The sequence below is a fragment of the Crotalus tigris genome, unplaced genomic scaffold (assembly GCF_016545835.1).
Source record: "Crotalus tigris isolate CLP2741 ecotype Arizona unplaced genomic scaffold, ASM1654583v1 scf7180000018682.9941245338:1185362, whole genome shotgun sequence".
Classification (NCBI taxonomy): Eukaryota; Metazoa; Chordata; class Lepidosauria; order Squamata; family Viperidae; genus Crotalus; species Crotalus tigris.
In genome coordinates, this window is record NW_024097143.1 from 237,264 (window position 1) to 309,352 (window position 72,089).

General features: G+C 39.6%; 2 protein-coding genes across 3 annotated transcripts in view; one reads left to right on the forward strand and one right to left on the reverse strand.

Moving 5' to 3' along the window:
• The window catches only part of LOC120313448 (butyrophilin subfamily 1 member A1-like), a 12,407-nt gene extending 9,820 nt beyond the window's left edge, over positions 1-2,587 (reverse strand). The window contains exons 1-2 of one of the 2 annotated variants that reach the window (XM_039355367.1): positions 2,207-2,587; positions 1,946-2,029 (exon numbers count right to left, since the gene is read on the reverse strand). In XM_039355367.1, the coding sequence (XP_039211301.1) occupies positions 1,946-2,021 (76 nt within the window). In that variant the 5' untranslated portion in view covers positions 2,022-2,029; positions 2,207-2,587. Of the gene's footprint in view, positions 1-1,945 lie in introns of both variants that reach the window. The other variant, XM_039355366.1, reaches the window with a different exon arrangement.
• Positions 2,588-12,067: 9,480 nt separating this feature from the next.
• Positions 12,068-35,314, forward strand: LOC120313417 (vomeronasal type-2 receptor 26-like). Its single transcript, XM_039355330.1, has 6 exons — positions 12,068-12,222; positions 28,106-28,394; positions 29,530-29,955; positions 32,033-32,233; positions 33,967-34,090; positions 34,416-35,314. The coding sequence occupies exons 1-6, from the start codon at positions 12,068-12,070 to the stop codon at positions 35,312-35,314; spliced, it is 2,094 nt and encodes a 697-aa protein (XP_039211264.1).
• Positions 35,315-72,089: the final 36,775 nt, after the last annotated feature.

The following is a 72,089-nucleotide window of genomic DNA, read 5'->3' on the forward strand; positions in this document are numbered from 1 at the left end:
AGAAAACCCGAATAACCAAAGACCTACATACAAACACCCGCAAAACTTCAGAAAACACACACACACACACACACACACACACACACATATATATATGAAAAATGAAGACCAGGATAAAAATAAACAGGACCGTTTAATATAAGTGAGTAAAAAAGCCTGTGAGTAAAGAAGGTTACTGAGCTTTCATCAGCCAAACTACTGACGCCATTAGAGTTAGACTGCTAGGTGATTAGGGAACTTGCCTATATACAGATGTCTGTCTCTGCGCCTGGCTCCTCGAGTGTGTCATCGGCCCATTAGCTATGTTACTCATATATATAAGTCCCCTGCCCATTTTGGGGGGGGACAGCCAAATGGAGACACTGAAAAACATGCTATATCAGAATTTCTCAATCATGGCAACTTTAAGATGGTAACTGGCTGGGAAATTCTAGGAATTGAAGTCCACACATATTAAACTTGAGAAATACAGTGCTGTACCAGTAAACTGCAAGTCATAGTTTACAAACCACAATGACTAGCTTCCCAGAATATTCTTAGTTAAAAAAAAACCCAAGCTAATACAGTATTATGTGGTTTGTTATGATTTAACATACAATCTATGAGCCCAATAAATAGAATGGTGATTATTTTGGGTACAGAATAATTAAAGGACTGTACTTGCATTCTGTACTTCTGTACAGGCTGTCCTTGACTTAACAACATTTTGTTTAGTAACCTTTCAAAGTTACAATGGTGCTGAAAAAAATGACTTATGGCCATTTTTCACAGTTACGATCTTTGCAGCATCACCATAATTATGTAATCAAAATTCAGACACTTAGCAACTGGCTCATATTTATGATGGGTGCAGTGTCCCATCATAAATGGGTGACATGGTCACCTTTTCTGACCTTCTGACAAGCAAAGTCAATGGGGAAGCCAGATTCACTTAACAACTGGGTTACAAACTTATCAACTGCAGTGATTCACTTAACAGCTCAGGCAAGAAAGCTCATAAAATGGAACAAAACAAATTTCTCACTTAACAACAGAAATTTTGGGCTCAGTTGTGGTCGACTACCTGTACTTAGCACACTAAGAGATTGTGTGCCAAAGGAATTTGTAAACTATGGTTTGTGGTTTAGTTTTTAATATGAAGAATTGTTTCAAAGTATTTTTTGTCAGAAGGTAACATGTGGGGAAACCTAAACTAAATCTAGAATAGTGAGAGGTAATTGACTTTGAAAATGACCACCTCTCCTTTCACAGAAATAGCTTTGGTTGGAATGATTTTTTGGCAATTCTGCAAGTTTTAGAAGGATTTGAAGTGCCACAATTTTTAATTCTACCCAAAAAAAAGTGAATTATATTGTCTATGAATTGAACCATACATCAGGCTAAGCACATCTTCATGCAGAACACTCAACCATTAACCATGTTTTAAATTTCTGCCTTCTACAGAATTTTTTTTAGAAGACTAAGAGCAGCTTAATCATTCCCTAACCATTAACTTGGGTTCCGATGATATACTTGACTATGGCCAAAATAGGATAAACCCTAACAAACCACAATTAAAGATTGTGATTAAGGCAACACTCCATTACAATCTAATGTAAGCTAAAGCCATTTGATAATCTGATCCACAGCCCTATCATGAAATTCCAGTCACCAATCTGGAGTTTACATACATTGCCTATGTAATTTATGCTGTTTGCATAATTAGTATAAGCTGAGCTTCATGGGTGAGGTAGTTGTGAATTTGCATCTTTGTAATTTTGTTCATACTCTACCCTGCCCACATTCCAGAGTTGTACTGTAATCACAACATACCCAGAAGGATACTAAATAAATTGAAAGGGCTACTGTAATTCTTCATCCCAAGTGGTCTATCTTTATTAAGATCAATATAACCAACATTATTATTAAATAGCCAGCTAAAACCAACAGAAAATTCAGTCATTACCTTGTGTCTTGGGACTAGCATCCATGTAGACATTTCTTGTAGGTTGTACTACCATGTAACCATCTGCATCTTCCATATTCTAATCTAAGCAATCCACAGGGAGCAAGTCATGCAAAAAAGATCATTCCTGAACATTAAACTAAAATACTAGTTTTCAGTTCCTCTTCAGTAGAACTGCTCCCCCGTGAGTGGGTGCTTTTCCTTCCTTCCTGAATCTAAAGTTTCAGTGACATCTGTCAAAGAATTTTAAATCGGTCCTACCTTTCTCTTAACTGGAGAATAGCTCTCATGATAAAACCACAAAACCCAGCACATTTGTGGTGGTGAAAGAGGAAGTGAAGTCTGCACAGACTGGGAAAATGCCTTTGATTCAAAGGAAAGCAATTCAATAGCAATCCCCTGCTAGGACTGAGCCACTAGGATCTGCAAAGAGGCCACAAAAGCAATTCAACAGTGGGGAAAAAAGACAACCCACATGTAGAGTTTCTCCAAACAACTGCAGAAAGAAAGGATAGGGAGGGAGAGAAAAGTCCATCCTATAAGTATGTAGAAAAAGAGCAAGATGGCTTTTCAAATGCAAATGGAACTTGTTTTGCTACAAGAGTTAAATATCTGGTGAAATGTGAAAGACTTAGAGGCTTAGCAAATAGTCAAGACAGGAAAATATCAAGGTAAGAATACAGAAATACAAACATATAGTTTCTCGCAGAACAGATAGATTGGATGAGGCAGAAGTAGGTATAAATTCTAGCAATAGGACAAGTGTAAATTAAGGCAGGCAGAAAGAAAATAAGTAGGAAATAGGCACAACCATAGAGTTAGCAATATGATTAAAGGTAAATAGTTATACTTTAATTTTGTATAATAAAACTACCTCAATGGAACAAAACAAAAGCTAAGTCTTTGTGTCTCTGGACTGCACCAGCTTGAGAAATTCCTATAATCTTACACAGTGGAATAGGTTTCTTTGGACTTGCCAAGCCACTCCTAAAACAGGACAAGCCCTAAACCCAGCCAATGGGATTTTCCAAGTTTTTCAACAATGTCATCTGAAGTCTGTCACAATCTGATGTGAGTAATGCATCCTTCCTTGTGCCAAGTAATTAATTTGGGGCTCCAACCTGAGGTAGGGTTGTGCAAGAACAAATCAAACCCAGATACACTGTGAGGACAAGAGAGTTATTTATTCCCCAAAGCAAAAGAGTTCTCTAACCACAAAAATGGGGTCCAGAAAGGTTATTTTATAGGGGATTGGTCCTTGAGGTGGGCTTGAAGGGCATGGGTGTGTGTACTGCTGGTTCTAGTGTAATTCTATCAAAGAGTCAATCTTAATTGCCCCAGTGTCTTTCAGCTTACCATTCTTGCATAATAGGATCTGGGCAGCCTATTTGTGGGTTTTGGTTTAGCTGTGGTGGCGCAGATATTTCATTTATTTCACTATTTTTATGTACAGATAGTCTTTGCATATCAACTGCTTGTTCAGCAACTGATGGTGCTGAAAAAGAAGATTTATGACTGGTCTTCAAAGTTGTGGCCATTGCAGTTCAGGTGCTTGACAACCAGCATATAATTTACAACAATCACAGTATCAAGTGGTCACATGATCTCCATTTGTGACCTTCACAGTCAACTTCCAATAAACAACTCAATGGAGAAGCTGGCAGGAAGTTGCAAGTTGCAGTCACATGACATCACACTCAACAACTGCGGCTGATTCACTTCATGACTACAACAGGAACTGATGAGCTAGCATCATAAGTTGGAGCAATGAGATGACATTTCCCTTTATGAGGAGGTCACTGGACAACCAAATTGCTAGTCCCAGTTACCAATAGTTGGTAAGTGAGGACTACCTGCACTATCCCAATTGCAAGACCCTGGATAGTGCACAGCAAAGAAAACCCAGAGATTATGATCTTCCAACTCCAATATGAACATGATCAGATGCTAACCTAGGAATTGCTCACAATCATTTGAAGGGTTGAAGTCATTCCCTAGATGGTAAATGTGTTTTAATATTTTGCATGTGATTTTATAGCTTTATTGTTTTTAATATTGGTAGTTGTTTGGAGTCATGTATTCAAGACGGGTGACCATGTAAATCCAATATTAAATTGTTTTCAAACCTTTTTGGAATGAAAGAATCTTTTAATAGTGTATCAAAAAAAACAGGGTTTTTAAAATAATGAGTAGGTGTCAAGTTCCAGCTGAAAAGCCCAATGAAGCAAAACATAGAGACATTGTGATCTCTAATCTAAACTTTATTAGACATAGAAATAGAATGAAAGCTACTTCTGTCAATAGGGCGGGAAACAGATAATTAAAAGAGTAAAACTTTCCTTCCCCTCTCTGACAGCTCAGATCACATTGTCCAATTAATCTTCCAGCAATTAGCAATTGTTATGAGAAGAAACTTCAGTTTACCAAAACATCTCTTCAGTGGCTTCGGGTCTCACGCTGATAGGGAGCACTTGTGGGCCCCAAGTGGCTAAAACCTGGTTAAATGATGGTGGATCTAACTATCATTAGCATATAAAGACCTAGTTCCTCAGAAGAAATCCTATTGTTCCAGAAAAACATTGCAATTTTTGGACTTAAAGAAAGGCATTCAGAATACATAAACACATGTATGTTACTTGCATACAGTAATAAATCCAGGGTTGATCTTAGGTTTTGACTAACAAGAGAATTATTTATTTAATGTGTGTTATCTCAGTTATAAAAGTAACTCTTAGAGAACTATCATAGTAAAAAAATAGAATGCAAGGGAAATGTAGACGGGATTGGGCTCAAATAGCTGAATTTTGAAATTAGGCCAAGGTCTACATGCAGCTAGTTACGACATACATATTCTTTAAAAGAGTTCTAAAATCATTAAAAAACAAAATAACCAAGAGTCATAGAACTGAATAAAGCTTATTTGTTGTAAGGGAATATGTCTAGAGAATGCTACATATTTGAATAAGCAATATGGTAGGAGGCATCTGTGGTCTTCCAAGAGCATTTAGATAGGCATTGTCAGAAACGGAAAGAGCAGGTCTGGTACTCTTGTTTGATTCATCAATATTCCCCCCCCCCAAAAAAAAGCAGAATGCCTCCTAATGAGGCTGTCTTCTCTTTTTTCTATGAAGGGTTTTCTGTTTCAAAGTCTGGTCTTGTCTCTCTCCTCGAGCAAGGGGGGGGGGACCCCTGTGTGCCAGACTCTTAGGCCTTTGATGGAAAAAAAAGTTTTCGATGGCAGCTCAGGCAAGGATTGTATCTTACAAATCTCTTATTATTTGGCCTTTTTTTTTTTTTTGCTGATACCAAATGGACTTGTCTTCCAAAATGATCTACTAATGTTTACTCGGATAGTGGTACATCATTAAAACAATTTGGCTTTGCCAAGTTGATGTCTTTCATATATTTTAGACTTGATTTGTTTATTCCTATCTGCCACAACCTTTAACTAAATATAATCTGGGGACTTTGTGACTTAATGTATTAATATAAACTTATTTATCTATTAAAATATAATTAATGTATTACGAATGAGGTTTGGTGCTGCTTACGGAGAGCTGGTTGTCTCAGATGCAAAAATAATTTTCATCTGTGACAGTGTATCTGAACCGGGCAACTTTAAGAAGTGTAGCTGATTGGGGAATTCTAGGAGTTGAAATCCAGACCTTTTAAAGTTACTAAGATTGAGAAACACAGATCTATGGTGTCAAGACACCTCGCCTGGGTTCACTCAAGATGTTAAAAGTCTCAAATTTGCTTAATAAAAACTTGACAATGATTTCTAAACCTCTTCATGTAATATTTTGCATCCAAATAACCATATTATTTCATAGAATAACCTCCTACAGTTTGACAAGTAGGTAGCTTAGAAGGGCTGGAAATATATAAAAATAAATTAATAATACATTCATGGGTTAAATTGATGACCTTGGGACAAGGAATTTCTACAACAATCATGAACAATCCAACCCAGTTTTTAACTGAGCTTAGCAAAATCAACTTCCAGTCTCTGGATGAAAGTTATCCTGTGGTAACAACCACATTTACTGGCACTGCAGTTGCAGATTTTTTTAATTAATTAATTTTTATTTAATTTTCTTTTTACAAAATTAAAACAAATCTAATTTAAAGCCAAAAAAAGGAAAGGAAAAAAACTATATGTAAATATCACTTGAAATTTGAAAATAGCCCACACTGAACTGTGTAGCACAGTCAAACATCAGCAGCTGGCCACAGGAAATGTTTTAGGACTTTTGTATTATGTAATAAAATGCTTTATGATCATTTTTATGTCATAAAATGTTTTACAAAATTTCCCAGATTTTTATTCCGTGGGAGTCATGGGTCCTGGATTTTGGCTGCATTTTGTGTAAGATAGCCCATCTAAATTACCTTGATTGAAAAAGTGTTGCCCTATGATGCCCTTTTTTGACTAGTTAAAGGTTACAAACATGAGACTTTTAGTAGTATATTAGAAAGAGATTTCACTCATTCATTCATTCATTCATTCATTCAATTTGTATGCTACCCATCTCTCTGCCACGTGACTCTGGCTAGCTTACAATACCAATTATAGGAATTACAAAACAATTGTTTCGTGCACCACAAATTAAAAGATGTTTAAAATCAGCAGGAAAGCAACAATTAATTATCAGTTTGATTACTGAGTATCAGTTAAAAGATCATGGCAGAGACCTATAAAGTCTTTCCCTCTTCCAAAAACAGAGAGGGTGTGATCAATATGATAAATCCTCCTGTGTACAGTAAAAAAGAAAAAGTTAATTGAGAAAGTTATTTCAGTATTTTAGAATGTTAAATGTTCAATTCAGCTTCTATTCTCAAATGATTTCTGTTGTTTGTTTATCCTTTCCCGGTTCCTGAAGACAACCCTTGGAAAAAAAACACTTGTGCCCTATCTGCGAGAATCGTTTTACGCAGAAACCAAACCTAACCAGGTATCTGAGAATCCACACAGAAGAGAAACCATATAAAAGTCTGGAATGTGGCAAATGCTTTGGTTGCCATTCACACTTCACAAGCCACCAGATTGTGCACATGGGAGAGAAACCCTTCAAATGTTTGGTGTCCGATAAGCAGTTTGGCTGCAAAGTGCACCTTGCCAGACACCGAGGAATCTATGCTGGGGAAACACCCTACAACTGTTTGGAATGTGGAAAACATTTTGTTTGCCCGTCACAACTTGTGATCCTACTGGAGATACCACACAGTAGAGAAGCCTTATAAATGCTTGGAGTGCAAGAAATGTTTTGCTGATCCCTTGACTCTGGTGAGCCATAAGAGAATCCATACAGTTGAGAGATCTCACAAGTGCTTGGAGTGTGGAAAGAATTTTGTCCTAAGTGTCGTATGGAAAAGGAAGGTCTGTTCCTGAAATACTGGGCACGCTTATACTTGGTGTATACATTTTTAATTGGAAAACATAAGCATTGACTGGAGTCCTCTAACTCTTGTTTCAGTGTGTAACTGAGTATTTTATTTCCTTTTTTATTGTTCCTTCCAGTCTTCAATAAATTTATTTATGAGACTTATATACCGCTTTAAGTGCATATTTACATTGCCCCCAACAATCTGGGTCCTCATTTTACCTATCCCAGAAGGATGGAAGGCTGAGTCAACCTTGAGCCAGTGAGATTTGAACCACTGACCTGCTGAACACAGTCAGCTAAAGTGGCCTGCAGTACTGCACTCTAACTGCTGCGCCACCTCGGCTCTTAAAAAATGTATTTGGTTTAGTTTTACTTACCTCAGTATGCGCACAATTTATTTAAAAATGTTTCAATATTTAGAAATATATAATATTTCAGCAAACAATTTAAACTTTGCAAACATTCAATCCTTAAATAAATTTGCTCACTTGGTGCTATGAGTCATGTTTCTTTTTCTTCTGCTTCATTTATTAATTCACGTTCTTTGCCATTAACTCCTCTCAGCTTCCATATGTCACAGTCATCAGTTAGATGGGCTGACTGGGTTCTTACAAACGGTTCATGGATTTTAAAAATGCAATGATTCCTTTAAGCATTAGCAAATGATGCTTTTCAAGGCCATGAGCATGCATGTGCTTTCCACCCCTAGAATTCAAGTTTCTGTGTGAAAACCCAAAATTTTCTGGACCACAGGGTCTACCTGATCAGTCACCCATTGAGCAGGTTGCAGCAGAGTGCTGGAAGGGGGTAAGTGAGTCAGTCTTTCAGACAGAGAGAACAAATTACTGCTCCCCTCCCCTCTAACGTGTGAGGGGGGGAGGGGATAGGGATTACAACTGCCAGCCTGTCTTGGGAGGCCCAGGGACAGCAGCTGGTGCAGGGGAAGGATAATGGGGAGCTTCTTACTGAAAAAAAAGGTGAAAAAAATCCCCAAGCTAGGTGGTCCAAGGGAGCTTGGAAGATTACAGTTAGTAGTGAGGAGGAGGAGGAGGAGGAGGAGGAGGAGAAGGAGGAGGAGGAGGAGGAGGAGGAGGAGGAGGAGGAGGAGGAGGAGGAGGAGGAGGAGGAGGAGGAGGAAAAATGTGCAGGGGGCGGGTGGATGGATGGTCCGGGTGGGGAGTAAATGGGCTTCTTCTGGATGCCTCAGTTATTATGGAGACAAGAGGGAAGGCTGCAGCCTTCTGGATGAGGGTCTTAGTAGGGGAAAGTCCTCAAGGAAGGTCTGGAAAAATCTGTGATCTGAGAAAGGGCAGGAGGAAAAGCTCTTGGCTTCCCTGCTTTGCCAAGAGGGTAGGGGGGGGGGCTGGAAGGACTATAGCACCCATCCCGCCTAGCCAGTTTCTAGAGGAGCGAGAAGTTGGGAAGCTGATTGAAATGGGAGAGAGCCAGTTCAGAATAGTCCACTTGGAAAAGGTGGTTGTTCTGTTCGGAGGTGGAGAGAGGTTCTCCAACTCCAGGGCTCAGCCTCCTCCAAGCGACAGCAGAAGACAGATGGGCATTGTTGAAGAGGGGAGGGGTCCCTCTAGAAGGAATGAGGCAGTTCTCTCAACACTGGATTGCTGATTTTTTCCATAAAATGATGTATCCAATACTGAGCACAGTGACCAAAGTGAAAGTCTGATCCGAATAGAATAGGGAGGATTGCAAGGAGTCCTCAAATTACAACAGTTCATTTATTGACCAATAACGGCACTGTCAAGTCCCCAAACCTATACCTTGCATTTGTAACCAGTATTTACCCATTACTTTGGGGCCTACCATTCTGTTGGGAGGGGGGATGGCCTGGGGATGCTTTGCACTGTCTTTCTCCATGCCCTTCTCCCAGGAGAAGGAATGAGTCTCCCTTATCTGAGAGACGTTGGCAATTGGAGCTTGAAGGACACGAAAGGGAGAGAGACCTTGAGATGCATGCCAACAGAGCCAGTTACCAAAACACCGTACCACCTGTGGATTGGCTGGAATTCAAATGGACACTGGGACTCTGATGGGAGGAGGATTGATGGTGCTTTAACTATACTGCCTGCGTGGGATTTTCCCCAAATCTTGCCTTGATTTCCCTGCTATCATTAGCCCCTAATAAAAGTTCCTTTTGAGACAATGTCTGTTTCAAGAGTTCTTTTTGTTAGGTGGCTTAGTTAAAGTAGGTCCTTACAGGCACTGAAAAAAGTGATTTATGACTGTTTTTTCACATTTATGACCTTTGTAGCATCCCCATGGTCAGTGATCAAAATTCGGATACTTGACAACTAGTTCATATTTATAACAGTTGCAGTTTCCTGGGGTCATGTGATCACTTTTTGTGACCTTCTGACAAGCAAAGTCAATGGGCAAGCCAGATTCCAGCCTTGCCAACCTTGTTACTAATTTAAGAACTGCACTGATTTACTTAACAACTGTGGTAAGAAGGGTCATAAAATGGGGCAAAACTCATTTAACAAATGTCTCACTTACCAACATAAATTTTGTGCTCCATTGTGTTGGCAATTTGAGGACTACCTCTATTAGTTCTTACTATGCGTATCTTCCTGTAGATGTAACCCCAAATTACATTTTCCTTTGCTGCTGTCATTTAATACCAGTGAATCATATTACTTGGAATATCTGCTAAAATCCTTAGCTACTTTTCATATATATTGTTGTTGAGCCTTAGGTCTCCCATTTTCTGTTTATATTTGACGTGTTTTCCTGCCTAAATACAAAGTTTTATTATGTTTTTGTTAGTTAAAGATAATTTGTTTACTATTAATTTGTATATTTTTCACATTTCTATCCCAGTACAACCCAAAGACTCTGACTCTGACTTTACACAAAATATAAAAACCAAGAAAACACCCACAATGCAAAGTTCCATAAAAACAAGTAAATATAAGAATACAAATAATAAAAATAGAAGTTGATGGTACAATGATAGGCTCTCTGAAGCAACTCTTAACTTCTACATCATCAACACAGAAGGAGGAAGCCTGACCTCTACTGGTGGCAGCATCAATTTTGTCAAATAACCTGATCTCTTACTGGGGCTATTCAAGAAAATTGATTTTGCCACCAGAAAGCAATGCCTTCATGCTTCAATGTATATAAACTTAGTTTTCAGTAAGGTATTCAACAAAGTAGACCACAATCTACTGCTTGGTAAGCTAGAAAATCCTGACCCTATCCAAAAAAATGAGTTTTAATGTGGAGAAAAGCAAAGTGTCAGATTCCAATTATATTTCATTTCTAGCTACCTACTCTGATAAAAACCCATTTCTTACTCTCTCTGGATTCTGTCATACTACAAAAGGGGAGGAGAATAAGCAAGGGGGGTTTATGACTCTCACTTCCTTCCTTAAACTACAAAGTGACTGGATGTTGATTCTCATCAAGAGGACTGACCATAACAATATGGCCATCGCCTTTCATCTACTCTCTCTGAAGTCTCCCTTTTGCCGGCAATAAGGGAAAAGGGTGAAACAATGCAATGCCTGGGATCTGGGAAAAAGAGAGGATGAGTGATTGTTGCCCAGAAGAACTGTGAAGGATGGGAGAGAATTCCCCAGATCCTGTCTAGCATGCCTGCAATCATTTTCTCTTAATAAAAATGCCTGTTGGAAGAGACATTCCAAGAGTTCTGTCTTCTTAAGATGTAAAGTGAGGTGGGTCCTTACACAAAGTTTTACATTTAGGCAAGAAAAATCAAAGATATAAGTATAGATTAGGTGAGACTTGGCTCAAAAACAGTAACTATGAGAGGGACCTTGGAGTCCCTTCAGGGGCTGCTCCCCAAAACGCATTGCAATATGTCGAACAAAGATTGGTCCAGTTGCCATGATTCAACCTTTAGACATCCATTGGCCTGGATGATTGAGTCTTCATTGACATATTGCAACACATTTTGAAGAGAAACCCCTGACAGTGGTGTGGCAGGAATTGGTATATTCCAATAACTCTGACCCTCTGCCTAATTAATTTTTACACACACACTCCCACAAAAACTCAGTAATAAAGAATTGAACGAAGGGTCCTTGGTGCTCTCTGAGCCTGGCTGTTTTCTTGCAGATGTTTCATTACCCAAACTAGGCAACATCTTCAGTGACACTAAGGAGTGGTGTTTGCTCTCAGTTTATATTCTAGTGGCTTGCTACCAGAATATAAACTGAGAGCCAACCCCATATTACAACATTTAGTATTTCAAGAATTACTTTGGTGAGTAAGAGTTAGTCACACTTTCCAGAACTGGTCCCTTGAGGGAACATATAAACACTTAAATTGGAATTATACCCATGGGTCATAAAGGTTTCTCATGCAGAATCCACTCATTCTCCCTTTATCATTAACAAAATGATGGTGATTTAATCTATTTCCAGCAAAACCTCCAGAATTCCCTTGTCTCCAGGTCCCCTCTGAAATATAAGTGAGAATAGTTAATAACTCCCCATTAATAGAATTTGAAAAACATTTGGTGACTTTTCATATACAACCCCTGAAAATAACTCAAGTCTTGCAGAGACCATCAGATGGGATTGATGCAGGCAGGAGCTATACTAGCATATTTTATATTATGCTCCTTACATATTTGCTGCCAGGATATATCTCATCTTTGAGAGTTTCTTCTCTCTCAGAGCTATAGCGGATCTCCCTCATGGTATGGAAAATGTTGCTTCTCTTGGTGTCCTGTTTTCTCTGTGCAGCGTTGATGGTCAAATGTCAATTGAATGTGTTAGAAGAGGAAAAATACATGTTAAATTATTACAATCCAGGAGACTTTCTGATTAGTGGAATGATATCTACATCTAGTACTGTAGTTCAGCCATATAGTTTCATCATGCCTCCCACCAATAGTTTTGTAAGGTAATTTACTGATGTGCACTGAATTCTGCTTAATTGATAATCTTCTTTTGAGCATAACTCCCAACTTCCTAATACAAGGCCAGCGTCACCTTCCCCCCCCCCATGTGCTTTAAAGAAAATATTTGTTCTACCTAATGCTTATCATACATTGTCTTAACCCTTTGAAAATTTGTTTTAACAGTTCTGTGAAAGTTGGCCTTAGGCCCTGAGAGTCTTGGTCAGCAATCTCACAAAAATTAGTTGAGTAAATGGACATTCTTTACAACACAACTCTGGGTAATGCCAGGCAGAGACATCAAATACCCTTTTAGCTGAAGGCAAACAAAGGAGGTCCTTCTTGCTTAAGGTGACCAACCGGCCTCCTTTAGGGAGGACAGTCCTCCTTTTGTGAGTTTTGTCCTCTCTCAAAAAGTGTCCTCCTACATGTCTTCCTTTTCAATATTTGAAGACTAATCTGCAGGGCTTTTTTTTCTCATAGAACACTCAGAACGGCATTCCAGCACCTTTTTTGATGTTTTTTTTCAACTTTTGCATGAGCTGTGCTACTCCCCCTGTTGGCTTTTGAAAGCCAATAGGAATTGCTGCTGAGCGTGCCAAAACACCCTGCTGGCAAACTTTGCACATATAAATTGTCTGCAGCAAAGGCGAATTGGCAGGAACTTTGCACCCAACTACACTATCTCCTAGTTAGTCCCGAAGATACCTGGACGATACCTGGAGTGGTGACGCCACGGTAACTTTTTCTTGATCTTCGGCCCTGCTAGGGCAATAATGGCTGTGGGTGCAAGAGGCAGGGGTGGTGGGGCTGCTGCGGGCAGGGGTGTGAGGGGTGGCAGTGGCCGGCTGCCCCCTGCGCTGTGAGAGCCGCGGGGCCTGCTCTACACATGGCTGCGCAGGGTGGGTGGTGGTGCTGGCAGGGTGGCTGCAGGCAGGGTATGTTGATGCCTGGCTGCCCCCCAGGGCCGGAGCCGGCACAGTTGGTGTTTTGGGAGTCACGGGGCCCACTATACATGGCAGGGCAGCAGTGTTGGCAGGGCGGCTGCGGGCAAGGGTGCGGCATGTAAGCATAATTACAATATAAAATGTTATTGTTACAAATGTTTTTTTATTATGCATTTATCATATTATAGTGTATTCTGTATTATTGTTGCAATGAATAAAATGTTTCTTTTATTTACGATATTTTTTCTTCAATTTATTTGTGTCCTCCTTTTCATTTAAAAAAGTTAATCACCTTATTCTTGCTACATCCTTTCATTCCCTACAATGATATTTATGATACATAGCAATCTCTTTCATCTCTCATCTTTTATCATATTTCATCTCCAAACTTCCAGCTCTTACACAGTCATCAACCATTGACTTGTAGATTTATTTTGTAAAATAGCTCATGGGCCAATCTGGGTCCCAAAAGAAGAAGATAGCATTTTCTTTCCCATGGCAGGAATATCAGGATTTTGTTAATTTCTATTTAAAGTAAATGTTTATTGAATTTATTATTAATTTATTTAAAAATGAAGTTGGGCAGATCAAAGGATGACTGAATTACATCTTAGCACTATGGTATCTCTCCCAGATTTGGAAGGGAATTCAGCCTATACAGAAGCCATTTCCACTGATGCAAAGAAAGCATGTTTCAATTTTTATAACGGTTACAGACCAGCATCATATTTCTGGTCAACAGTCATTTTAATATACTTGATGTAGAAATGTGTTATCAATTTGACAGAATCAGTTCAGTGCTTTGATATCCTACTTTTTGGAATATTATTCTATATATTTTATTTCAGTCACTGATTAGTATTCACTAATATTAAAATTTATTATCTCCCATATTAAGAAAAATCCTTTACAGTGGATAAAAAACTACTCAAATTAATATTTTTCTCACAGAACCCAGAATCATTACAAATAAAATAATCACTGTCACTAATAGATAATCTGAAATTTAAAAGTATACAGATTATAGTCCCAAAGGTGCTTTTTCAGGAGGCAATTAGACTTTCTCATTTTTCTTTGAAGACATTTGGCTTCTCATCCAAGAAACTTCTTCACCTCTGACTGGATGGTGATGAATGGAAGGATTTATATTTCTTGCAGACAGCTGGTCATTTGCATTATTTTAGTTGTTGAGGCCATTTGGAGGTTTATCTGTGTTCTCAGGGTCACCTGAGTAGTGCATATGTATATTGAGCCTTTTTGGAGGCAGGACATTTTCTGTCCTGTGTCCCTTCACTGTTGAAGACAGGCATAGGCTGTTGAGGATGAATTTGTGTTGTCTGCATCCCAAACTGAAGCGCCAACAGTTCCTGTAGTCTTCAATGTTTTCTGGAAATCCGTTCATGGGACTACCATGACCTGGATGACAGAGAATCTCTATAGATATATAGAGATTATACATTTTGATATATGAGATTATTACCCAACCACTGTTGAAAAGTGAAGAAATATTTTATGCCAAAAATATATAAAAACATAATAGTGAAAAATTTGATGCCAAACGATTGTTACTAAGCATAATAGGTAATGTCGCAGCAGTGCAAATGTGTCACTGCTAGTTAATTCTTAAAGAGTTCCTTACATAATTTACAAGCTACTGGTAAACATTGCAACTTTATATGTTATCATAGGAGAACAACTAGAAAGAGTATATCAGAGAGATCAGCACAGTCAGCCAGTTGGGTGAGTCTTGGGACAGATGAGTTATTTGAATCCCTCTATTAAAGGAGAAATGAAGGAGGACACCATTAGACTTTCAATGTGCCCAGAGTGCCAGGACATTATTCTAGAAGAAGGTTCTTCCTTTTCTTCCATCCTGAACAGCCAAAGGACATGCAAAAGATAGAAATACAACTGATGACTTATAGATTCTCTTAAAAGGTAAACAAAATATGACATGCTTTTATGACCTATGACCTGAATTTAAAAATTCATGCTGACAGTGAAGACCTATTAATATGTCTTATCTTGCAGTAAGTTTGTGAGTTTTGTTCATGTCCTGCCCTTCTTCTTTGCCATTCATGACATCAACCAGAATCTGTTACCAAACATCACGCTGGGTTACAACATCTATGAGATCCTTTTCAATGCAAGAATAACTTATGATGCCATGTTGAATTTACTATCCATGGGACAAGAGAATGTCCCAGATTATAGTTGCAGAAGACAAAAAAATTTGTTGGCTGTGCTTGAAGGGCTCTCCTTCCCAAACTCCCCCCCCCCAAAACTGCTGTCATAAAGGGATATTTGAGAAGGGAGTAAGAATGGAGGAGAATAGCCAGGAACAGCAGGTAGAGCTGCAGATTAGAGGGGGGGGGGGAGGAAACAGGAGAGGGTGTGGTTGATAGGAATGGAGAAGGGCAGGCAGGAATAATAGGCAGGACAGCAGTTTTGGGGGGGAAAGTTTGGGAAGGAGAGTCCAACAGGAACGCAGGTTGGTAGATGGGAACAGTACGTAGGACAGCAGGTAAGGGGAGGAAGAATGCTGGAAGGAACAGCAAACAGAGCAGTGGATTGGAGAGGGGGGGGGAAACAGGAGAGGGTGGGACTGACAGGCAAGGAGAAGGGCAGATAAGAATAGCAGGCAGGACAGCAGATTGGGGGGGAGGAAAGCTTGAGAAGGAGGGTTTAATAAGAATGGATGTTGGCATATGGGAACAGCATGTAGGACAGCAGGTCAGAGGAGGAGGAATGTTAGAAAAGAGAGGATGGACAGAAATGGATGAACAACAGGCAAGTCAGCAGATTATGGGGAGGACATTGGAGAGGGGAAGATGGACAGTGGGGGAGGAGGGTAAACAGGAACAGCAGGTAGAGCAGCGGATCAGGAAGGAAAAGACATTGAGGAAGAGAACATCAATAGGAATGGTTGATGAAAGGCAGGAGCAATATGTTAATCAACAGGTGGGAGGGTTGAAGGAAGGGGGGGAAGGATGACAGGAATGGACAACAAAGGGTGTATGAATCGGCAGGCTAGGGAGTTGGAGGAGGGAGATGAGATAGGAACTGGCAATGGAATGCAAAAACGGCAGGCGGACCAGCAGCCCAACAGGACTCATGTATTGCCGAATCGGAGGAGGCACCTTGCATTGGGTAGAGAGGAGGGATTGAGGAGTGTGTTAATGATAACAGCGCAGGGAGGGGGAGACAGCACAAGGATGATGGAGCAGAAAAATACAATGTTAGAGTGCAAAAAAGAGAGGGCGGAACAGTTAAGGCAATCACAGGCAATCAGGAAGAGTGGCCCTGTCACGAGGGCAATGAGTAGGCAATTGGATCAGCAAGGGGATAAAAAGAACTTCCCACCCCCTAAGCCCCACTCTGAGGACGCTGGCAGAGGACCAGCGAAAGCTAAGTTGTTTTAATCTTGTATATAACTGTTTTATTGTTTTAAATGTTGTTTTAACAATAAATAACTGGAGTATACTCTTCCCGGAGATCGAAGATTGCATCATTGAACAGATATAGATATAGATATAGATATTAGCTTCATCCTTTTCTAAGAAACTTCCAGCTTTACAATCTTTCCGTGGATAATGTTTATTTGGATGAGGATGGAAATCCTGTTTCTGACTTGGATATCATCAACTGGGCATTGTTTTCTAACAAGTCTACTATTGGGGTGAAAATTAGGAATATAGAAAGAGAGTCCTGTTCAGAAGTCAAAATCTCTATCAATCAGAGTACTATCATGTGGCCAACATCATTTAACCAGGTAGCTGAGTTTATTTCTTTATTAGATTTTTATCCCACCTTTATTACTTTATAACTAAGGAAAAACCTCTTGACAATTAGAACAGTTAACCAGTGGAACAACCTACCTCCAGAAGGGGGAATGCTCTAACACTGGAAGTTTTTAAGAAGAGATTGGACAGCCATTTGTCTGAAATGGTATAGGGTTTCCTGACTGCGCAGGGGGTCGGACTAGATGACCTCCAAGGTCCCTTTCAACTTCTTCTTCTTCTTCTTCTTCTTCTTCTTCTTCTTCTTCTTCTTCTTCTTCTTCTTCTTCTTCTTCTTCTTCTTCTTCTTCTTCTTCTTCTTCTTCTTCTTCTTATTATTATTATTATTATTATTATTATTATTATCATCATCATCATCATCATCATCATCATCATCATCATCATCATCATCATCATCATCTCAGGACAGTGAACATACTTAATATTCCTTCCTCCTCCTATTTTACTTACAACAGTGTGGTGGGTGGGGCTGAGAGAGAGTGAATGGCCTGAAGTAATCCAGTCAACTTTCATTCCCAAAGTAGGATTAGAACTCACAAATCTCATAGTTGCCAGACCAGTACCTTAACCAATATACCTATCTGGCTCTCCAAGATATTATTGTTGTCATTTTTGTTGTATATTTGCTCCTACACATTGAAATTGTAGCTTACCAGCCTTGCCATTCTAATGGAGGGTCTGTGCTAGAAAATGATTAGGTTGAAATAGACTCTCCAATTTCTTCTTGGACTCACAAAAATCTCTATTGCTCAATGTGTAGAAGTCAACATTATTCTAGAACAGGATGAAAATCAAGTGATTAGTCCACTATTGTTTATACCCAGAAAGGAAACTAGCTGTTTTAAGGAATAAGAATATACTGCACATAAATTTATCTATGGTGTCTATCAAATGTTGGGAGAAGGCAGAGGACTCAACAAGATACAAGGGATGTTGTCCTAGCAATTGCTGAGATAGGACCAAGCAATCTTTCGCAACTCCTGCTTTGGACTACATCCAGCCCGTTTATCATTGGCCATTCACGGTGAAGCTATTGAGATATAGAACCCTAAGCGCATATTCTGAGTTCCCTCTTAACTTTGCGCAAATTCTGAGACAAAATCATGCTGAAATTGGGTGTTTTGAGAAAAAAATATTTTTTGAAATAATTATTTTCATTATATTTTGAAAGAGTTGTTAAAAGAATGTATTTGAGTTTTCAAGCATCTTCTGAATCACTTTTTTTTTCAGAAATAATACCTTATTTGTATATCTACCCAATTTTATGTTTAGAAGGTACCTTTTTCTAGGTGTACTGAAAGTTGTCTCCCAGGACACAGCAAGGTGATGAGAGAGGGAGTACTAATTTGCTGCTATGACTGCTCCCCATGCACTGAAGGAACAATTTCCAGACAAGAAGGTGGGTGGCTGAATAGCAAAGAAGGAATCTCATACAAATATAAACAGACCTGATCCTGCTTAGCTCCCAAACCGAATTACATTTGTTAAATGCTGTCACTTGCTAAGAGACTTAACTTGTGACCTATCAATCTATTTCTTCCTCAAAATGTTGCATTTTCGGCATAATTGTGGATGCATATCGATGTTTCTGAGACCAGGAATCTGGTCTTTCTAGTGATTATTGAAGCACATTCTATAAGCATAATACAAATTACATTTATTAACATGGAATATATTGCAGGGATAGGTTAAACCCTAAAAATCTTTTAGGCACAGTACTGGTAGAATGACAAAGAGGGAACCTAGGACCAGTGATGGGATTCAAATATGTGAATGACCAGTTCTCTGTGTGGATGCTGCTTCTGGAAGTCCGTTCTGGGCCTGAGCAGCAAAAAATTAGCTACTGGTTCTGCCAAAGTGGTGTGAACTGGCTGAAACCCACCACTGCCTAGGACAAAAAAATAATATTCTATCTATGCTCCACTGCCCACTTTTGTTAAATAAGTTATTATGTATTAAATACCACTGAATCCACTACAAAAGCAGTTGCTTATATTTTTCAGATGAAACCCACTGCGAAAAGTATCTAGATGAGCAGCATTCCAATAAGAATCAAGATCAATGTGTTCCTAAAGTTTTCAGTTTCCTGTCTTATCAAGAAGCAATAGGTTTCAGCCTGGCTCTGATTGCCTCTTTTTTGTCTCTAACCACTGCCTTTGGAATCTTTATTAAAAACCGAGAAACTCCCATAGTCAGAGCCAACAACCGTGACATCACATATATTCTCCTGGTCTCTCTTCTTCTGTCCTTCTTGATCTCCCTTCTATTCACTGGTCACCCCAAGAAAGTGACCTGTCTCCTTCGACAAACTGCCTTCAGTGTTATCTTTTCATTGGCAGTGTCTTCTTTGCTGGCAAAGATTGTCATGGTGGTTGTAGCATTTCTGGCCACAAAGCCAGCCAGCAGGATGAGGAAATGGCTGGGGAAAAGTCTGCCCAACTCCATTGTCTTATCATACACTGGTATTCATATTGGTGTCTGACTGGGAATCTCTCCTCCTTTCCCAGATTCTGACCTATATTCCCAATCAGGATACATCCTGCATCAATGTAATGAAGGTTCAGTCACCATGTTCTACATTACGTTGAGCTACCTGGGCTTTCTGGCTGCCATCTGCTTTTTGGTAGCTTTTCTGGCTAGAAAGCTGCCAGGGACCTTCATTGAAGCGAAGTGGATCACCTTCAGCATATTGATTTTCTGCAGTGTTTGGATCTCCTTTGTCCCCACCTATCTTAGCACCAAAGGGAAATATATGGTGGCTGTGCAGATCTTTTCCATATTGTCCTCAAGCCTGGGCTTACTAGCCTGCATCTTTGTCCCCAAATGCTACATCATTATCCTAAAACCTCATATGAATACCAAGCAGCACTTAAGAGTGAAAAACTATGAGGATTCTTAATTTTGGTATTTATTTTTATTTAAATAATTACTGGTAATATAAACTAAAATAGTTTAGAAATAAAATTGGTTTTTTTTGTGTGTGTGTTCTAATAAATATTTATGACCTTTGAGAGGCCATGAATGCTGGAACAATATTTCCTGCATTCTGTTTAGTTTATAGGGAAATCCAACTGGCTTGACCACAAAAATGTTCTAAGTGGAAAATGTGTTTGTCAACAGCCATGTCTTGTGAAGAGAAGAAGTGTGTAACTGAGTGTGTAAGAAATATTTTGCTGACAATTGGGATGCCCACACAAAAGAGCAGAACATTAAGTATGTGTTCCAGTGTGTATGAAAGTGTTGTGTTTGCCACTTCCCTTGTTTGGAATATCATAAAATGCACACTGCAGGGAGACACAACAGAGTGTATGAGAAGTGTGTTTCTCAACAGTACTACAAATAGGAGTTTTGGCAAGTTCACACTGCACAGAACTCCTACCTTTGCATACAGTGTGGGAAATATTTTTTTTCTGCATTGGAGAGGCCAAAGAAGGAGAAATCCTTCCCAGTTGCAGGTTATCTATGAAAAGATCCATGAACATCTGAGGTGTTGTGATGCTCTGTTTGTGGAGTGAGTGGATGTATACATTTGTAATATTGCATGGACAGGGTAGATGGAAGAACTTGTGGCTTATTGTAGTGTATCTGAAGTGTGCAATTTTCTTGTTTAGTCTTCCAAGCAGCATGCAGGCCTAATTCTTCTCCCAAGGAATTGAAATGTAGCCTGGAGGAAATATAAGTTTTCTATGGATTTCACTGTTCATAGTCACAATTCACATTCACAATTTCAATTTTAATTCAATTTGTAAATTAAAAAAATGCTGAGATGAAGACACTACCCCTAACGTATGAAGATTTAAATGAGGGTGAACTTGAGGGAAGACTTGCTTTTTCTATAGGGACAAAAAAGGAACCAACTTATTTTCAAAGGGAAGTTCTGATAAAGAATAAATAATCTTTGACCAGGTAAATGTTTATTCAATTTATTATAGCACAAGTTTGGGTGTCTTATTCCCACTCATGTATGTCTCAAAAAAATTCTAAGTACATTAATTACAAGTGTTAGAACAGTTGTGTTATTCAAAGAAAACTTAAATGAACTGTATGAAAATCCAGATACAGAGGGAAATGGTATCCTTTTCACTAAAGTGGCAAAAACTCTCCTTGGTGCTCCCTATTTTTAGATCACAAAATATTCCACAAGGTAATTGAAATCTGATCCATCCTTGCAGTGGGGAAAATGTTTTTTTCTCAGAATTTTGCCTTTAAAAGTTCCTTTCATTGGGGTGTCGAGAGCCCTTGATTGACATGGTGAGGCAGTATAGCAGGACGTGGGAATAGCAGGTTGGTCATGTGTCTTTTCTTTTGTATACATTCAATAAACTGCCAGCTGATTTCAGTTAGCAATGAGATCTCAGCATCTGGAATGCAATAAGAATCTTCTTGAATTCCTAAGGACTGAATCCTGTGATATCTGGAAGCTGTTTACATTGGATATACAGGTTGAAGGAATAGGCCTTGATATCAGATTGCTTGCATTTTCCTAATATATTTGTTCCAGAGGATCTCACATGAATTTAAGAAGTTGTCTTTTTTTATCCCAAGACAAGTGGGGTGGAATAAAGCTATTTCTTTGGCTGTTTGCATATTGTTTAGTTTTCTTAAGTATAACACAAGGCTGTTGAATATCAGCATGCAATGGCAGGAAAAATGAAAGTTTGTGACTTCCCCAATCAAAGATGCAAAAATTAAAATTCTATAAAACTGAGAGAGGGAGGGAATCTGATGAATAGAATTCAGGAAGATATAAAAAATGGATTTCTTGCTTGTAAGACTTCCAAAGTCCACATTGTGTATCATTATCTTCAGCCCTAAAGTACAAACAATGCTAATAACAACAACAACAACAACAACAACAACAACAACAACAACAACAATAATAATAATAATAATAATAATAATAATAATAATAATAATAATAATAAAGTTGGAAGGGACCTTGGAGCTCATCTAATTCAACCCCTTGCTCCGGCAGGAAACCCTATATCATTTCAGACAAATGGCTGTCCAGTCTCTTCTTAAAAACTTCCAGTGTTGGAGTATTCACCGCGTCTGGAGGCAGGTTGTTCCACTGGTTAATTGTTCTAACTGTCAGGAAGTTTCTTCTTAATTCTAGGTTGCTTCTCTCTTTGATTAATTTCCATCCATTGCTTCTTGTCCTGCCTTCAGCCGCTTTGGAAAAAAGCTTGACTCCCTCTTCTTTGTGGCAGCCCCTGAGATATTGGAACACCGCTATCATGTCCCCCCTAATCCTTCTCTTCATTAAACTAGACATACCCAATTCCAGCAACTGTTCCTCCAGTCCCCTAATCATCTTTGTTGCTTCTTCTCTGTACTTTTTCTAGAGTCTCAATATCTTTTCCACATCATGGTGACCAAAACTGGATGCAGTATTTCAAATGTGGCTTTACCAAGGCATTGTAAAGTGGTATTAATACTTCATGTGATCTTGATTCTATCCCTCTGTTAATGCAGCCCAGCACTGTGTTGACTTTTTTGGCAGCTGTAACACACTGCTGGCTCATATTTAAGTGATTGTCCACTAGGACTTCGAGTTCCCCCTCACAGTTTCTACTGTTGAGCAAGGTACCCCCTATACTATACCTGTACAAAATTAAGAAAGGAGCTAATGTGGGAGGGATGAAAAAAATTGGATGTGGCAATAGAAAAGAAGAACAAAGGAAAAGAAGAAAGGAACAACCAATCTGGTCAGAAAGAACATTCATGAGCAGGAGCTGCAAGCAAGAAGGCATAAAGTTTATCTAAAGGATATCACAGCAACAGTTGACAACTTAGGAAAGGCAGACTGGGTTGATATCACCTATATTGAGCAATGGAGAAAGAATTTAGTGAATTGGCTGAAGAGAGGGAAAAGACTGGGATGAAAGATAGAGAAGACCCAATTGAGGAATAAACCATGAAGACAAAAGCATGCAGCTAGGTCTGTGAAATGTTGGCAACAACAATAGAGAGAGTTCAAATGGAAGGGAAGGGGAGGAATGAATTTGGTCACTGGCCTATTCATTCAGCAACTTACCAACACTTCCACTTTATTAGGTGTATATAATGTTTCTAAGCATATTAGGAAAAACTGTCAAAAATTCACAATTAGAGATGAGAGTTCACTTTTTAATTTTCAAAAAACCAGGAGGGATGAAAGTTATTCAGAGAATTTCATAGCTGAGGGGGACATTGTAATTTTAAGGTGCAACAAACGTATCTTCACAGTGTAGACACCCAAAATAAAGTATGTCTTAGACCAGTGGTTCTCAACCTTTTTAATGCCGCGACCCCCAACCGGTCGTAAGTCGAGGACTACTCAACTGGTCGTAAGTCGAGGACTACTCAACTGGTGCAGCACCGTTTGCAGACTGGGACTTTTGGCGGGCTCAGTAGGGCAGAGACAGCCTGGACAATTCCTATTGGCTTTTGAAAGCCAATAGAATTAGACTCTATTCAAGAGAGTCTATTCTATTGGCTTTCAAAAGCCAATAGAATAAAAGGGAGGAGCACAGCTAAGGAAAAGGGGGGGGGGTGGCGGACTGCATTGTTTGGCGACCCCCGTGAAATGGTCGTTCGACCCCAAATGGGGTCCCAACCCACAGGTTGAGAACCACTGTCCTAGACAGATATATGGAAGTCTCACAGTTTTCAAAGTGATTCATGTTTACCCGTGAAATGTTAAAAAAGACACAATTTATTTGCCTGTAATGTACATCAAAAATATTTATGAGATGAGACTGAAATTAATATTATCAAGGCATGATTCTGTCACAGTAAGACAATGTAGTATTAGTATTCCTGGAGATAAGGCCACATTTTGGGCTACCCAGGTCCTCCAAAAGAGCCATTTTGTAATGGCCTTCACAAGCTTTCAATTTGCCCACTCAGTCAAAAAAAATTCCCTAGGGAGAGACTTTGTGCTACATATCAACATTTCTGGAAATGGGGCAGATCCATGCTGACTGTAGCCGTGAGGATGACTGGTCTTTTATTCTGCAGAAGTTAGAAGAAGGTTTGTTTGTTTTTTGCTGTCAATTTTTTTATTCAAACAGTTAAAATACAAAACTCAAAAAAGGAAACAAAAAAAGTGAGAAGAACTTTTAACAATTGCCACTTATACTCCAAAAAATACCTCATCATATGAATGTCATTGTTTTGGGGTATCTGACCTGAACATAAGTCAGTGTCTGCAGACAAAGTGGGAAAAAATTCAAAACATCCCACTGGCCAGGATAAAACCTAATCAGTTGTCTCAACTTATTATCACTTTTAGTACCTCAAAAATACATTTGGTTAGTAAAAGATAAATTTTCTGGAATTGATCCCTTGATGGAAGTATTAATCACTTTAACTGGAATTATGACTCTGGTCACAAAACTTTCTTTCTCCAGTTGTACTTGTAGAGATGAAACATCTCCACTGAGATTCTCTTTCCTGCTATAATTATCAAAATTATGGTTGATTTATTTTATTTCCAAAGAAGCCCATGGGATGTCCCTCCACCTCCCTCTCCCGTCATCTTTGTAATCATGGCAAAGAATGCTTATACTTTCCCAACCAAGCAAACATGATAAATACATTAGTCCACAACACTTCGTGTTAACCAAAGTTTCAAAATACCTCCAGCTCTGTGGTGATCATACAATCAGAATCCTATAGGCCAGATTATGTAAGACTGAAATTTAATGCTGTACCTTTAATGTGCCAGACTGCATTTAATCTCCTTTGACAGTGTGGCTATGCTCTTTGGTGAGAGAATTTTGCTTCTCCAGAAGGCAACTCTGAGAACAAAGAAAGTGGCACCTGTCTAAGAGAACAGATCTCCATCATGATGTCTAAAATGGTGCTACTGCTGCTTCTCCTTGTGTCTCATTTTCCTTGTGCAAAATTGTTGATGAATTGTCCATTTGGTATGTTAAAAGAGAACTTTGTTTTCAATTTCTACAAACCAGGAGATTTCCTGATAAATGGAATAGTATCTACATCTGCTAGAAATTATGCACCATATATTTTCATCCAGACTCCCTTCCACAGATATTCAAGGTATTTAACTCTGGTGTTTAATTTTGTCCTTTCTACTGTCTTTTTTTTTTTTTAGCAGAGAAAGATTCCCATGTCCTGATTCTTTGTTATTATTCATCATGTCACAGTTTTCCTCCTTATCTGTTTTAAGAAAAAGGCTTTCCCCACTCTATTCACATCATGCATGCTTTAAAAATTAGAATTTGAGAGGGAGGGTGGCCATAAATGTTCCATGTTCTGATGCTATGAAAGTTCCATCACCTTGAAAAAAAATTCAAATTACAGAAAAAGCCATTTCAATTGTTCCTAAGAAAAGGTGAATTTTGCTAAGCAGTCTTTTTATATTCCTTAGGGTAGAAATGTATTCCTGATTTGACAAGGAAAATTTAGAGCTGTGCAATCCTGCTTTTATAATATTATCTATGTATTTAATATCAATTGTCAATCAGCTAGTAACTTCAATCACTGATCAGCTAAAAAGCAAACCAGCTACCGGTAATTTAATTAATATTAAAAATAAAATGACATCATCTCATAGTGATTCTCACAGAGTATGAAGAAAATTTACTAAATAATTGAAACAAATATTATCCCAGAATTACAAAAGCAGTGCAAAACTAAGTGATTAAGATTACTTATATCCTACAAATATATTAATAGTGATAGAAACACAAATAGCCATCTACTGTTCTAAAGTAACAAAATAATATAGGATAGTATTCTTTAATATTTACAATTTGAAAAGAAGATAAAATGAAAAAGTAAATATTACTCAATGCCAAAGGAATATTTAACAGTAAAAAGTGCAATGCTAATTGACTAAATGGATGGCCAGACATAATAGCTAACAACACAGTGCAAGTATATAAATCCAGGATTTGTCTAAGTAACTGATTCTTAGAGAGTTCCTTTTTAATTCTGCTGACTGGTACACAAAAGTTAGAAACATTATGTTACTATAATATAAGCATCAGAAAATGTCGAAGTGATCAGCATACAGAGAATATATGAAGCTTTAGAGAGATGAAACACATTTGAATCCTTCTACGAAATGAGGAATAAAGGGCAATAATGTTGCAGGGTTTCAAATTCCCTTTGGGAATTTGGGCGGCATATAAATAAAATTAAATACAATACAAAATACAAATACAATACAAATCACAAAGATTTATTCTGGATAGTAGGGGTGTGGTGGTTAAGACACTGGACTTGTTGATCAGAAGATTGGCAGTTCGAGACCCAAGCGCCATATGATGGGGTGAGCACCCATTCCTACCCCAGGTCTGCCAACCTAGCAGTTCGAAAACATGCAAACGCAAGTACATAAATAGGTATCACTTCATTGGGATGGTAACAGTATTCCATGCACCTTAGTGTATAGTCATGCTGGCCACATGATCACAGAAGTGTCTTTGGACAATGCTGACTCCCTTGGCTAGGAAATGGAGATGAGCACCACGTCCTAGAGTTGGTCATAACCAGACAGGAGAAACCTTTACCTTTACCTTTTTATTCTGGATAATGTTTTTCCCTTTTCTTACATCAAGAATATTATTATTATTATTATTTTTAAAATTTATAAGCCGCCCCACTCCCGAAGGACTCTGGGCGGCTAACAATAAAAAACACATAAAACATAACAAACAACAATACAAAAACAATCATCCAGGGGTAAGGTTTTATAAACCCCAGGCCTGCCGGAAAAGCCAGGTCTTAAGTAGCTTACGGAAGACCAATAGGGTGGGAGCGGTCCTAATCTCCGGGGGGAGCTGATTCCAAAGCGTGGGCGCCATCACAGAGAAGGCCCTCCTCCGCGGCCCCGCCAAATGGCACTGCTTGGCCGACGGGGCCCGAAGGAGGCCCAGCCTGTGGATCTAACCGGACATAGGGAACTATGAGGTAGTAGGCGGTCTCGCAAATAGCCTGGCCCTGAGCCATATAGGGCTTTAAAGGTAATGACCAACACCTTGAATTGGACCCGGAGACCAATAGGCAACCAGTGCAGTTCACGGAGGATAGGTGTAATGTGGGTGTATCGAGGAGCACCCACTATCACTCGCGCGGCTGCATTCTGGACCAACTGTAGTCTCCGAATACTTTTCAAGGGTAGCCCCATGTAGAGCGCATTGCAGTAGTCCAAACGTGAGGTGACAAGGGCGTGAGTGACTGTAAGGAGAGCCTCCCGATCCAGGTAGGGTCGCAACTGGTGCAACAGGCGAACTTGTGCAAAGGTCCTCCCAGCCACAGCCGTCAATTGATGTTCCACATTCAGCTGTGGATCAAGGAGGACACCCAAGTTGCGAACCCGCTCTGAAGGGGGTATATTTTCCCCCGCAAGAGTCAACACTGGACAGTCGACATGATCCTTGGGAGGCAACATCCAAAGCCACTCGGTCTTGTCAGGATTGAGCCTGAGTCTGTTAACCCCCATCCAGACCCTCAGCAAAGAAAAAGCTCTTTAGTATGCCAAACTGAATCCCTTTCTAGTCTTAGAAACTTTTAGCTGCCTCAGATAGGGCACAGGAATTACTAGATAACCTTAACTATTGATGATGATAATAATGTTATTAAAGGCCATCGACTCATTGTTGACTCTTCAAAACCACACAGATTGCCCTTCTTCAAAATGATATATATATTTTTTAGTTTTTCCAATATGGAAATTAGATACACATTTATTAAAAAGGAAACTTGGTGCAGTCCATTCAGGAACATTGTAGTTTAGGGTATACAGCTATAGTGGCCCAGTGGTTAGAATGCAATATTGCAGGCTACTTCTGCTGGCTGCTGGCAGTTTGGCAGTTCAAGTCCCACTGGCTCAAGGTTGACTCAGTTTTCCATCCTTCTGAGGTCAGTAAAATGAGGATCCAGGTTATTGAGGGGTGATATGCTGATTCTGTAAACTGATTAGAGAGGGCTATAAAGCACTATGAAGCAGTTTATAAGCCTAAGTGCTATTGTTATAGAGCAAAATCAGCCACCCTCCTTAAATGAGGGGGAACATTGAAGACATTTTTGAATGTAGAAAAAATCGCCTACATGAGAAAAACAATTTAGAAACTAAGATAAAAATCCAAACTGAGAGTGAAGGCATATTAATATCTCATAACTTGCAGTGAGCATCGGACCTGGTGGCACGTCCTGCCCTTCTTCTTTGCCATTCGTGAGATCAATCGGAATCCAAGGCTGTTACCGAATATCACTCTGGGCTACAACATCTATGATAACTTTTTCAATGGAAGAATGACATATGAGTCCATGCTGGATTTTCTTTCTACAGGGAATGAGACTATCCCAAATTACAGATGTGGAAGGCAAAAACATATTTTGGCTGTGCTTGAAGGGACTGATTCTATGCTCTTTAATCATGTTTCAACTATGCTGGGCATTTACAAAATCCCACAGGTATGAATGGAAGTTCAAGCTAGTTTCCCTGGGTATGTTCTGTGGATAATCTAAAAGGTGGCTATGATACATATTAAAAAATAAATGAAGTCAGGATAAAAAGAACCCTATAATAAGAATTTCCCCATTATTTATTCAAATAATTCTATATTCCTTGTGGTATCGGTTTACAGCATTGCTTTTGAAAGCTAGTCTGGATTTTGAAAATTTCTCATTTTTTGCTATTGAATTGCATTCAAACTAAGCCTGGAACCCACCCTCTGAATGAAATACCTACCCCACTTGTTAATCTTTCTCCTGTCTCTTCTTCCAGTCTTCCACTCACTGCAGTCTTCCTTCCAATACAAAATAATTATTTGTCAAAATCCATCCAGATTTAAAGAAACTCAAAGAGTGTAATGGTTGAAAAGGGGAGTGTCAGACTGCCCACAACTTGAAGCTATAGATAAAAATGATCCTTGTCTGTCTGTTTGATGGGAAAGGTATAGCTTTATTAGAAATCAAATGTATTGCAACATTGGAAAGCCAGAACTGAAAATTGTGCTCCAAATTCCTTCCCTTAACGGTCTCTCATTGCCCAGTGCAGTGTAACCAATTGGATTCAGGCAAGATGTTTTAATAACGGTCAGTCCAAGTACAGTTTCATATGTGGTATCTCCTTCTTCCAACTGGGTGACCTTAAGGCATTGTCTCCAGGAGATACAGCACTTACTTTCATTTTCCAAAGTATTCCCCCCTTCAGTCCCCCTCCCCCAGTTCATGGCAGTCTGTCACTGCATAGCAGCAAAGCACAAGCAAGCATAAAGTGCAGCTGACAGAAAGAAACGGGGGAAATGACTAGCTGGACAGATGTTACCATAATATCTTGTCTGTTCTCTCCACCCAATCAAAGTATAAACTTAAGAGGGTTTAAAAATGTTACATTTCCCCTTCCTTCAACATGGAGGGGAATCAGATAAGAGATTAAGATTATTAACAGAGAAAAGTTCTTAAAGCAGAAAGAGCACATGTCATGGTTGAAAATCGAGGGCAGAGAGAAAGAATTTTCCTGCTTAGGGGAAAGGGTCCTCAGATATCGACAGTCCTTTTTGTCTGTAAGAGAAAGATAATCAACCCTTTTTCTGTTACTTCCTAGATCAACTATGGAGTCATCAGCCACATTCCTGAGCAGAAACATCATTTCCCTTTTTTCTACCGGTTGAGTCCAAAACAAGAACCTCCACACTTGGCAATTGTCAAGTTGCTCCTGTGTTTCCGATGGACGTGGATTGGCCTCTTTGTCCCAGACAATGAAAACGGGGAAAAGTTCAGAAATTCCTTTGTGACTGCAGTCATAAAGAAAGGGGTTTGTGTTGCTTTCTCAGAAAACATCCCACAGAATGATGAAGAGGAACAAATGAGGAAACTTCTTCATTTTATCCCTAAGGAAGTAAAAGTTATTGTATGTCATTTGGATTTAAAATCTGCGATAATCCTAACCTCAGCAATATCAAAATTTGAGCAGAATCAAAAAGGGTTTGGGAGGAAAGTGTGGATTGCCACCGTTTTGAGTGACAGAAGCGTGAGATATTTTTATGAATTCATTAACTTGCAGCATAAACATCTTCTATTATCTTTCTTATCCCAGGGAAAAAGGAGAACACAAAATTATGATTTAAAAACATCTTTTCTTCCTATAAAACAGTTTGTAATTTCATCATTTTGGGTCTCCTATCCAAGCCCTGTGTTATCTAAAAAGTTTTGGGTAAGGTTCATTGAAAGAGAGAAATGGAAAATCCTATCCCAGGATATGGTTGCAAATATCCTGACTCAGGATGGCTCTAGCATTTCCACTGCAATTCATGTTATCTCTCATATCCTCAGCGTTGCTTCTTCCTCCCAAATGATCAGGAGAAGAATGAGGGTTGGAAACCATCAGACATCTCTGAAAGTACAGCCGTGGCAGGTGAGCTTTTCCCTTTGAAGTTCCTCTGATAAAACCCCTTATCTATTGGAATAGGGAAGGCTACAAATGGGTGGGTATGCCCAAAAGCAGTTGCCCAGTTTCTAGTGTTAGTTTTCACCATGCTGGAGGCTTAGAGAAAGAGAATATGAAGGAGACGCTGTTGCTGAATAGTGCTTATTGAACCCTTTGTCCATAATGCCATCTCCAACCTCTCTCTTGTTCATCACACATTGAGTTTGTAAACCAGAGAGTTTATTTCCATTTGTGCTTCTGTCACCACAACGAGTAAAATCTATGTCCCATCTGAGCCTCTTTAGAGGACAGAGAGGTCAGTTCACCTGCATCTGATTGTGGATTCCAAATCATAACTGGCACCTACCACCATTTTCTTCTGCATTTGCCCCTTCACTCTCACCATGAAAGACTGAGTCCCAAGACTCTTCCCTGATTTCTTTCCCTCCATTACAAAATTAACCTATAATGTGGAACTCCATCAATACAACTCCACCCCTTCTATTTCCCAGCATCATCAGTTGCTTTCATAAAGCAATGAGGAATTGAAGCTTCAGAACCCAGGAGATGGGGGGGGGGGGAATCACAGGCATGAAATAGCCTACCTGCATTGCCATTGTTTTTACATTCTTCCAACGAAAAGCCCCTGTTGTGCTCCTGAATACCCAATGTGTCAGAATGGAAGCAAATTCTCCATTTCTACTATCTTTCCCGTCAGTGGGAAAAGTATGCTGCAATCACAGCAGAATAGTAGATACAGAGAGGTCTGACAGAATTATCCTCTTTTACCTCTAGGATCTTAGAAGTAGCAGGCCTGAGTTATGAACCAAGGAGCATGAGAAAGAATGAAAGAGGGGGAGGGAGGGAGGGAAGGAGGGAGGGAGGGAGGGAGAGCATATACTTAACTTCATTCTGCCATCCAATATTTGCAGGCACAGCTTTTAATTGTTTCAGGTGGGAACAGGAAACGTAAGGGGTAATTCTCCTGATTTTTTCAGGTTTATAACATTTTATTGGATTATAAAATAAAATATAAAAATACAAAAACATATAGTAGGACTCAGTGGGGAAGAAAAGGGGAAAAGGAAGTGAGGGGGAGAAGGGGAAAAAGCAGACTTCCTCTGTTGCAGTAGAATAAAACATTAACTTCGAACCTCCATTTTTTACTTTTCCAAAGTAGTATAAACTAGCTATTTCTATAACAACAAATCAATCTGATCAGTACATTCCAAGATCAAAGTTTCATTTTTTCCACCTCATGCACAAAATTCAAAAGCAGTCTCCATGTGGAAACAAAAGTATTTATGTTCTTTTCTTTAATCAAAATAGTCAATTTAGCCATCTCTGTCAACTCCATTGGCTTCTGTAGCCTTTCATCCATAGTGGGAATCAAAATGTCCCTCCATTTTTGTGCATACAATAGTCTTGCTGCCATTGACATATATAGGATCAAAGTCCCAAATGTTTTTTTCTAAGTCTTTTTCCATTATGCCCACAATTAGAGTTTCTGGTTTCATCTTTATCTTTACTTAAGAATTTTCTGCATTAAAGTATGAATCCTACTCCAATATTTCTTTGCTTTATCGCAAAAATTCTCCTGATTTTTAATGTGTGTGTGTGTGTGTGTGTGTGTGTGTGTGTGTGTGTGCTTTAGCTTCATCCTATTCTCAGAAATTTCCAGCTTTACAATCTTTCTGTGGATGGTGTTTATTTGGATGAAAATGGAATTCCTATTGCTGAATTTGATATTATGAACTGGGCAGTATTTCCTAACAAGTCCTCTGCTGGAGTGAAGATTGGAAATACAGAAAGAGATGCATCTTTGGAAGTCAAGCTCTCCATTGATCACAATGCCATCATATGGCCAACGACATTTAACCAGGTGGATTTGACTGATTGTTTAGAGCAAGGGTCTCTGACCTTGGCAACTTTAAGATTTGTGGACTTCAACTCCCAGAATTCCTCAGCCAGCATAAATAAAAAGAGAAGAGTGAAATATAACTATATATAGTATTACCATTTAACAGGTTTCACACTTCCTTGGGATCCAAAAGCATGAAGGCAGGCACATTTGAGGGCCTTCCATAAGGCTGGCAGGGTTGTGGTTAATCCCACCTCAGGTAGATTGATGTTCCAGTGGGCAGGTATATGTAACTGTATGGAGGTATGGTCTCAGATAACCTGGCTTCATGCCATGTATGGATTTAAAGTCATAGACAGCACATTGAATTAGACCTGGAACCAAACTGGCAGCCAATGCTGCTCAATGAAATCATGGATAGGATGCATAGTTTTCAAATTTCCTGTCCTGCTGCATTTTGTACCAGATGAAACTTCCACATAATGTTCAAGAGCAGCCTCATGTACAGCTCATTAGAATAGTCCATTTGGAAAGTGACTAGGGCAGATATGGTTAAGCATATGGCCTTCCTGATCCAGGAATGGGTGGAATTGGCACACAAACTAAACTGTGCAAAGACACTCCTAGCCACAATGGCTATTTCCTTTCTGAGCAGGAGTTGAGCATCCAGAAAGACCTCCAAATTGTATACCAGGTCTGTTTAGAATGGTACAGCCCAAACCTAGCCCAGAAATGGTAAATCTCTGGGTCTATAAATGTACTAGAACTCAAAGCTATTCAACCATTCAGGATTGATTTGAAGTCTATTGTTCCCCATCAAGATCCCCACAAACTCCAGGCACTGAGAGATCATGATATAACTCACCAGGGATGGAGATCTATAACTCATTATCATCACCATTTTGGTGGTACTTTACCTAAAAGCTTACAAGCCTTGCCACTCTGATGCTTGGAAAGGGATAGGGTAAAAGAAACACTCCTATTTCTCCTGGACCTTCCAAACAACTACTGTTGATTGAGGAGTGCCAAAATTGTTCTGTAAAGTATCTTTCAGCCTTTAGGGAAATAAGACATTGAGCAAATCCCTTTGAAGGAGGAAGAAATAGAAGCAGGCAGAAGTAGGCAGAGAGAGTTGGCCATTGGCCATTAAAGCTGCAGCTGATGGGACTTGATGTCCAAACCACATCTTCTTAGAACAGAAAGCTAAAGATGCCTACTTTACATGAATGTTTTGGAGTTAATTTTGGAGTCACATCCTGCTAAAATAGGACTACTTCTGGGTATTCTTTAGAAAAAGAAGAAAATTATTTTTTGAAAAAAAAACCCACTATATTTTCAAAATATAATCAGGAGGGCATCATTGGCATATAAAATTACAGCATTTGATAAGTTTAGATAAAGTACCATTTTAAGTTAAGAAAAATTAAAATTCTTGGAAGATCCTGAAAGACTATTTCTGCCAAGAACCAAGTTTAGTACAAGCTCTTCAGTGCTCATTCATTCACTCTATTAAAGCCTTCCTTAGATTTGATTACTTTTAGTTCAAATGACTTTCTAACTGAGTATATTGGGTTTTGTGAATATGTATAATGTTTGTGTCCCATCTAGGAAATCTATGGTTTAGCACTGGTAATGGATTTCCATTCATTTAACTGGAACACAGACATTTTGGGTGCTAGTTTTGGGCAGTTTCCAAATGTGATATATAATAAACTCCTAAAATTGGTTAACCAGGATATTCTTTATTTATACAGGTGCCAATTTCTAGGTGTACTCCAAGTTGTCTCCCAGGGTACAATAAACTGCTGAGAGAGGGAGCACCAGTTTGCTGTTATGACTGTTCTCCCTGTTTGGAAGGAACAATCTCCACAAAGGAAGGTAGGTGGCTCAGAAACAAAGAAGGAGCACTACACAAATACATGAGGTCTCATATGCTTTTCATCTAAGCTTGTCAAAGACTTCCATGTTCTGAAGGACCTAAATTGCTACTATCTTGCCAGTTTCCTCTCCCACAAAATGCCTCAGAAACAGACTTTTGTGTTGGAGAGGGGTTTTGGCATACCTGAATGGGAAAATGAGTGCAGGCAATGAGACAATTAAAATAAATAATTAATGTTCTAGCTATATCACACTACAACATTGTGGTTGCTCGGTCATAAGGAGATATGTGCTACTAGCTTCATTAGTTGCTTATGTTTTTCAGATGTGGTTCATTGTGAAAAGTGTCCAGATAATCAGCATTCCAATAACAAGCGAGATAAATGTGTCCCCAAAGTTACAACTTTCCTGTCCTATAAAGAAATATTGGGTCTCATGCTGGCTCTCCTTGCCATTGCTTTATCTGTGACTACAGCCTTTGTTCTGGGAATCTTCATTCAATACCGAGAAACACCCATAGTCAAAGCCAATAATCGGGACCTCACCTACATTCTTTTGATTGCCCTCATGCTTTCCTTCTTGACCACCCTTCTATTCATTGGCCGCCCCAAGAAAGTGACCTGCCTTCTTCAACAAATCTCCTTCAGTATAGTTTTCTCAATTGCCATATCTTGCTTGCTAGCTAAGACCATTGTGGTGGTTGTGGCTTTTCTAGCCACAAAGCCAGGCAGTAGAATGAAGAAATGGCTGGGGAAAACTCTGGCCAACTCCATTGTCTTGTTTTGCTCTGGGGTTCAGGTAGGCATCTGCTTTATATGGCTGGGAAACTCTCCCCCATTTCCAGATTCTGATCTACATTCCCAACCAGGACAGATCCTGCTGCAATGCAATGTAGGTTCAGTCACCATGTTCTATTCTGCCCTTGGCTATTTGGGCTTTCTGGCTGCCATTTGCTTTATTGCAGCTTTCCTTGCCCGAAAGGTGCCAGGGACCTTCAATGAAGCCAAGCTGATCACCTTCAGCATGTTGATTTTCTGCAGTGTTTGGGTCTCCTTTGTCCCCACTTACTTGAGCACCAAAGGGAAATACATGGTAGCTGTGCAGATCTTTTCCATTCTAGCCTCTAGTATGGGCTTACTGGGCTGCATCTTTGTCCCAAAATGCTATATCATTATTCTTAGCCCTGATCTAAACATGAAGGCACATCTGGTGATGAAAACCTAGGAGGGCTTCTGATCTTGGCACTCTATTGAGAGGAGGACAGAATCTTTAGAAATATAAAATAAGCTACCTTGGAACTAGAATCTACAAGGAAGTCTCACTTTCTTTTATGTCAGCCTTGATTTAGACCTAATAAATGCAACTGAGGTAGCAAGAAGCCATTAAAAAATCCTTATAGATAATGTGTACAATTTCAATTGTTAATTTGAAAAAAATGCTAACATGAAGGCACTACTCCCAACTTATGGTGGTTTAAATGAGATAGAACATTTTTTACATGGACAGAAAGAAGACCAGCTGATTTTCACTGGGAAGCTGTATTATTCTCTTGTAGTAATAAATAATCTTTGACCAGCTAAACATTTATTGAATTTATTACACCACAAGTTTCTTTTAAGTGTTTCATTCCCAATTATTTATGCCTCAAATTCAGTTCTCAGACAATTAATCAGAAACATTAGAATAAGTTGTTTCATTCAAAGTCAAACTCAATGAATTATATAGGAATTTTGTAATTTAAAGTTATTTTAATACTCGAGGTTTTACTTTTATGCAATACTGTGTACTAAGGGAATCCTTTATGGCAGGGCTTTTCAACCCATGGTATGCATACCATCAGTGGTACATGAGCACCTGGCTGGTGATACAGGTAGGATGGGTTGAATAGCACTGTAAAAAAATGCAAAAAAAAAAAAGTAAAAAAAAGTGTAAAAGTGGATGAGGTGAAGTGGTGGCAGCGCCACACAGGCTTGTGGCAATCAGCTGGAACTGCACATTGCCTGGGTTCTACTGAGAACCCAGGATCAAAGTGCACAGCTCCAGCTGATTGGCGGCGGCCTTGGGGATAGCAGGAAGCCTCATGCAGTCTTCAGTGGAGATTCCACTGGAGCTGCATGACACATTGCCTGGGTCCGTGGTGGCGAACACCTGCTGAAGCCGCACAGGGTAAGGTTGCCACTCCCACCCCCACCAAAATGCCCTCACCACCCCAAGCGTTTTTTTTACTAACCTGAATTTCAGCTGCATTCCCTTTCTCCTGTCCTTCTCAGCCTTCGCTGTGTGTTTGTGAGACAAAAAAAAAAGTTCCATGAGATTTTCTAACTTCTCGCGAGATCTCACGAGAAGTTAGAATGTCTCATGGAACTTTTTTTTCTTTTTTACCGATAGTCCCACAAACACATGGCGAAGGCTGAAAAGCAAATGTAGAAACAGAATGCAGCTGAAAGCAGGTGAGTAAAAAATGCTTGGGGGAGGCGAGGGCATCTGGTTGGGGGTGGGGGCACCAACCTTACCCTGCATGGTGGTGGGAGGGTTAACAGAGGGCATGGGGGGGGGCAGGAGGAGCTGCGCAAAGTAGGTGGAGGGGAGGCCAGGCAGATTGCAGGCACCGGCAGTGGTGGCAGTGCAGCACAGAAGCCGAACACATGCACAAATGGGACAGATTCCGAGTGCCTTCCGAGCGCCCTGCTCGGGACTTCTGAGTGACTTTTGAGCACCCTGCTTGGGGCTTCCAAGCACTCCATGTGGGTGCTTCTGAGCCAGATCAGCTGTAGCTGCACACAACAAGCCTGGCTTCCGAGTACCCCACGTGCCCCGTCCTTCAGTCAAGGTTGCTAACGAAGCGCAGGTGGCCCAAACAGCCGTGCACTCTCACATCTGAGCCCAACACATGGGCCCCTCTTTTCCCAGTTGTGCTTACAGTCAGAGATCAGGTGTCACACAGAGCCAGGCACAAGATCTTCTCCCTCCAACCGTGGAAGAGGGCCACCCAGAACAAGGAGGTTGGCACCAGCCCACAGAGATGCTGCCAGGGATACCTGCAGCCTCACGCAGGCTGCACTGACAGTGGCCAGAGTCCAACCCCTCGCAAGAAGGCAGAGAGGCAGCTGGCTGCTTTTCCCTGCTGCAAATGGAAATGGGAGGTGTTCGACTTCAGGCACCAAAGCTAAGGAACTGCCTTCCTACCATACTTCCATGTTATTCACCTCTCTGCTTTGTTCCACAGGAGAAATCTCTGTCTTTGCAAGAGAGGCAGAAGTGATCGCCCTTTTGCAAGCAGGAAATCTTGTGGGTCTCCTCGCGAGGAAGGAAATCCCAGATGCGGGGCAAGCCAGGGAAAGAGTATGTGTGTGGGGGGGAAATCCCCAGCTACAATTCCCATGCAAGATTTCCTGCTTTCAACCCAGGGTGGGGCTGCAGGCAAGGAAAGGAAACCCCTTCTTGGAGCATCTGGGATGGAGAAACCCCCTGCCTCATCGCCTTCCTTCTCCTTTTTTTCTACAAGGGGGGAAGGAGGAAGGTGGGGCGCAGAAGCAGCCAGCAAGATTGTGGCCTAGCCCAGAGAAGGGGAAGGAAGAGCTGGTTGGAGAATGCATTTTTCTACCCCCAGAGGGAGAAGCTCTCCTTGCCTACCCACTGCCCTGGCAGCGCCGCACAAAGCTACCAGCCACATGACACGCCTGGCTGCAGCAGGTCAAGGGGCAACCCCAGGCAAAGGAGGGGCACACATGCGGCCACCTTCAAGCATGCACTCTCCTCTGCCTCTGCGCGCGCACAGGTAGGGCCGTGATGTCACCGGTTCACTTTGCCCCTGGTCACTCCGTGTGGTGAGAATGCTCCATTGCCTGCCAAAACCAGGCTGGGGTCTGGGCGGTGTAGTTCAGGAGAATGGAAGGGAGGGAGGTACAATGGAAAGGAGGCAGGGACAAAGAGGGAGGGAAGGAAGAAAGGAAGGAAGGAAGGTACAATGGGAGAGAGGGAGGGAAGGAAGGCACCCACCCTAGTCCCACCCCCTCCACCAGAAACCCACGATTTCCCCCCCCACAGGCACCCCACAACCTGAGTGATGAGCTGGCCACCCCCCCAGCCATTGATTTTGCTTGTCAAAAAGTTGCAAAAGTTGATCTCATGACCCTGGGATACTGAATGTCATAAGTATGAATCAGTTGCCAAGCATCTGAATGTAAATCACATGACCCTGGGGATCCTGCAATAGTCATAAGTGTGAAAAATGGTCATAAGTCACTTTTTCAGTGCTGTTATAACTTTGAACAGTCACTAAGCGAATTGTTGTAAGTCGAGGACTGCCTGTACTTTATCATTTTTTTCTTTTTTGGGGGGGGGTCAAGTTTTTGACACCTTGCTGGGCGACTGGTGGTACTCGGATATTGCCTTCTCCTAAAAGTGGTACAATGGATGAAAAATTGAAAAGCCCTGCTTTATGGGATTTTTTGAAACAATCTAAGATTATTTTCTTTTTTAAGTCAGCTAAATATTCCAAGAATTTGGCATCTTATAGGGCCATTTCACTTCTTCATATCACTATAAATTATACTGAACTGTACAATATACTGAATTTATTAAAACAGATTATTGGTAAAATTTATTCATATGGAGAATAAAGTCTTGCTGAAGAAGACTCTTGGAGTCCCTTGGACTGCAAGGCGTTCAAACCGGTCAGTCCTAGAAGAGATCAACCCCGACTGCTCTTTAGAAGGCCAGATCCTGAAGTTGAAACTCAAATACTTTGGCCACCTAATGAGAAGGAAGGACTCACTGGAGAAGGGCCTAATGCTGGGAAAGATTGAGGGCAATAGAAGAAGGGGACGACAGAGAATGAGATGGCTGGATGGAGTCACTGAAGCAGTAGGTGTGAACTTAAATGGACTCCAGAAGATGGTAGAGGACAGGAAGACCTGGAGGAACATTGTCCATGGGGTCGCGATGGGTCGGACACGACTTCGCAGTTAACAACAACAAATTCATATGGATTAATCTGGATTTTTCTCAAATTTAAATATATCTACCTCTATCAGGAAATTGTTAGAACCAGTGCTTTTTTTCTAAAAAAAAAAAAAAAGGTGCCAGAACTCACATACATCAAACAATCTGCCTTGCCTACCCTACAAGGTTTCATCCAAAAAAGGTGCTGGAACTCCGTTCTGGGCATTGTATGAGAAAAAAAGCCCTGGTTAGAACATAGAATCATAGAACTGGAAGGGAGCTCAAAGGTCTTCTATTTCAACCCCCTTCTCAAAGCGGCACCCTTATACATCCCAATCAAATTGTTGTCCAGTCTATTTTTGAAAACCTCCAATGATGGAGCACCCATACTTTAGGAATCGAGCTAATCCACTGATTAATTATTCTCATAATTAATCACAAATATTAATATATTTTCTGAAAACAATTTGCACTATGGATAGAGTAGTTTTGCTGAAACTAAATTTGATAAGAGATGACTGTTCCTAATGAGAGCTTGGTACCTTTTTCATTTAATATCTTTGTCTTTTGAGCTTCTGTTGTGGGGTGACTATTAAATTTGACTTAGATATTTGCTCCTGGATTTTTTTTAAAAAATCTGTCTTTTATTTCCTCCCATTTTTTCTGCATATGATCTAGTTTATTTTCTCATTGTTAATTTGAATATAATGTATGCTGCTATGAAGGCAGTAATCTCAATCATGGAGTTTTGAATGAGGCAGAAAAGTTGAAAGCACTGCCTTTTTCATTAAAAAAAACAAAAACAAAGACCAGTTCATTTCCAGAATGAAGATGTAATCCTCTTTTGTAAAACTAAGGAATCCTTTGGCAGCTAAATCTCTACTTGAGTTATTGTGGCATAAGTAGCCTTGATAGCTAATTTAGTGTAGTGGTTATGGCACAAGGTAAGGAACCAGGAGACCATAAGTTCTATTAGTTCTACTAGTGCCTTAGGCACAAATCCAGGTAGGAAACCTTTTGCCAGTTCCTCTCTTTGAAGAAGAAGAGGATACTAGAAATCACTTCCAAAAAGCTTGCCAAGAATATTCTGATTGAAAACCATGCAAAAACCCATCCCCCAAACCCACAACCCACAACCAACCCACAACAAAATTCCTCTCATTCTCAGTATTTCTTTTTGAAGCACATATTCAGATTCAGTTTTAAGTAAATTAATTACAAGCCTATGATTATGAGAAGCAGTTTTATTCCCAGTCACCTTGAGTAATTTATAGAAGAATCCACACAGAACACCTAGAACATAGAATAATAGAGTTGGAGGTCTTCTAGTTCAACCCCCTGCTCGAGCAGGAGTCCCTATACCATTTCAGATAAATGGTTGTCCAGTCTCTTTTTCAAAGCCTCAAGTGATGGAGCATCCACAACTTCTGAAGATAAGCTATTGGTTGATTGCTCTCACTGTTCAGAAATTTCTCCTTAGTTGTAGGCTGTTTTTCTCCTTAATTAGTTTCCATCCATCGTTTTTGTCTTGCCTTCTGGTCTTTTGGAAAATATGTCGACTCCCATCATCTTTGTGGCAGCCTCTCAGCTATTGGAATACTGCTATCATGTCTCCCCTAGTCCTTCTTTCATTAGACTAGACATACCCAATTCTTTGTAACCATTCTTCATATGTTTTAGACTCCAGCCCCTCACCTTGAGAGGCATGAATGAAAGCTTTTCTGAAAGCTGCTCTCTTATAGAGAGGAAGTGCATATGGATTGATTGATTGGTTGGTTGGTTATATGTTGTCATGTGGCTATCAAAGTGTAATAAAATCATAGCTGGAACTTCTTCAGGATGATCTTTCCACAATTAGGCAGTGGTGGGATTCAATTATGTAAACAACCGGTTCTCTGTATGGATGCTGCTTCTGGAAGTCCATTCTGGGCCTGGGCAACAAGTTCTGCCGAAGTGGTGCGAACTGGCTGAATCCCACCACTGCCTTTAGGTATCTCTGTGACAAACAGATTACTACTTTAATTGAGTTCATCCATTTGATGCTGGTAATTTTCTTCCCTTTCCTTCTAACTCTGCCCAGATCTGGCTAAATGTCTATGGAGATTCTCAGTCATCCAGATCATGGCTGTCCCAACCATTGGGACCAGATCTGGCTAGCACCTTTGGGACGAGATCTGGCTAGCACATGAGTTGCAGCCTTATCTGGAATGAGAAGAATGCCAGAATAACTGAAACCCTTTTCTTGGACTACTCAAAGATGCTTTTTCAAAAGGCAACTGTTTTTCCTTGAAGATGTTTCACTTCTCATCCAAGAAGCTTTTTCAACTCTGACCCAAGAAGAAGCTTCTTGGATGAGAAGCAAAAAGTCCTCAAAAAAAAAGCAAAAAAAAAAAAAAACCCAAAGTCCAGTTGTCTTTTGAAAAAAGCACATTTGGGACAATCATGACCTGGATCACTGAGAATCTCCATAGACTTGCTTGGACTACTTCAAACCACTGTGCATGAGTGTTTCTTTGAAGACCATTTGGCAACTTCAGATCTGATGTGGTTGAGGAACATTCAAATCAGCTGGAGGCTGTCAGATATGAGGGTCTGGATTCAGGAACCCAGCCCCAAAATATAGATGTAGGATGGAGTGTAGAGCGGTACCAAAAAAAAAAAAAATGGCAGAATTCAGTTTGAGATATACCTATTAGCCATCTGTGACCTACTTGGCAATATGAACAAGAAAGATAAGCAATTACTGGGGAAAAAAAGATGGGAGGAAAATTATGCCTTACATTCCCAGTGGGAGTTGTTTTCCTGCAACCCTGTCACCCATCCTTCAGCCAAATATACATTTGAAACAAATAAAAATTTAAAAATTTCAGAAGAAAGTTCCAGCAAATAAAATTTAATCTCAAAATATAGTAATAGAAACACTCATCATAATTAGCCATAATCTTTGACTTCCTCTAAAACTACATCATGCAGAGCATCTCTGATAACAGTTTATCTGACTTAATTTCAGTAATAGTAATCATTTAACATGAATTCTGATTGCAAAAGCTAAAGAATATGAGAACTTGAAAGGAGTTGAGTTGTTTCATCAACTTTATTAGTCAATTATCATAATTCAAAATTCACATGAAATGAAGAAAGATGAGCTATAACACAAAAATATTACTTCCAAGGTATGTTATTTCATGCTGCCTGTAAGCTGTAAAAAAATCAGCACCAACATCAGGACCCCTCTTTGTTTTTCATCATCATATGCTCCTTGGTGTTCATGGAAGGTCTCAGAATAATAATATAGCATTTGGGGACAAAAATGCAACCTAGTAAACCCAGGCTGGAGGCCAGGATTGAGAAGATCTGCACAGCTACCATGTATTTCCCTTTGGTGCTCAGGTAAGTGGGGACAAAGGAGATCCAAACGCTACAGAAAACCAACATGCTGAAGGTGATCAGCTTGGCTTCATTAAATGTCCCTGGCAGCTTTCGTGCGAGGAAAGCTACCAAGAAACAGATGGTAGCCAGAAAGCCCATATAGCCAAGGGCAGAATAGAACATGGTGACTGAACCTACATTGCATTGCAGCAGGATCTGTCCTGGTTGGGAATGTAGATCAGAATCTGGAAATGGGGGAGAGTTTCCCAGCCATATGATAGAGATGCATACTTGAATACCAGAACACAATAAGACAATGGAGTTCGCCAAACTCTTCCGAAGCCATTTCCTCATCCTACTGCCTGGCTTTGTGGCAAGGAATGCTACCACTACCATGACAGTCTTGGCCAGCAAGGAAGACACAGCGACAGAGAAAACAACACTGAAAATGGTTTGTTGAACAAAACAGGTCACTTTCTTGGGATGACCAATAAATACAAGGGAGGTCAAGAAGGAGAGAAGGAGGGAGATCAGGAGCACATAGGTGAGGTCCCTGTTGTTAGCTCTGACTATGGAAGTTTCTCGGTGTTTAATGAAGATTCCGAGGACAAAGATAGTGATAAGGGACAAAGCAAGAGCAAAGAAAGCCAGAATGAGACCCAAAATTTCTTCATAAGACAAAAAGCTTATACTTTTGGGGACACACTGATTTCGCTTCTCATTAGAATACTGGTCATCTGGACACTTGCTGCAATGGGCTGCATCTGAAAAAAACATTTGCTAGAATGTATCTGTTTCTGCAGCTATAGAATCCTGAAAACAATTACTACTACAGTACATAAAATATGTTTTCAAATGTGATTGAGTGAGAGAGGATATTGAAGATGTTGAGAACATATTAGAAAATACTTTCTCACTGTACTTAGTTATTATTTAACACCATGTTGGATGGCGTGAAAACATATTCATGAAAGATAAATGAACAAGTAATACTGAAGAAACCATATGGAACATAGATCTGAATATCATCTGAAAGTGTAGTGCAACATTCTGTTTTGAATTCTAGAGGAGGCATCAGATGGCAGAAATCTGGAACTTTGGTTTTAAATGGCTTAATTGTTATTTGGATGTTGTTATGTTGTTGCCTTCCATATTTCATAAGATGAATTTATATTAAATTCACTCACTGGATTGTTCCAACAATAGTAATAGCAATAGCACTTAGACTTATATATTTCCCCGTAGTGCTTTACAGCACTCTCTGGGTGGTTTACAATGTCAGCATATTACCTCCAACATTCTGGATCCTCATGTTATTGACCTTGGAAGATGGAAGGCTGAGTCAACCTTGAGCCAGTCAGGATCAAACTCCTGGCAATGGGCAGAATTAACCTGCAATACTGCATTCTAACCACTGTGCCACAAGGGGTCTCTATTTCACAAGTGGAAAAAATTGATTGGAAGTGTGAGCTGAAATGGTGTTAATCATTAATTTAAGTAAAATAGAGATTTGTATTCTCTCCATCTTCAGTAGGGAGTGTAGCTTTTAGCACATTAAGTCAGGCCTGTGGCTAGAAAAACAACCCATGCTGGAGCTCAGTTGCCCACCAGAGAGACCAACATCATTACATCATGATGATGCTCAAATGCCAAAGGAATAATTCGATATTTCTCCCCAGAGTTATTCAAAGCATCAGGCAACATTGGGTGATAGTACCAAATCTTTGAAAAGTTTGTGAACTTTTTCTTACTTCGTGTAATTGTAAAAGAAACCATGTTAGCAATTATGTCTGTAACTAGCAGGAAAGAAAACATTTTTAGAAATGTCTATGGAGATTTTCAGTCATCCAGGTTATGGTTGTCCGAAAAGTGCTTTTTTAAAAGGCACTTTGTTTTTCCTTGGTGACATTTTGCTTCTCATCCAAGAAGCATCTTCTTGGGTCGGAGCTGAAGAAGCTTCTTGGATGAGAAGCGAAACATCCTCAAGGAAAAACAGATGCCTTTTGAAAAAGCACATTTGGGACATTTTTAGTAATGTTTCCCAGAAAACCAGGAATGAATTTTGATTGCATTTTCAATTCTTTTTTATCCAAAGCCACTTACCTTCTTCAACAGAAAATGTTCCCTCCATACAAAGAGAACAGTCATAGCAGCAAACTGGAGCACCCTCTCTAATGAGTTTGGCATGTCCTGGATAACAACTTTCTGTACATCTGGAAGAAGGTGCCATCTAAACATAAAAATAAAGATCAGCCAGGACAACGTATGAATATTTTAATCAACTGGTTTCAGGAAGCCAAAGAGCACCCTGAATCAACTTAACCAAGTAGTAGTAGCACAGCAAACCCTCAGCTTCCTTCATTTCTCACCATTGGAGGTCAGAACATTAACCTTTATGGAAATGGACTCTGCACACAAGCAACAGATGAAAGTGATAGATTTCTCTATCACATCTATTGTCAATCCAGAAACATTTTCTTTCCATTATTCTCCATTCTAAAGAAAAGTGGTTCCATTGCAAAAGATGTTTCTCTTTAGGACAAGTGTGAGAATGCTATATCTTATAGTTTTCTTTCCATCTTTGCTTTGGCAGGAAACATCCAAAACTTGGTTTTCTTTCTCAATGTGGACATCCCTATGTTTCTCTCCTACAACTGAACATTGCATCAAGAAAATGTCTTTTTTCAAGTGCCCTAATTTCTTTCATCACATCAATAATTTGACACCTTTCTCTCAGGTAATGCAGTGTGCTATTCCCTTGAACCTTTGACTTTTCTGTTCTGAAAATAAAATTGTTTAATAAACTATTGATTAGGATACCATATTCCAGTATAATAATGTAGATTGTAAAGGACTCAGTGTAACTGGTGGTATAGCATAGTCCAGTTGGTGATAAATTACTGAAAGTGCTAAAGAATCATGATATCTAATGAATTAATGGGATCTTATGTTTCCTTATTGAAAGTTATTTTGACTGTCTTCAATAAGAATTATTTTGGAACAGAAAAGTTTGCATATGGGGAGGTAACAGAAAAACCCAAACCCAAGCAGTATCAGCTACCTTGTTAAATGATGTTGGCCACACAATGGCATTCTGATTGTTGGAGACCTTGACTTCAGAGGAAGTTTCTATTTCTACACTTCCAACTTTCACACCAACAACAGATTTATTGGGAAACATTCTCCAGTGCATGATATCAAAGTCAGAAACAGGAAGTCCACTTTTATCCAAATAAACTCTATCTTTGGAAATATTGTGAATCTGGAAGTTTCTTAGCTTCTGTTGTAACTGCAAAGACAAAGAAAAAATACATGTCCAGGTCAATATTCCCATTTGAACCTTTATTCAATGTTTTCTAACTGTTCTAACTATATTTCTAAATATTCTGGATTGGAAGTGTTCTGAGTAGTTCAATCTTTTCAGCTCAGAATTTTTGTCTGAAAGAGGAGGATTCAGGAATTCTCTCCCTCCACCTCCAGCCAGTTCTCTTACCAAACCATAGCTTAGCATCAGAATTTTAACCAAATAAATAAAATTGCATTAGACTGAAATTGAAACTAAATCACATTAGATCCAAATGTTTTCCTGTGATACTGCACGAAACTTTTTAAATTCATTATACTTTATTTTGTTTAATAAAATATTTTGTATGTATATACATATACACATTGATATACTGTAGATACAGATTCTGGCAGTAGGAAATAATCCCATTTGTCCAACTTTCTAAAAGGGGTCTTGTCTTGGAGCCAAACCCAACTCTGCTTAACAGATTGCAAGGATCCCATTTTAGCTCTCCCCCAATCTTCAGATGGCATAGCCAGCAGCAGCAGCTGGACATGGAGATGAAGAGAGGACAATTGCATGGGAGCTGTAATGTGAAGACAGTGGGAGAAACAAGAAGGCTTGTCATGGTACTCAAGCGAAATGACACAAAGACCTGCCAACTGATGGATGTTTATGTGAGTTGTGAAAAATCTGAGCCAGAGACCACCAAATGGAAACTTTCCTGAAGCCCATAGTACTTCAATGAAGCCAAAGTCTTGCAGAGCAGAAGGAAATAGGAGTGATAACAACTAGAAATTGAGGTGCCCAAGGATTCTTCTTTCTCTCTTCTATCACCACACTCTGAATTGGAGCAAGGCAGAAGATCTCAAAGACAAAAGCCCAAGTGGGAACAAAGAAAGACCCAAAAGACCTACCTTCAGGCCACTGTAGGAAAAGCAGAGGCTTTGATGGAACAGAAGATAGGAGGAATTCCAAAAAGATAAAAGAAAGTGAATGTGATTGGGAACTAGAATAGGTATTCCCTTTCCTTTCCTTCCCTTCCCCCCCCCAAACAAACATATACAAACACACACAAAAAACTGGGAATATAGAGATTAGTGCTATAAAAATAAGGAGATAAAGAAGTTAGCAACAGAGAAATATGGAGGTGTAATTATTCAACAATTTGGAGGTAAAGTTTGGAGTAGTTGTATAAGAAAGATATTTCAATAGACTGAGTAAAAGGAGTTTAGAACTAAGAGCACTGGATTAAGAAGATAGGAGCTGGACCAATAAATACAACAAAGGAAACCCAAGAGTACTGGAAAAGGTAAAAACAGAATGTAACAAAAGATAAGAGCTACAAGATATGTAGATCAAAGATCAGAACAAAGTCAGGACTAACTCCTTGGCTTGATAAACACAGAACAGCAGCAGGTATGATCAAGGGACAAGTCTGAGAATTGCTGGAGAATCCTGATGCTTATTTAATTTGCAAATAGGGAAAACAGCTTTAGCATTATACTGTACATCGATGCCATTAAAGCATCTCAAACAGCACAGATAGTTAAGTTTGAAATATTTATTCTTGTAATCTCTCTTATACTCATTATACTTAGCATGGCTCATTCTCAAATATTATAAACTGGACATCTGCTGTTTGGAATATCTTACCCCTCCTTACAGACAATTTAAAACTGAAGAAAAGAAAGGGGACCATCAGTGGAAACTTGAAGGCAAGAATTCTCACCTGCCATGGCTGTATGATCTGGGGTGACTGATGATCTTTAAACAACATCCTCTTCATACTCAGTTGGGAGGAAGAGATAGCATTGAGGACCAAAGACACAGCTTGGATTGCTTTGAAAGTATTGGAACCATCTTCAGACAGAATTCTTGCAACCACATGATGGGGTGGGAATTTGCAGTTCTCTTTTTCTGTGCATCTTTTCCAAACTTTCTTAGAGAACACAGACCTTGAATAGGAACACTGGAATCCTTCCATTCCAAAACGTATGGCAATGTGAGAAAATGAATTAAAGATATAATATTGCATCCTTGTCTTTGTCTGGGTGAGGAAGGAAAACAAAGCATGTTTATGTTGGAGATCAACAGAATAGTGAAATATTCTTAAACTTATATCTGACAAAGTTGTTGCAATCCACACTTTCCCCCCAATGAGTTCATTAATTGAATCAGTATAATGTATGAGGCTTGATAGTGTTGCTGTGGCTGGATAATCCAGTTGACAAATTATAATTTTTACTTGACTACTGAAAACAGAAAGGAGACTTTCCGTTCTTTTTCCTCTAAGACTTCTGTCCATGTTCATTGCTGGAATGATCTCTGAGAAGACAACGCATATCTCATTTTTTACAGCTAGATTGGTCAAGGTTCTTCTAAAGTTTTCTCCTTTTTCATTTTCCTGAGAAATGAGACCAATCCACGTCCATCGGAAATGCAAGAGCAGTTTGACAATTGCTGAGAAGGGAGGTTCTTGTTTTGGGGTCAACCGATACAAAAAAGGAGAATGATGATTTTGTTCAGGAGTATGGCTGATGACACCATAACTGATCTAAGATGGAAAAAAAAAGACAGTGGTAGTTTGTGTCACTTTTAATGATAAAAGCCAGCTGCTTAAATCTAAGAGCTTTTCTCCACTGCTGAGAGAAGTTTACTGAAAACAATTTCAGACTAGTACCAGTTCTGAAGAAGCTTTTTGGAAGAGAAGCAAAATGTCTTCAAGGGAAAAAAAACAAAGTCATTTGAAAAAGCACTTTGGGGACAAAAGTGACCTGGATGACTGAGAATCTCCATAGAAATTTCAGACTAGGGAGCTCTAATCTGTGGGTGGTTCTCATGGGTGATCTTCATGCAATTGAATATACTGTTCTGGTCAAAACCTACCCATTTAAGAGCCATGGTGGTGCAGTGGTTAGAATGCAGTATTGCAGGCTACTTTTGCTGACTGCTGGTTGCCAGCAGTTCAGCAGTTCAACCCTGACCAGCTCAAGGTTGACTCAGCCTTCCATCCTCCGAGGCTGGTAAAATGAAGATCCAGATTGTTGGGGGCAATATGCTAACTCTGTAAATTACTTAGAGAGGGCTGTAAAGCAGTATGAAGTGGTATATAAGTCTAAGTGCTATTGCTATGTAGCTAAGCTTAGATGAGTGGGTTACTTTTGCTTAGATGAGTGGGTTAGATGAGTGGGTTACTTTTGCTGCCAACAACTGAGGTTCACATGTGCCCTACATAATCTGTGCAGCACCCACCTAGCAGATCAGATTCCTTACATGATCAAGGACAGAAGGGAGCATCTCCATACATTGGAACACAAAACTCTCCTGATTTACCAGGCAGAGAGACAGACACAAAAGCATACATAGATCCATCATTTAAATTTCAACCGATGGCTACATCCAACATTCAGTTTCTCAGAACTTGCCTAAACTTCAAAGCCAGTCCATATGATGCTATCCACGGAACTTGTTTTCTTTACTTGAACTGACAAACATGTTTAATTCTCATAGATTAATACCACTTATTTGATAGCCTTATATGTTGTCTTTAAATGTTGCTTGTACATTCTCTCAATCATTTATTTGAATATTATGTCACTGCCTTTATATCATATATTTCAAATATTTCTAAATCAATGGTTTAATTGGTTATTCAGTATAGTTTTCTTTTCAGACATCTGGAATACAGAAGGCTGCTTAATCCAAGAGAACTGCATTGTGGCAAGCTCCAGTTCATAATAGGTGGGAATAAATTTATGGTGACATTCTTTGTTCTATCTTATGGGCTAGAGGAAGCATGTTAAAATTGCAGTTTTGATGAGCCTTAAACTCTCCACACTCTTCTGTGCTTTTCCTAGACCAGTGATTCTCAACCTTTTTAATGCCGCGACCCCCAACTAGTCGTAAGTCGAGGACTACTCAACCGGTTGTAAGTCAAGGACTACTCAACTGGTGCAGCACCGTTTGCAGAATGGGACTTTTGGTGGCTCAGCAGGTCAGAGACAGCCTGGACAATTCCTATTGGCTTTTGAAAGCCAATAGAATTAGACTCTATTCAAGGGAGTCTATTCTATTGGCTTTCAAAAGCCAATAGAATAAAAGGGAGTAGCACAGCTAAGGAAAAGGGGAAAAAATGGCAGACAGCCTTGTTTGGCGACCCCTGTGAAATGGTCATTCAACCCCAAATGGGGTCCCGACCCACAGGTTGAGAACCACTGTCCTAGACCCACTCACTTTTCCATCATATCTTTCTCCTGCAATTTGATCCTCAGACTCAAACTTTAACAAATGAGGAATTTCCTGATTATGAAAGTGATTAGATGCTGGGCTAGCCTGCCTCTTGCTGCTCCATAACTTGAGGTTTTGAAGGAGAGGTTGGACAGCCATTTGTCTGTAATGATCTGAGGATTCCTACTCTGGAAAGAGTTGGACTAGAACAGAGTTCCCCAACCTTTCTGCCTTTGCAGGGTGGCGGGGGAGGGGGGGGAGAAGTGATGGGTCTGTGTGAGCAGTGAGCATACATGACTGTTGCTTGCACAAATGGAGTGCATGTGCACATGCTCACATACTGCTCATGCAAGAGGAATGAGGACACGGACTCACACACACGTTCTCCCACCACTTCTGCAGCCTGGTTCTGAATGGCTCAAGGCCCAGTAGTGGAGCATGGCCCAAGGGTTGGGGACTCCTGAACTAGAGGATCTCTACAGCTCCTTTTAATTTTTTTCATTCTGTGTTTCTATGACCAAAGTCGTCTCTTTAGTTCTGGTCATTAACTTTTCAATTTAAAATTCACTCATTCTGTGCTCACATATTCTTGGCCCTCTGTCTTCTGTCATACCCATGCAAAAATCCAATGGCCAGTTCATCCAACTCATTTTAGTATTACTTGTGACAGATATCAACACACATATTAATTTCACAAAGAGGGTAGAAACACATTGTTTTATACAGCTATCGTGGTTTTTTCAACCAATACCAATTCTTTTTTTTTTTATTGAAAATTTTTAAAATTTTTACAAATAGGGAAAAGAAAAAATAAAAAAACAAAAAACAACCCTACCCAACCACCCCAACCCTCCCACTCCGTCCCCCCCAACCTTCCCAGAGCTGAATATAGGCTTAATTAAAATTTCTAAAAATCTTAAAAAGAAATTAAAAAAGTATAAACCATAAATATATCTAAATACATTACATAAACTTATAAGATAATTAACAATAATATATATGTAAAAAAGAAAAGCATAAATATTAAAAAAGAAAAATGCTTAAAAAGAAAAAGAATAAAAGAGAAAAGAAAGAAGAAAAGATGTATATATATAAAAAAAGAAGTAAAATAAGATAAAATAAAAATAAGAAATATAAGAAAAGAGAAGAAAAAAATACAATCTATAAAATATTAAGATTTATATATAAGTTATTGAAAAACTAAGTAATATTTTTTTATATCCAACTTATGTTGTATAAAATCTATCCATTTTTCCCATACCGCAAAAAACGTCTCTTGCGATTGATCCTTTAAAAAAGCCGAAATCTTTGCCATTTAACCTATACCAATTCTTGAAACAGGCCACATTGTACCTGTTCTCTTTCTCCAAGCCTAAATGTTTCTCTATACTTTGCCCAACTTTAATAAATAATCTGACAAGGGACCTTAGTTTACCTACATGCTGTTTTCCTTTATTTATTTATTTTTTAAAAAAGACTCTTCAGTGGCAAAAGAAATAAGTTACAAAGATTAAACATTATTTCCAACCCATATTATGGCAAGGAGAACAAAAGAAATATCTATATAATTTATGGATAGAAAATACATTCTGATCTTTTAATATCTACTGTGTCTCTACAGGTTTATTTTGAGATTAAGAATTTGCCTCCAGAAGTTGTGAATGCCCCAACACTGAAAGTTTTTAAGAAGAGATTGGACAAACATTTGTCCGAAATGGTATAGGGTTTCCTGTCTGAGTAGGGGGTTGGACTAAAAAACCTCCAAGGTCCCTTCCAACTCTGTTATTCTATTCTGTTCTGTTCTGTTCTGTTCCGTTCCGTTCCATTCTATTCTAATTTGCAACAAGGAATTAAGATTGCTTTAGCTTCATACCTGTGGAATTTTGTAGATGCCCAAGACTGTAGAAATATGACCAAAGAGTTCAGAATCTGTCTCTTCAAGGACTGCCAGCAGATTCTTTTGTCTTCCACATCTGTAGTTTGGGACATTCTCCTGCCCTGTGGAAAGCAAGTCCATCATGGCCTCATATGTCATTCTTGCAATGAAAAAGTTCTGATAGATGCTGTATCCCAGGGTGATGTTGGGTAACACCCTCGGGCTCTGGTTGATCTCATGAACAGATAAGAAGAAGGGCAAGATATGGTAGAAGCTTGTATTCATACTGAAACATAATATATATCAAAAGATCATCATCATCCATCTGGATTTTCTTCTTCAGTTCAATAAAGTCACATTTACTGGGGATTTATATTTCTATATTGCAATGAATAAAATATTATCAGATGCTCATTGTTAAAAAAATTATCCTTTTATTGGTTTTAAAGTAGTGACAATAAAAATGAAAAAAATACAAAGATATATATATATATATATATATATATATATATATATATATATATATATATAAACAAAGAAAAAAACATATAAAATGCTTTATTAAAAAAGGAAAAGGAGAACAAAACATATATACAATTTTAGCAGCAAATCATTATAATTTAATATATAGTTTTCTAATGCAATTCTTATTCAAGTCCATATACTGTATATATAGTACATTTACATAACTATCATGTTTTCCTTTCTTTTAAACTAGCATGTTTTGTATTAATGAGTTTCATATTTCTTTACATTTATCCCTACAAAGTCTACATCTATAGGTGACAAACTCATAGGTGAAGTGCAATACGGTCCTCAATCCTTTGAATGAAAGGGGAAATACATTTATCCTTGCAATGCTACAATATCAGTTTTTTGTTTATAGTAATAGCAGGGACAATCCATTTACATTGTCCAATTACGAAATTCCATGTACATGGTAGGTAGTTGAAAAGAGTATTTATTATCTTACAATTTTTTTTAGCTTCTGTCACACAATCATATTTATCCACTACTTTCTCTCAAATCTTGGTAAGCATAGGACATTTAGAAACATGTGTTTCAAAGAAATATTATCCTTATTGCTTCTCCAACAAAACGTAACACATTTTGACAGTCTTTTTCTATAAAAACATAATGGAGTCCAATAAATTCTAATCATTATTTTTTGTTGTATATGTTGTCATTTGAGGTCCACTAATGCTCTTAGTATAGGTGTTAAAACCCTCCCACATTGTCTAGACAACATAGGAACCTCCATTTCTTTAAGTACAATAAAATGATTGTTGTTGTTAGTTGTGAAGTCATGTCTGACCCATCACGACCCCATGGACAACGTTCCTCCAGGCCTTCATGTCCTCTACCATCTTCTGGAGTCCATTTAAGCTCACGTCTACTGCTTCAGTGACTCCATCCAGCCACCTCATTCTCTGTCATCCCCTTCTTTTATTGCCCTCAATCTTTCCCAGCATTAGGCTCTTCTCCAGTGAGTCCTTCCTTCTCATTAGGTGGACAAAGTATTTGAGTTTCAGTTTCAAGATCTGGCCTTCTAAAGAGCAGTCGGGGTTGATTTCTTCTAAGACTGACCGGTTTGAATGCCTTGCAGTCCAAGGGACTCTCAGGAGTCTTCTCCAGCACCATAGTTCAAAGGCCTCAATTCTTTGGCGCTCAGCCTTTCTTATAATCCAAGTTTCACAGCCATACATTGCAACTGTGAAAACCATGGCCTTGACTATACACACTTTTGTGGCAGGGTGATGTCTCTGCTTTTTTAGTATGCAGCTCATACATACGTACTCCAAATCAGAAAATTAATATCAATTATTGGCTTCCAATATTTGACATTTGACAATAAGTAACAATAAGGTTATAGTTCCAGATTCAGAAACTAAATAGTCCTTCATTAATTGGTAATTGCAGTTTTTAGAAAAATATTTTACAAACCAAACAACCCCATAAAAAATTAAATTAATCTTCAAATATTTATATTTATTTTGATAGCATTCACCTTTCTCCACAAGATAGGTTATAATGGCTCACATCTATCAATATTGAAAGAAATCTTTCTAAATATTTTATTCATATTACATGTTGCTAATTAAATTATATCCTTTGATATATATATATATATATATATATATATATATATATATATAAATAATATTATAATATATATATCTATATATATATATATATATATATATATATATATATATATATATATATATATATATAATATTAAACCATTTGGTGCAAATGCGGAACTGATATTTTTAAAATGGACAGGGAACCAAATTTTCATCTATTGGCATCAATTCTTATCTGGAACAGTTTACACAATATCTTGCCATTTTCCTAATGACATCTATATATTGCATCAACATTGGAATAGTAGTATGAAGTTTAGAAATAAACAAGTCTCCAATTATGATTTGGGGATAAAAATGAGGAAAATAACATAATTAGGAAAACTAACAAAAGAAATTGGAGAAAACTAGTAAAAGAGATGGACAAGTTTCTGAGTACTGTAACTCTTGCTTAGAATGAACTTTTCCAAAACCAAAATTTACTTATTTTATTTACTTGTTTATTTACAGAACATATATTACCACCTATCAATACAATGACTTTAGAAGGCTCACAACCTTCTATAAAACATAGTTAAAGGCATTCATAGAACGTAGAATATGAGAGTTGGAAGGGACCTTGGAGGTCTTCCAGTCCAACCCCCTGCTCAAGCAAGAGATCCTATACTGTTTCAAATAAGTGGCTGTCCAGTCTCTTCTTAAAAGCCTCCAGTGATGGAGCACCCACAACTTTTGAAGGCAAGCCATTCCGCTGATTAATTGTTCTCACTGTCAGGAAATTTCTCCTTAGTTCTAGTTGTATCTCTCTTTGATTAGTTTCCATCCATTCCATTCTCTTCCCCCCAGATGCCAGACCAGACATCCTCACATCATAACCATCTCATCCTAGCGCAATCTTAGGGGAATAGTCAGGTCTTCACAGTTCCCCAGAATACTAAAATGAGAGTGTTACCAAGTATGCATGCATGCTGTCTTAATATATATTAATTCTTCCCATTATACCATCCAAGAGAAGACTAAAGTCCGGATATAAGTACTTGTAAATTCACTCTGAGCAGAATATATATGTCTCTGGAGTTACTGCCTTATATTCAAAAATATCTGATGTGATACTCCATAACTAAACCATTAGCTTCTCACTTAAGATCCCTGTCTGTATTTGTTTTTTTTTAAGGTATTCCTTTTATTTAAACCAACTGTAAAGAGGAAGCATAAAATGTTGCAAAATAGATAAAAGAGCAAGGAAAGATTGAGTGCAAACTAGATAAGGAGAGGAGATGGTGAGAAATAAAATCAAGAGTTCCCTCTTCATCCTTGGTGACTCTCTGCAGTAGCAAGGTAATAATTTTGAGAACAGGCAGAACACCACCCAGGCAAGAGTAATCTTGTCCTAATTGGAGACTGACCTTTGTAGAAGAACTTACAAGCAAATTCTCATGCTCAGCTTTCATGTGTCTTAGGAGCTTTTTCCCTAAAACACATTGGAAGAAGCAATAATGACCTGCCTTTCTCAAGTTAAGGAATTGCACACACACACACACACACACACACACAGAAAGAGAGAGAAATCTGTACATGCTGATAATTACCTTTCCAATCTATAGGGTGGAGGCTTGGAAAAATCATATGGGTAGAGATGTGAAAATATTATTGATGTTATTGCAGTAATCAGATAGTCTCCTGGCTTATAGTAATTAAAATCTTTCTTTTCTTCTATTATTGCCTTGAATGGACATTTCATCAGCATTGTGGCACGGGGAATTTATAAGAGAAGCAGAAGCAGAAAGAGCTGTATTTCCAGCAGCAACATTTGATATACATTAATGCAGATTCCTCCTATAGTTTTTTGTTTGTTGGATCTCAGTGCTCGCAAAGGAGGATAATTGCATTGAAGATGATCCAGCCTGGGACTGGAGAAGGAATCTGCAATTTCAGACTGACATAGTCCCTGTCTAATTCTTTCCTTTCTTTGCTTTGATTAGAACAGGAGGTAGCTGCAGGTCACATTTTCAGTTGTTGTATATTCCATTTCTTGTCGCATTGCTTTAAAACTAAAGATGGTGGTGGAAATCCCATAGACATTGTTCAAAATAGAATAAATGATCATATTTTAAATAATTAGAAAGGGAATTGGGAATGACTATTGCAACAGATGTGCACAATTAGAGAAAATAAATTTGCATGACTCAAGGGCATAATTCCAGTTTAAAAGTCAGGAAGCAAACAATTCAAGAATGTTTGACTGCCTTTTAACTAGAAACTTATTTTTGAGATTCTAAAGGCTGTGATTTGCTAAAACAACTGAACTTTTTTTTTACTAGCCAGTGGGGAGATGATAATTCCTTCTTATTTTGTCCGGTGTTCATGAACCCATTTTTCTCATGAAGGTGACATATTCCAGATATCTCCAGATTATGTTCCATTGAATAACCCATCAAAGGCCCTGTTAAAAGTCTTCTTCATTAGAACTAAGATCTGATGTTATAATGTTTTGGATTTTAATTTGCATTTTGCTAAATTTGTATTGTTTTTTCCTTTAGTGCATTGATCTGAAAAATGGCCTTTTACTGACAACCCTGTAATCCCTTGCATTGGGGTGGAGTTGGGGCAACTGAATGGAGTTGAGCATTTACTGGCTGGATACCCTTCCTGATGCCTATGTGTCATTCACAGGAGATATTTCCTCTTTGTGCCCAGAGAGAGAAATATCTGCCACTACCTAGAATCAAACTCGCAGCCTCCAGATTTCAATATTGTACATATGACCTAAGAATTATGGCTGGAGGATCCAGGACAAGTTCCTTTTCGGCCATGGTTCCTATTATATAGTGGAAACAGCAAGGCATTGAAGACACGTTGTAGAAATAACAGCTCTTTATTTAGTTCTCACAGAAGCAACTCTAGCAGCTGCTTGACTTATATTTATACGGACCGCCATTAGGTGGCAGCCAATCAGTTTAAAGTACTCATTCCCACCTAAAACAGAGGCTTTAAAGTTATACAGTCTATCATTCAAACAAAAGCATCAGTTAACCATTCTTTATAACAGACCTTATAAATCAGCTAATACATAACACCGCTCCCACCTAGGTTAATCACATATCTATACAATGTACATAGTCTTTTAGATAAGTTGGCGACTTCCGCGATCGTCCTGATTGCTGCATTTCTGCTGCAGGCTCCCAATCTATCCTTCGCTGGATGGGTAGACCAGAGTCCAATGAGCTACTTGAGTCGAGTCAACCAGTTTCTGTTTGCCTTTTCTGGCCGGATAGACCAGTCCCTCTTTGGCTGGTCTGTCTGGGTAGACCAGTACATATGTCCGTGGGCGGAACAGTCTCGGAAGGGCTGGGACATGAGTCCTCCAGCAAACTCTGATCTGTGGGCACTGTTCCTTCAGTCGGTAGCGACTCAATCATGACTGAGTAGTCCAGCATGTCTCTTTGAGTCACACATGACCCAGGCAGCTCAGACGTGCCGCAGCTGTCAGGCAGCTCTCGTCTCTCCTCTTGGTCCATGGTGAGGGTTTGACTGGCCTGCCACTGACTCAGCTGATCAATGTATCAGTGCAAAATGTGCCTGTCTTCCAGGACCACTTCGTAAGAGAGTGGTCCTGATACCTTACAAACCATAGCTACCACCCACAGTGCCCCTTGACTGTAGTTCCTTGCCCAAACTCGGTCACTGCCTCACAAATTCCTCAGGGGCTTGTGCTGCGCTGATTCTGCTGCAACGTGGTCTGGATGGGGACAGTCCAGCTTCGTGGTAAGCCGACGTCCCCATCTCAGCTCTGCTGGGCTTTGACCTGTTGAGGTGCACGGAATTGTGTGTTGGCAGAGCAGAAAGTCTGCCAATTTGTAATGACAATCGCTCTTGATTATTCTTTTGAGTGCTTCTTTGGTCATCCTGACCATTCTTTCTGCTTGGCCATTAGTGGCCAGGTGAAACGGGGCAGAGATGGCATGTCTAATCATATTAGACTTTACAAATGACTGAAATTCTGCAGCCGTAAATTGAACCCCATTATCTAATATGATTACATTGGGCAAGCCATGTGTGGCAAAGATCCTGCACAGTTCCTGGATGGTCCTGGCAGTAGTAATGGAAGGGACAGGTGCTACCTCGAGCTACTTAGGGTGACTGTCCACTACAATGAGGAACACCTGTTCTTGGAAGGGTCCTGCATAGTCTATGTGAATCCTAAACCAGGGAGTTTGCATGATTTCCCAGCAATGTACTGGGGTTGAGGCATTTCAGGTCTGGACTATTGGCAAATCTGGCATCCTTTAACTTGAGCCTCAATATCCTTATCCAACCCTGGCCACCACAGGTAGCTTCTCGCAAGTGTTTCATCCTTACTATTCTCGGATGTCCCTCATGCAGAGATTCTAAGACTCTTTCCCTTAATGTGTGTGGGACAATGACCCTACTTCCCCATAGAATGCATCCCTTGTGTGCAGACAGCTTGTCCTGTCTTCTAATAAAACTCTGAAACTCTGTTCCAGGACTGGTTCCTGGCCACCCCCTCAGCACCTAGTTCAAAACTCGGCTGAAGTTTTGTCAGAGGCTATCTTGGCAGCCACATCCCCTGCATGAAGGGGAGATTCTGGCAAATCCTGAATTGATAGGATGCATGCAGCAGGTGTGGGGTCTGGTTCTAAGTTAGGCAGGGACAGTCTATTGAGTGCATCAGCGTGACCCATTTCTTTTCCAGGCTTATGGACTAGCCTGTAATTGTAGACTGCCATAAAGATTGACCACCTCAGCATCTTTGGGACAGGATCTGAGGGGTTTGCTTGTCCGCATTGAACAAACCAAGGAGAGGCTTATGGTCTGTAAAGACCGTAAATGGGTGACTATAAAGGAAATCATGGGATTTCTTTATCCCAACAACTATTGCTAAAGCCTCCTTATCTATTTGCATGTAATTTCTTTCTGCGGGGGAAAGTGTCCTTGAGTAGTAAGTTATGGGCGCTTGCTGCCCATTTACCATTACATGGCTCAAAACTGCTCCTATCCTGTATGATGAAGCATCACATGCTATACTGATAGGCAGTTTTTCGTTAAAGTGTGTTAACACAGAGTCTGAAGACAGCAGTGATTTGACTGCTTTGAAACTGTTTTCATGGGCGCTAGTCCACTGCCATGGTACCCTTTTATCTAAGAGCGTGTGTAGAGGCTCTGCTAATGCAGCCTTGTGAGGAAGAAAGGAATGATAAAAGTTAAGTAACTCCAGAAATGCCTGCAACTCCCCCTTTGACTTAGGTCAGGGAGCTTGCAAAATAGCATTAAGCTTTGAATCAGCGGGATTGACCTGGAAATCTAGGAACTCTGTGGAGATGACTCCTATTTGACATTTCTCCCTTTTGAGCTTCAGCCCCGCTTCATGGAAACATTGAAGGACAGCCCGTAAACATTCTGCAAGTATCTCTGCTGACTCCCCAGCAATTAAAATGTCATCAAAATAAGGACACACCCCTGGAACGTTTTTTTTAAAACAAGTTTTATTGATTTTTTTTAATTTTTACAACAAGGTGCTTGAGAAACAACATGGTGACGGGGTAATCAATTATCCAAAAACAAAATCATACATATATAACTCAGATTAAATTATTAAAAACTTCCTCTCTATTTCCCTCAAATAATATAATATATTCAAATTAATATATTTTTTTCAATAAAAATTCAATCAATCAGAACAGTCATCAATAACATTTCATCTGTATAAATCCAAATCCTGTTTTAAGCTTTACCATTTACAATTACCATATTCCAATTTGGTTTAAATAAACATATCATTAACACTTCAGGTGTCCCTCCTTTCCCTTTTTCCTTGACATAATCCTTATCTCTAAAATACACATATTATTTCAACCATAACGTTCTAGTATTTTCTACAAATATTCTATTTTTAATCTAGTAACTCATTTGTTAATATCATTTCTTCTTTTATCAGAAATCCATCTTATTCTCCTTCCATTATAAAATAGCTATCCTTCCTAAAAACAAGAATATTACTCCAAAAAACACATTTCTAATCTATTTTAAATCTATAATCTATCAATCAATCAATATCCACTCACATCAAACATAAATCTGAAGGTCTAAGGCCTGCTTTGGGTCTTTGCCAAACACTTTCTGCACTTTGGCTGCGTTTTGACATCCAACCACCAAAAAAAACCTCTTAACTTTCTAAGATTTTTTACAGTCTATAGTCCATACATGTCACTTCTTCCCTTTGTCTTGTCCTTATCAACTTATCTCTGTGAAAGCAACATGATGGAAATAAAATAATCCAAAGGCAGCAACTATCTTTATTACACACGCCTTACCAAGGCTCTGTCTTCAAGGTCTTTAATATTTTCACTTTCTCCAGATCTCAACGCTTCGACTGGAAGGAGGGAGTAACAGGCCTTCCCACTGTACAATTATAAATCAGCTATTATCTTTTTGGCTGTACTCTCTTCAAATTCTTTCTCCTATCAGTCTTCAATCATGAGGCCCCTCCTCTCCCCATCAGCCTTCAAAGGCCTCTCAAGTCTCTTAATCAAACATCCAAAATCAGAGCTTCTCTGGGAGAATGTCCAAAACCAAATCCCAAACTTCAGGAGAAAAGCAAGGGAAGTAACTCATGTTTCATAATCTCTTAAATTTTCATAGTCCTTAATTGGGTGTTATATTTCTTAATCAATTTTCTGTGATGGTCTGGAGGACGCAGAAATTCAGCATAAGTCATCCATTCAAGATAGCTCCGTCCCCCCGCCCATATCGTATAGCATTGACCATGGTCTCAGCTTCTCAGATTTTGTTTACCCCTTCAACTTCAGCCTTTTTAGCTATTGCACTCCTACAGCACACCGTCTCTTGGCCCCCTTCTAGATAACATATGACAGCAAATGTCATCACATTATGAAGAAGTCAGTAACAGGCCATTTTTCAGATTAATGCACCAGGGAATTTCGACTAGATCTTATCTGGGGCAGGCCATCTTTGGGGAACGAGGACTCGCTATGTTAGAGCAATTCCTTGTTCCGGCCCCTCAAAAGGCTCATCCTGTAGTACTGGTGACAGGGGAGTACAGGGCCCTAGTTGTAGGCTGCTGTTGCTTAATGCCAGCTCCGTTGTCAGCAAAGCCCCCCTTGTCCGTGATTTAATATTGGACAGCGGGGCAGACCTGGCATGTATAACCGAAACCTGGCTGGGCCCTGAGGGGGGTGTTTCCCTCTCGGAGATGTGCCCGGATGGGTTTGTGGTGCTTCATCCGCCTCGACATCAGGGCAGGGGTGGGGGAGTGGCAGTCATCGCTCGGAAGTCCTTGAGTCCTCGTGGGATTCCTGCCCCAGAGGTTGTTGGGTGTGAGTCCCTCCTATTGAAGTTGGGTTCACAGGTTCAGTTGGGCTTGCTGCTGATGTACCTACCTTCCAGCTGCGTTGCAACAGCCCTGCCTGCGTTGCTGGAGTCAGTAGCCGGGTTGGTGGTGGAGTTCCCCAGACTTATAGTACTGGGGGACTTTAACCTACCATCACTCGATGATCGCTCAGAGGCGGCGCAGGAGTTCATGGCTTCCATGGCAATCATGAACCTGACCCAGGTAATTTGGGATCCGACTCATAGGGGTGGTCACACACTCGACCTTGTGTTTCTCTCGGGGCAATGGAGACATGATCTGGAATTAAGGGGAATAGAGATCTCGCCCTATTAAGGCTGGACTTCAGAGCATCACTCCCCCATCGCAGGGAGAGGGAGCCGACTAGGTGGTTCCGCCCCAGGCGCCGAATGGACCCAGATCAGTTCCAGGAGGAGCTTGGGGAAATACCTGACTCCCTTGTCCACAACTCGTCCGGGTCCCTGGTTGCGGCCTGGAATGAGGCGGCATCCGGGGCCCTGGATTGAATTGCGCCTTTGCGATCTCTCTGTAGTGGTGGTCCCCGGAGGGCGCCTTGGTTTACTGAGGAGCTCCGGGAGATGAAGCGCCACAAGAGATGTCTAGAGCGACGTTGGAGGGCCAGTAACTCTGAATCTGACCGATCACGATTAAGAGCCTATCTTAGGACTTATTTAGTGGCGATAAGGCCGGCAAAGCGTGTTCACTTTTCCACAATTATTGCGTCCGCAGAATCTCGCCCGGCCGCCTTGTTTAGGGTGACCCGATCTCTTCTTAAAGTGGGCGGAGGAACCCTTGCAGGGGAGAGCTGAGGAGTTTGTTCAGTTTCTTTCGGACAAAATCGCTCAGATTCAGAGAGACCTGGACTCCGACTGGGCAGTGCCAGCTGAGTTGCCAGGGGCTGGTCTTAGTCATGTTATCTGGAGCGAGTTTGAGCCTGTGACCCCTGATGAAATGGACAAGGCCTTGAGGGCAATGAATGCCGCCACCTGTTTATTGGACCTGTGCCCCTCCTGGCTGGTTTCTGCCAGTAGGGAGGTGACACGAGGCTGGCTCCAGGCGATAATCAATGCCTCCTTGATGGAGGGGTCTTTCCCGCAACCTTTAAAGGAAGCAGTGGTGAAGCCCCTCCTCAAGAAGCCTTTCCCGGACACAGCTGTTTTGAAGAACTTTCGTCCCGTCTCCAACCTCCCCTTTGTGGGGAAGGTTGTAGAGAAGGTGGTGACATCCCAACTCTTGCGATCCTTGGATGAAACTAATTATCTGGACCCTTTTCAATCTGGTTTCAGGCCCGGCTACAGCACTGAGACTGCTTTGTTCGCACTGACCGATGACCTCTGGTGAGCCCGGGATAGGGGTTATTCCTCTATCCTGGTGCTTTTTGACCTCTCAGCGGCTTTCGATACCATCGACCATGGTATCCTTCTGCGTCGTCTCAGAGAGGTAGGGGTGGGAGGCACCGTATTGCGGTGGTTCTCCTCCTACCTCTCTGACAGCTCGCAGTCGGTGTTGGCGGGTGGACAGAGATCGACCCCTAGGCGCCTCGATCATGGGGTGCCTCAGGGCTCAGTCCTGTCCCCCCTCCTTTTTAACATCTACATGAAACTGCTGGGTGAGATCATTCGGCGACACGGGGTGAGGTATCATCAGTACACGGATGATACCCAATTATATATCTCTACCCCGTGTCCTTTCAGTGAAGCAGTCGATGTGATGTGCCAGTGCCTGGAAGTTGTGAGGGTCTGGATGCGGGTGAACAAGCTTAGACTCAACCCTGACAAGACCGAGTGGCTCTGGGTCTTGCCTCCCAAAGGCCAACTAGATGGTCCATCATTAGTCTTGGGGGGGGCAAATTTACCTCCCTCAGTGCAGGCATGCAACTTGGGTGTCCTCCTGGACTCACAGCTAAATTTGGAACAACATCTATCAGCTGTGGCCAGGGGAAACTTTGCATAGGTTCGCCTAGTGCACCAGTTGCGGCCTTATTTGGACCGGGAGGCTTTATTCACAGTCACTCATGCCCTTGTCACCTCAAGACTGGATTACTGGAATGCGGTCTACATGGGGCTACCCTTGAAGGGCGTTCGGAGGCTGCAGTTGGTTCACGAGAGCGATTGTGGGCACGCCAAGGTACGCCTACATGTCACCTATCCTCCGCGAGCTGCACTGGCTTCCTGTGGGTCTCCGGACGCAATTCAAGGTGTTGGTTATCACCTTTAAAGCCCTTCATGGCATAGGGCCAGGTTACTTACAGGACCGCATTCTGCCGCACAGTTCCCAGAGACCGGTGAGGTCCCATAGATTGGGCCTCCTTCTGGTCCCGTCGGCCAGACAATGTCAGCTGGCGGGCCCTCGGGGAAGGGCCTTTTCTGTGGTGGCTCCGACCTGGTGGAATCAACTTCCCCCCGAGGTTCGAACTACTCCCACCCTGCCGGCCTTTAAGAAAGCCGTTAAAACTCTCCTATTCCAGCAGGCCTGGGGCTGATGTCCCCGGGGGGGGGGGCGGGATATGATCGGACTCGCGGTATGACTGTATTATTTTATTGTTTTATGATTGTTTTAACTCTGTACGCCGCCCTGAGTCCTTTGGGATTGGGCGGCATATAAATAAAATTAAATACAAATACAAATCTGTAATCATGAAGACTGATAGCCTTCCACATTTTGAAAGATACAAGACATTTGACAGGGGCCTCCAATAGATTATTCAATATATCATGATCTGGAGTTAACCATTCTAGAGTATCTGACTTTAATTGAGGAAGATGATTTCATCCACACCAGACAGAATAAGAAGGAATTATAATGGCCTGCTGACTAGTTCAAGAGAGTTGAACTGTTTTTCCATATTTTAATCGTTAGAATCCCAAGAATATACGCTTATCGACTAAAAAAACAATCAAATTTCCCTGAATTGTTGCTTTCTTGACTCTCAGATTAGGATTATTCTCCTGAGCCAAACAACATTCTTTTCTCCAACTGCACACTTTTGTGGCAATGCTCATTCCCAATTCCCCTTCTAATTATTGAAATCATGATTATTTATTCTCCTTTGAACAAGGTTTATGGGATTTCCACCACCCCAATTAGTTATCTGAAAATCTGATTTGTAACAGCCTCCTTCTATGATGAGAGCAGAGGTAGGAGTAAAATCGAGCAAATACTGTAGCAGTCTGAAATTGCAGATAACTCTTCCAAATCTGGGGCCAAACTGAAACTTCTTCACTGTAGTTATGATTTTCTGTGAACTCTGAGATTTAACTCTGTGCTGAATAAAGAACTATAGGAAGGATCTTCTGCAGTATGTGTCAAATGTTGCTGTTGCTGCATAAACAACTCTTTCTGCTTCAGCTTCTGTCTCAAATTCCCTGTGCCTATATGCTGATGAAATGTCCACTTAAGGTGATAATAGAAGAAAAGGAATGTTTCCATTACTACAAGCCAGGAGACTATTTAATTACTGGAATATTGTCTGGAACCTTATCTCGACTGTACCAATTTTCATTCTCCAAACCTCCAACCCACCAACTGAAAAGGTAACTGTCAGCAGGTCCAGGATTCTGGTCTTTTCTAGCAATTATTTCCTTTCCCCTATTCCTCACCTTGACAAAGGCAAGTCATTATTGCTTCTCCCAATTTGCTTTGGAGGAAAGGTTACTAGGGAACATGATGATTTTGTAAAACCTGAGTTACTCCACTAGTGTCAGCCTCAACACTGGGCAACACTGGGCATTGCCAACACCGTCCCAAATGACTCTTACCTGGATGGGGTTCTGCCTACTTTCAAAATGATTACCTTGGTACTGTGGAGAGTCAGCAATTTATTCATATTTATTTTATTTATTTATTAATAGTTAAGCAGTAACTCCCAATAAATTAATTGAATACCTCTTAAAAACCAAATTCAAGGAGGGGAGAGACTTTATATGTTAATGTTTAGTCACAGAGGATCACATTAATTGTAGTTAACTGTAGAATATAGGGAAATAATTCTAAAGTCATGAATATTCTGCAGCAAATCTCTAGATCTAAAGAAGGCTTATGAAGAGATATCCATCTTCAGATAGGAAATACCACTGGCTAATCTAGCACTTGAATCCAGCTATTAGTCATCTCCAGGGGGATATAACAGGGAGAAATCCTATAATATGACCACAACATATACATGTATACTTGGTAGCATCTCTCATTAGCATTCTGGAGGACTGGGAAGACACAGATCTTCCCTTAAGCAGTGTGCTAGGATGGGGGTTGTGAGCTGTAAGCATATCTAGTCTGGTGCCTGGGGGTAAGGGCACTATTTTAATTATATTTTAGGGATTGTTGTGAACTGATATATTATCTCAGGAAATAGTTAAGTAAACAAAATAAATGCTTTGATTTTGCAAAAGGTTATTCTAAACAGATTGAAACAATAAAAGAAAGTACAAAGGTTTCTAACTATTGTGTTTGTTTTTCTTACCTGGTTACTAAAGTATAAGAATCATTTTCCTCATTTTTCACCCCAAGTCATAATTTGGAGATAATTGTAGGCAGAATCAGTTCTCGTAATTTTGGTAGGATTCTTTTGATCCTGACATAAGAAGCTTACTATATCTCCCTGATATTTCTTTTGGCAAGAAGCTCCTAGTGGTGTCAATGGGACTGTTCTTCTAATAGAATTTTCAAAGATATCTATCACCTGCAAAGATCAAGTAAATTGAATAATTTAATTAAATAATGAGTGTCTGATTATCTTTTTGGCATTGCACTATATAGCTATAAAGCTACAGTAAATATGACATGCTTTTATGAAAATCCAAATTGAAGATGATGACCTTTGGAAATTTCTTATGTTGCAGTGAGAACACCTTCTACCACCTTCTGCCCTTCTTGTTGGCTGTTCATGAAATCAACCAGAATTCAAGGCTCTTACCCAACATTACCCTGGGCTACAACATCTATCAGAACTTTTTCAGTGCAAGAATGACATATGAGGCCATGATGGACGTGGTGGCCACAGGGCAGGAGAACATCCCAAACTACAGATGTGGAAGACAAAAGAACCTGCTGGCAGTCCTTGAAGAGGTGGATTCTGAACTCTTTGATCATGTTTCTAATGTCTTGAGCATCTACAAAATCCCACAGGTATAAAGCCAAATGAAATTAGTTCCATACTGTAAATTCTTCAGATATACAAATATATAAAAGGCAGCACTTGAATATATTTTTCGAAATAAATTGAGTCAGAGAATAAATATTAGAAGAGCTGAAAAGTGACCAATACAAAAGAGCTGGTTTTGTATACAGAATCATAGAATAGAAAAGTCCAAATCCCTGCACGGGCCAAGAATGGTCAGATCACTACAAATAAATTGCTGTCCAATATTTCCTCAAAAATATCCAGCGATGGAGCTCCAGGGGACAGGATGTTCCAACTCTTAATAACTTTCAGTGAGGAATTCCTCACTATTATAATCTTGAGACTGAAGTAAAAATTGGGAAAGAAAGATATGAAAGAAAAACGAATGGGTCAAGATAGTTTGAGGGCACCTCCAGAAAGCAGCTTTTACATACTTTCTCCAGTGTACAAGACAAAAGAAAGTATGTCATAATATTCTTTCCTATTTTGAACTGGAACTTGGCACAATGCCAGTTGTCTTGGTTTTTTTTTTTTAAAGTTAGATTATTAAACAGACTCCTGCATTCCATATGTCTGAAAGAAATTCAACCATTTAAAGAGTTCACATAGAAATATTTGAAAACAATTATATGAATGAAGACAATGAAATAATATAACAATATTAAACAATTGCTAGGGGGGATATAACAAACAATATTTCAACTCCAACATATGAAGCAATGAAATAAACAGTAATATTCTATGAGAATTTAACATGTTTGTCAGTTTAAAAAGATATTCCATGAGTGGGTGGGTGACCCACAGAGTTACAATGTGGGTAAAAACAGAGTATGTAGGGCTCATGTGAGCGTAAGTTGTTGACAGCAAAAGTGCCGCATTGCATTTACTTCATCACTCAGGCAAAACTGTAAGGGTAAGGGTCGACCAGAGAGATGTGCTCCATCAGGACCACCCATGAACACCACCCACAGATAAATCAGAGCTCCCTAGTTGCAAAGGAGAATACAAGACAACAAAAGGAACATCAAGGGAGCCAGTAAAATTCATGCAATAGAGAAAAGGCCCTTAGATTTATCATGTGACTTTTATCATTAAAACTGACCCAAAATACCAATACCTTCTGTTTTATCTTAGATCAACTATAATGTCATCAACCAGATTGCTGAGCAAAATAAACATTTTCCTTTTTCATATCGGATGACCCCAAACCAAAAACCTCCCTACTCTGCGATTGTCAAGCTGCTCCTGCATTTCCAATGGACGTGGATCGGCCTCCTTTCTCTGGACAATGACAGAGGAGAAAAATTCAAAAGAAGCTTGGAAGCTCTTGCTCTAAAAAATGGGATTTGCATTGTCCTCTCAGGAACCATCCCAGAAGCAAATATGAAGACAAGTGCTAGAGACACCCTCATGCAAGAAAAATGGGAAATGTTCCGTTCTCTTATGAAGAGTCAAATAAAAATTATAGTATGCCAACTGGATTTAAAGGCCTCGGGGATACTAACAACAGTAATACAAGAGCTTGAAAAGAGTAAGAAATTCATTGTGGGAAGAGTGTGGATTGCAACAACTTTGACAGCTTTAAGTGTAGTTCTTTTTGACCTCTTGGTTGATCTACAAAATAAATATGCTTTGTTTTCCTTCCTCATCCAGACAAAGGGAAGGACTCAGTATTATGACTTTAAATCTTATACATCTATGGTCACAGTGTATGGAAAGGAAGCATTCCAATGTTCCATTTCAAGTTCTTTTTCTTTATCTAAGAAAGTTTGGAAAAAATGCAAAGAAAAAGAGAACTGGGAATTCCCACCCCATGATGTGATTGCAAGAATCCTCTCTCAGGATCCCTCCGGTATTTCCAAAGTAATTCAAAATGTGGCATGGGTCCTCAGTGCTGCCTCTTCCTCCCAACGGAGTAAGAGGAGAATGCAAGTTGGATATTATGAATCATCCCAGATTGTGCAGCCATGGCAGGTAAGTCTTCTTCTTTGAGGTTCTACTGATTTCCCCCTTCCAATTACTCAATATTAAATTAGATGTAGAGAGGGGTGAAATATTCCAAAGAACAATTGCCCAGTTTGTAGTATTTGAGAGTGAGTTTGAGAACGAGATGATGGAGAAAAATCTTCCAAAGTTAAACAAACTGTACTGGTATAGGATGCTTTTGTGACAGAAATAGCTCTATGGTGACAATGTGATTTTCAAAATTAAATAAGCATCAGAATATTTCAGCAATCCTCAACCCTTTTTTGTGATCACAAAGTGATCTAGTTTCCAAGCTAAGGAGTTAGGCTTTCTTGTTTGTTCTGGATTGAAATTGGACTTTGCTAACTAAAGATTTCTAACATAGCAACAAGATAGAAATCAATGTTTTTTCAAAGCATCTTCTGAGGGCCAAAAAAGTTCATCCACACATCTCCTGAACTAATGCATAGGCTTCCATAGCTAGTCTTTGAAAGGGATAACATCACTATGCAATTTGTATTGCATTCCTAGCCCGGAGTTAAGCTCTGCTAACTTCATCTTGATCAGGACTGATGGTAAAATTGTATTCTCCATCTTTTCCCATTACAAGTTTTCCCATATCTCAAATGGTCTTACTGCAGGTGGGGCTGTGATGGTGAAACAACAAAATGGAGAACATAAAACATAGAATAAAAGAGTTGGAAGGGATCTCAGAGATTTTCTAGTCCAACCCCTTACTCGAGCAGGAGACCCTATACCATTTCAGAAAAATGGTTGTGCAGTCTCTTTTTGAAGCTCCGGTGATAAAGCACCCACTACTTCTGAAGGCAAGCTATTTCATTGGTTGATTGCTCTCACCATTAGGAAATTTCTCCTTAGTTCTAGGTTGCATCTATCCTTGGTTAATTTCCGCCATTGTTTCTTGTCTTGCCTATTGGTGCTTTGGAAAATAGTTTGACCCCCTCATTTTTGTAGGAACCCCTCAAATATTGGAATAGTGCTATCATGTTTCCCCGAGTCCCTATTTTCCTTAGACTAGACATACCAAATTTGTATGTTTTAGCCTCCATCCTTCTAATCATTTTTGCTGCTCTTCTCTTCACTGTTTCCAGAGTTTCAACATCTTTTTTAAATTATGATGACCAAAACTGGATGCAGTATTCCAACTTTGTTCTTTCTAAGACTTTGTAAAGCAATACTAGAATTTCACATGATCTTGATTCTATCCCTCCATTAATGCAGCTTAGAATTGCATTGGCTTTTTTGAGTACTGTCACACACTGTTGCCTCATATTTGAGTAATTGTCCACTAGGACTCCAAGATCCCTCTCACAGTTACTGACATTAAGCCAACTTTCACCTGGTCTATATCTATACAGTTAGTTTTTCTTGCCTAAGTGCAAAACCTTACTTTTATCTATGTTGAATTTCATTTTGTTAGATAGGGCTCCGTGTTCAAGTCTGTCAAGATCTTTTTGGATCTTGGGCTTGTCTTCTGGGGAGATGGGTATTCCTCCCAGTTGAGTATCATCTGCAAATCTGATGAGTTCCCTTTCAATTCCCTCATCTAGATTTTTTATGAAGATATTGAAGAGTGTTGGGCCTAAAATACAACCTTGGAGTATCCCACAGCTTATTCCCTCCATATGGATGTAGTTCCCTAGAGGACTACACATTGAGTACAATTTTCAGTCAGTTATAAACCATTTGGTGGTGGTGTTGTCTATCCCACATTTTCAAGAAAGTGAGATAAATGTCTGAAAAAGAGCTGTGGAGCCCTGGAGAATGATGAGAGAAGCTTCCCATGAAATGCTGAATGAATCTCTTTCAGACTGTAGAGGTGTTCTGACGAGGTTGAATTATTCAGAGTACTTCCAATACAGAATAATAGCAAGAAAAACATTGATTAAAGGCTCAAATTGTAATCTTTTTTTTTCTCTTTCTGCAGCTTCATAGGTTCCTGAAAAACTTCCAACTTCACAATATTTCCAGAGATGGGATTTATTTTGATGAAAATGGAGTTCCTCTTGGTGACTTTGATATCATGCACTGGACATCATTTTGGGAAAAGCCTGATGCAGGGGTCAAAATTGGGAGTGTAGAAAGAGAAGCCTCTGCGGAAGTCAAGATTTCCATCAATCAGAGTGCCATTCAATGGCCAACATTATTTAACAAAGTAGCTGATGCTGCTTGGTTTTTACTCTTCTATTTACCTCCATATGTGCAAACTTTTCTGCTCAGAAATAATATTTATTGAAGCCAATTGTGATGACTTCCAAATAAGTCTCATTAATTTATTAGATAACATTTTATTTTAGAGGTTTTTCAGTAATCTATCACACATTGGAACCTGCTGTACCATCAATTGTATTATGGGATTTGCAATCTATATTACTAAAATGGAACAGGAAGCCATAATTTACAGTATATCAAATCATCTTGTTTTCAGTAAGAGAAAATCCAAAATGTCTATGGAGATTCTCAGTCATCCAGGACATTGTTGTGCCAAAGGCACCTGGAGCTTGTTTCTCCTTGAAGACATTTTACTTCTCATACAAAAAACTTCTTCAGTTCTGACTGAATGGTGGAGCATGGAAGGATTTGGAACTGCTGAAGGACTATGTTGTAAACAGGATATAGATTCAGCAGTTCCAAGATTCCACACCCATTTGCACTATTCAGGTGACCCTCCAAGTAGCCTTAACAACTCTCAGAAAGACTGCTAATGACCAGATGACTGCAAGGAATATAAATCCTTTCATCCTCCACCATTCAGTCAGAAGTGAAGTTGCTTCTGAGATGAAAGGCGAAATGTTTTCAAGGGAAAACAAAGACCAGTTGCCTTTTGAAAAAGTACCTTTGGGAAATATCCAGAATATGAAGAACTTATCCCACTGAATTGCATAAGAGAAAGATGTCATTAAAAATGTGGTGAGGGAAATGAGGGTAGCTAAAAAAGTCATTTATATAAAATTATACAATGATCAATTGAAAGAGAGAAAAATAATGACTGAAGAGAAAGCTAAATTTTGGAGGTTTCCTGAGAAAGCAAAATTGGTAAAAAAAATAAATTATAGCATTCTCATAAATGCCCTAAGGAGAAAAACCTTTTGCAATGGAACTACTTTCCTTTGGAAAGAAGAATAAGGCAACAAGTCTGTTTTGGGATCTGCAATAGAGATTGATAGAGAAAAAGAATCACCTTTCATTTGACGCTTGCAAGCAAAGTAATTAAAACCCATGCCACCAGTTGATTTCACTAAGCCCTTCTAATTCATATATTGCCCTGAGTAATTGTTCTGTTTATGTTTAGACAGTGCCTTATTCAAGATGTACAAAAAGTTGCTCCCCAGGTTATGCCAAGCTTGTGAGAGAAGGAGCACCAGTTTGCTGCTATGACTGTTCTCTGTGTATGAAAGGAACATTCTCTGTGCAAGAAGGTATAGTAGGTGGCTCTAAAAAGAAAAAAAAGAAAGGAAAAAAAATCAGGATACAATCAATATTCTCTCTTGTTTTTTTAGAGTATTTGATAAAGAAGCAAGAAAAACATTAAATTTCTTGAAGGCATCCACAAACATTTCAAAGATTGGGCACTATCACCAAATTTTGTATGATGATGTGAACATTAAAATAAATAATGAAAGGTTGTTGTTTTCTATTGAGTTGTAATTTTCTTATTTGGTTTCAGGCAAGTGGAGAAGCTGATAATCACATTTATCTTTAGCCTTTAAAAAAA

What these genes read in the sequence shown, in the direction of transcription:
- LOC120313417 (XM_039355330.1), top strand. Translation starts at nt 12,068, where the DNA reads ATGGTCAAATGTCAATTGAATGTGTTAGAAGAGGAAAAATACATGTTA. An exon ending in CCCACCAATAGTTTTGTAAG is followed by an intron (nt 12,223 to 28,105) that starts GTAATTTACTGA and finishes CATAACTTGCAG; the next exon opens with TGAGCATCGGACCTGGTGGC. An exon ending in CCGTTTTGAGTGACAGAAGC is followed by an intron (nt 29,956 to 32,032) that starts GTGAGATATTTT and finishes AGAAATTTCCAG; the next exon opens with CTTTACAATCTTTCTGTGGA.